We start from the raw sequence: 72,089 nt of genomic DNA on the forward strand, positions 1-72,089 counted from the left end.
CTTTTGCACAACTTCACGGAAATTTAATAATGCTCCACCACAGCATGGTCATCACTCTATTCTGATACAAGTATTGCTAAAAATTTCTCCAGACACTTTGAGGAGATACTAGATTGTATCACAACTGCTTCCTCTTCATCTTGTTCTTGAATACATGAGCATGTCCTCCTTCCATCAGAGAGAAGATTAAATAAAGAAAATGAAAGACACCCTCTGGCCTCGCAACCTAATACCATTGGGGTCGAAAAGATCAAGAGTTGGTCAAGTGAGACCGACAGAAAAGAAAACAGAATATGTCTGACACAAGTAAGTGGAAGTAATGCCAGACATTTCTAGAAAGGTGATAGTGAGACACACATGATTGTTCTGTTTATGGCAAGTGGTATTTGACCATATTTAAAACCAAAGATCATGTCAAATTTAATACTGTGAGATTTACATGTTTATGCTGAGCCTACAAGTTGGCAATACCATGTTTCCTAACATCGCATGTACATTGTTTGGTCATGGTACAATTAACAATGGGTAAATATACAGAAGTGCAACATTAAATTATTCAAAAATGTAACAGCACTTTATGCACTGATGTATGCTGTTAGATATTCCTTCCAAGTAACTGGTACCTTGCTGATATTAAATTGTTTGAAATTTTATTTTTACAACACAGACACATTAATGAAATTTAACATCTAACAAGCATCTGTAGTCAGTACAGGCTACACCTCAGCTAACATTAAATAATAAGTGTTAAAAGGAATTTCTTAGCACCTATTACAATTTAAATAACTATGCAGCTTGTTTGAGCTGATCATAATACACAAAATAGTATGTCCTACATTACTAAATTGGAACATTGGATTGTCTAATATGCTCAATTAATTGTATGAGGGATATATAGTAAGTAATGCAACAATTTTTCAGAAAGCAGGTTGGTTCTATTCAGGATTCCGTAACACCATATTATTTCCTATCATCTTTGATACAAAACCTGAGTTTTCAACATAATTTCTGTTCAATTTGATGGCCTTATGCCACCTTTCTGGGAGGCCTTGTATACCTGTGTGACACCAATCTACTGATTGACATTGGTGCCATCTTGTTGCTTCAACAACTACCCTATCATCCACACACTGCTTTCTGTAGAGAGCATCCTTCAATCGATAGTTCTTCCTTGTCCACACAACAGTCTGGATATCGCACCTTCTGGCTTTTGTTTCTTTGTCCCAATGAAGTATGTGTGCTCCTCTAAAGTGTGCAGACTTGGTGCAGTGTTGCTATGCCATGGAGAAGGAAAAGTTCATTTCAATTTTTGTGGTGATCTACATGCTGAAGTCATTTTTCAACTTCCTGATGGTAGTGCAGAACACTACATTATGACGGAGGTAAGCACAAAGAATAACAACTTCAAAATTTCAGAAGACCACCACCATGACTTCATTGGTTCGTTGGTCTTTACCATCTCTAGTTTGCCGGAACAGAGCAGGGCACATCTTTGATTACCCTAATTGGTGGACAACTGTGTCTGCACTAACAACAGAGATGTCCAGCTGAGAAACACGATTGTTCCATCCATTGTGATTGCCAGATCACCATCAGAGTGTTTGCATGTTCCGATACTGCAGAGTCACAACTGTCTGCGAATGGCACACACCTTTTTTCCACTACCAGGTCTCTGAAGATATTCTGCAAGTGCCTATGAATAACTGATGGTCTGCTTTTGCACTGAAAACTCAACAGGTCCCTGCTTGGAACATCCCTCTGTTACAGACAATTTTTAAGGCACAATTAGTGCTGCCACTTAATGGAACTTTGTGGAATATGCCTACTTCAGCTCCTATAGTTTCATCATATCCAAAGACGTTTCGTGCACAGTTTTTTGAACTGGAATAGAAACATGAATAGAAATATGTTCCATTACTTAGTGAATGCCCCTCCTACATTGGGTTACAAATGCAGACTGTCATTATATAGAAAAGCATCATACAAAAATATCAAAGTTGAGAGAAACTAGAATTTTAGGAAAACATACTGCTATTGTGGTAATGGTATGAACGTGCGCAGATAACAATTTAACCAACACAAAATATGGTAATTGCCTGTATACACAGGTTACCTAACACATGGTAAATATAACATTCCACAAATTCCTCCGAGTTTCTAAATTATGCAAAAGTAAGTTTTCTATGAATAAATAAAATTTAAAAACTAATAACAATCATATTTACAATGTCATTAACAAACTCCCATACCTTCTTGACCAGCAGTTATGGTAGCTACATTTAACAAGTTTGATTATATGCACATCTGCAGCCTCCAAATATGATAATCATTTTGTAAAAGAAAACATCATCCACTGTACACTGCACTGAAAAATATGCACCATGTTCCATGAAATGTGATATACAGATAATGAACAGCCCACACACACAGGCACACATGAACAACAGTATGTTCTGTATCAAATACAAAGAAGGAGCAGTACAGTAAGTGAAAATATCCATACCTAGTATAATTTAAGAATGAAGATCCTGTCCTTTCACCTCAGAACCATACTGGATCATGTGTAAACTACAACTAATCGAATCTACCAGTAACATCAACACACAGAATGAGAGATTAATCAGCTCTTCCAATTTCCACCATAGTCACATTAAAAAACAATATACAAGTCTTCCAATACTGTATGCCAAGGCACATTACATAGTTTTCTGTTGTGCCAATTAGTATCAGTTGAATCTTACATTCTAAAATAGACCAAAATGGTATAAACAGTGTTACTGGAATGTTAGCAACAACTGTATGCAGTGAGACAACTGATAATATCCAGTCACTCACGATTGCCATCTCATACTTTACTATACTAATATGGTGCATATTTTATAATACTAAAGTGCTCTGTCAATCTTGAAAGATTGCTGCTTAGTAGAAATGTATGTACATCATTAACTGCTTTTTCAAGTTTTAATGCATGTATCCTTGTAACAGACTACTAACATTCTGATTATTAGGACAATGGCACAATACATTTCAGCAAACACGTGTATCCATTAATTATCTGTGAAGTACAGTTAGAAGAGAAACCTATAACTGAAACTTCTAATAATACTTAGTAATCATTTAGGATATATACTATTGTTACATCTGCATAAGAGAATTTCAGGCATGAGTGATGAGCCACATTATTGTAAAAATATGCTCAAATTATGATGCACAACAAGTATCTTCCATATAAAACGTACTCAGTATGTTTAAGGAATCAAACTACAATGTATATAACAACTTCATACTTCTGACTGCTTTGCAAATGCTCAAGTATGTTCTGAAATTTAGCATTTAGGAGAGGTTTGAAATTATGTTTGAAGTTTTTGGAAATCACAAAGTGCTCTCATTATGAAACACTGGATATTTACAGTATGTATAAATAGCGCAACTCGAGCAACACTGCTGCAAGACGTGCATGCACAGTTTCCGACTGTAATACTCATCCTACAGGGTAAAGCTTTTGTTGCAACATATAAGTACTAAATTATGGCAGGGATTTAAATTCACTCTACATTTGTATTAAATACTGAAAATCAAAGAAGGCACTTATATAGGCTACATGCAACTGGTACTGTGTGTCATGAACCTGATAAGTCATCTAGTAGTACAGCTGGAACAGAGTTTGGGTAAAGAAACACCTTCTGTCCTTCCGAGTCCTTCAGCATCTCTGATTTATGCTAAGATCTGCCTGCAGTAGTGAATGGTGTATAGTGGAAATGTACCATGTTTACAGATGACACCATCATTGTAACAGAATATCTGTCAAACACAGTCTCCAATAACATTTCACAAAACTTCTGTAACAGGTTCATTAACTCCCTTCCTGCCAATATAAACATGTTAAATTTTATGCAATTTACATGAACTCACAAAAAGCCGGACAAAACACCCAGTGACACTGAATAACCAGCATATTATCAGTTGATACCATCAAGTTATTGGGCATTGACATCCACTGCAAATCATGCAAGTAATGTCACATTTATCACGCTGAGTAGAGTGTCAGCTCAGCAGCTTTTGTTCTCTCATTCTGGATGATGAAGGGGTCAGACAGGTAGCTTATTCTGCTTCTGTGCACTCTATAGTGTCGCATAGCAATATGCCCTGGGGGAAATCTTCCTTAATCAAACTATAATCTCCCTGCTGAGCAGTGAAAATAGTCATATATAGAGTGAGTCCATGAAACTCCCATTGCAAATAATTTAGCCAGCTGAGAATATTTGCTACTGCTTCTCAACACTTATTTTCTCTAATGTATAGTGTTCCTGGAGACTGGATCCTTTGTGACAGAACTCAGCAGCTCACAGGTGCGGCACTAAACAAAGAATTATGTACACTGTCTCTGCTGCAGCGAGATGCTATGTATGCTGCTGTAAAAATTCTCGACCTCCTTCCCACTGAGCTGAAAATCTAATGGAATAGTAAATATCTATTAAAAACTAAATTACATAACTTTCTCTTGAATCACTATGTTGTAATATATGTTTATAAACTACTTATCCAACATAAGATATACTTTTATTAACCTTCTGTCATTTATGAAGCTTTTTAGCTATATCAGGGGTCAATGTAGCTTCACAAGTGCATGTGTCAACCTCAAAGGACTCTCCATGTGATCCCTGGGTGGTACTACAAAAAAGAACAACTGGCTAATCTCCCAACTACATGAGAAGTACATACGTCAGGAAAGGAACGACTCATCAAGAGCTCTTTACCTGTGCCAAACATCTACAGAAGTGAGACCAAGTCTTAAAACATGTCAACTAAACAATGAAGCATTAGTTGAACCAAAGGCCTAATTCTAGGAAAGATACTGTTTATGCATGTTAACATGGTTGTCCAACAATGAAGTCATACAAATAATGGAGATCAGCTATGTGCAAGAAGAAAGTGACTAGAAAGTGATGTCATAGTTACGAAGTACCACTGTAACTAATGAAGGGAGCAGTACCCATACATCTTTGAATCTAATATCCCCGACAGCATTAATGTACAGTAGCACACATGGCAAAAAATGTCAATAGAGGTTGTGGGTGAGTGGTAGTGTGCACTGGAGAAAATGAAAGCCACCAGCAAGTCACACACTATGAGGAAGTGTCGATGGAATAAATAGAGGGCTTCTACTGCACAACATTAATGCAGCATTAAGCAAAGTAGAGACTAACATTGATAATGCAACTCAAATAATTGTAGATAACGCAACTTTCAGGACAATCAAAAAAGGCCACAGGATGTATGCCATGGTTGGGTTCAAACAGTTCATACATTTATTTCAGAGACATTAAACGAAACAGGGCAAAATAGACACATGCATTAGCCACACGTAATGTTAAGCACATATCTGGGTCATTTGTGTAACCAAAAATTGTTCCAAAGGTGAATAATTTTAAGCCACATTCTTAAACAAATTTTGGTTTTGTGAAAAGCAACAGGACTAAAAACCAAAAATTCCAACATATGCCAGAGAAAGAGTGCAAAAATAATGGCTAGAATTTACACAAGCCCAAGTCATAATATGAGAAGTGGTGATTCAGCAAACTAAATAAAGCTTTGGAAATGGGTCACTCCAAAACTGAAGTTGTCGGAAATGGTTCAGAAGTCACAATGAACACTACCAAGTGCAAACCTTTCACTGAAGTGAAAGAAGATTTATAGAGGGAGGAAACACAGCATCATAAATGCATTTTAATGCCTTTTGTGGAGGTCCAGATATGCTGAATTATGGATGTAACAGCCATTTCGTTGGGGAGAATGGGAATAATTATGGAAAATCTACCTCACTGCATTTTCGGTATTTCCTGTTAATAATTTGCATATTGCCATTGCTGTAAACAATCAAAGTAAACCCATTAAGGATACTGGGTACTTTTAATTGGTGGAAAAACTTAAATTTTTTAATGACTTTATTAAATTCTATAGTCTTTCCAGATTACATTGATATATGTACATTATAGGGTTTCAAATGAAAAATGACCTACATATAGCAAATTTTAGAGTTATGGACATGTATGCCACCACACCCCCTTTATTTCTGTTGCAAAAACCAGTATTATTTTGGGAAGAACAGTGAACTTTCTGTTTCCAGTGATTCTTCATAGGATACATTGTATATGTTAGTAACAGTGCAGGTTTCTAGTGTCTGTAAATGATTATCTTTGTTAGTATTTACCACTGTTCTGCTGAAACAGTTTACGCACGTGTTACTGAATGTCTGTTGCCCAAGTGCTACATATATGACAAAGCAAGCCACACTGTTGAAAGTAACTTATGTATCATTTCTTTGGGGAGAAATTCCCACCATGCCTCCCAGTGATTAAAATTTTTTGTTAACAATGATGCTGTCTGCAGTGGATTTGTTGTTGGTGATGAGGGCATTTTTTCTTCTTTGATAAAGGAAGTGGGGAAATGTAAGCAGTGTGATGGTGTACGCTGTCTGGAAATAACTGAACAACAAGGTAGCAGGAAGGGTTTAGCATCAAAAGTAGCTGCTCTGTGTACATCCTCCAATAAATAACCTCAAAAATAACTTAACATTGTGCATAATACATATGGTGTGAATCTAAAGTTAGTGCCTGCATGTGTGCAATACGAAAAGGGAAAAGGCTACTCAAACATTTTGTGGTTTGATGGACCTTCCTCTTCCTCAAACTAGGTTCAACAAGTACATAAAAATACTTTTAGGTGCCTTGACAGTTGTGCCTAAGGCATCTACAAAATGTGCAGTTAAAGAAACTGTAAATATTAGTGGAACCAGGGACATCGCCATGTCCCATCAAGTGCAGCAGCAATGTCAAGGACATGGTTTCTTGAATGGTGTTTTAAGTGGTACTTCTCTGGAAAATGGAAAAGTTGTTGATGATTAGTGCTTATCTAAGAACTGCCACACCTGTGATGGTAACACTGAAGTATGTATTGAACGTCAGTGTTCTAAGAATTATGGTGGTTACAGTGGTGGTACGGAGTGTGATGGAGCTCTAAAAAATATTTCAGAGGTCGGTGCCCACTTATAATGTTACATATACAAAGTACCTAGGCGATGGGGACTCTAAAGCTTTCAACAAAATTTGTTACTAAGATGTCACCATAGACACTGAAGTCATTAAACTGGAGTGATGTGGAAATATGCAAAAGAGGATGGGTGCTAGATTGAGGAAGCTATGATGAGAAACAAAAGGAAAGTTGCAATCGGATGGAAAATCTCTGTCTGGCCAAAGCAGATTGACAGAAACTGAAATAGACCTTCATTCAGAGGTGCATGTCATCTAAAGGTCAGTCCATAACAATTCTGAAGATGTTACAGCAATGAGAAAAGCTGTATGGGCTACCTACTTTTACGAGTTGCCCACAGATGACCACCCTGTTCACAGACTTTGCCCTAGATGAGCGGATTCTTGGTGTGGTTACAATGAAGAAAAAAAATTTTTTCAGATATATTGTTATAAGCATTCTCTTCCTGAGCCTGTTATGAATAAAATAAAACCAATTTTTAGAGATGTGAGTGACCTTGTTTTGCTTAGTAAATGTCTTCATGGGGGCACTCATAATAAAAATGAATGTTTCAACCATTGCGTATGGGAAAGATTACACAACAGTGTTTTTCTAAGACTAAATACATTAAAAATGGTGTACTAGATGCAGAGATATGTTTCAATGATGGAGTGATAGGAAGGTTGGAAGCTCTGAGAAATTTAGGCATAAAATGTGGATCTAATATGGAAGATCAATTGCTTGTGTGTGACGGACAATGGGTACATGAAGTTGAAAGATTCAGCTCTTGAAGTTACCTAAGAAGCAAGAAGTGCTAAAAGGAGGGCCAAGAGGGAGCTTGAAGATGAATAAATGCTGCAGGGTGAAGAATATGCTTCAGCAATGTTCTGAGGCACGATTTAATTGGACTCGTCTTCATTCACAATTTCCCACAACCTGTATTTTTCAGATTTCAGGTACAAATATTTCCTGAAGTTATATACCATTGCTCTAATATTTTTCTTTAACTTGTAATAGTTGATAGTTAGGTAGGAGATATAAGGTATATTGCAGAATCAACTAAATTATAGAAAATGTAACATTTTTATTAGGATAAAAATTGTAAAGGTTAAAATGTAAGATACAATGTTTTCATACTTGTAATATACATAATAGGTGGAATTAAATAGGTCTAGCACCTCAGCCATAATATCATGCATATCTGGTAAAAATTTGGTCTCCTTCAAATGTGCAACATTGGATTAAAATGGCATGTCAATTTGAGGAAGCATTTTGGGAAAAAAAGAGTTGCATCAGTTTCTATGTAATCTTTTTGAATAACCTTAAGCAGGTTCAAAAATATTGAAAATACTTATAATTTATTTAGAAAGTGTGCTGCATTATCTGATATCAACAAAAAAATCTGTGAAACATACAATATAAACAGTGCCTGAAAGAAATAGGTGTTGAGTTTCACATAATATGGAGCCAGAAAAGTACCCTGTATAATTGAAGACCAGGCACTGTTAAAATTCAGAATTCAGGGAAGTATGTGTGAGCAGAGGGAATTAATTTTTGGATCACTTAATATCGGTTTATTTCTCAGAATTGACCGATTCCGAATAGCTTTGTAAATGCATTCCCCTGCACTTCATTTCTGTCTGACTAGTGGAGGCAACAGAAGAGAAGAGTGTTTCAGGATTCAACAAGGGAGACGATTAGGAAGCTGCAATCATAAATATGAGCTTATTCATTTTCGACAAAAGGGGGAACTGCAACTTTAACTAAGTCTGAGGAAGATAATGAGTTCCAGGAGAATAATATTGATGAAGATGCTCTGACTAATCCTCACAGTATGATTCAAACATTAGTGGACATGCCTCTAGCTAAATGGAAGAAACCGGTAAAAATATTAAGGTCTATATATTTTAAAAACACCTGGTCTGATCAGATGTTGCACTTGTAAAACTGTAGGTAAGAATCGGGAGTCATTCCATAGCATACTGTATCCAGTAGCCTTGCCCTAGAAAGCAGTAGTCAAAGTAATTAAGGGTAAGTTGGAGAATCAGGTAATTTAACACTCAGATAGTGAATGTTCTAATCCAATCCACACTGTAGCACAAAGGGATGGCAGTGTGAATTTACTAACTGATGCTCATGGTGCAGTGATGTGGTTTACTGTGCAATGTGACCAACTGGAAGATGAAAGTATAGCTGACAAAACACAGGCTTTCTGTTGAATGGAACATGTTACGTGTTTAAATGAATACCCTTCAGTCTGTCAGGATCATCAGTAGCCTTTATGACAGAACTCACAGAAGTTCTAAGAGAAGAATTGACACACTCAGCATTATGTGGGTCACATTCTAATTAGTGCTGCCTTTAGGGAGAACATTTAGACACACTGTGCTATGTAATTTAAGCATTTAGTGTAGCACGAGTCACATTAAAGATGGATAAAAAAGAATTCACCAAGTCACATAACAATTTCCTTGGGCACATTTCTTTGTGCAGGATCATATCTGATCTGACAAAAATAGAACCAGAGGGAAAATTTCCTGCACCAAAATACTGTAGACAACTGAAAGTCACACAGTATATGTAATTTCTATCACAGTTTTCAACCTCAAAGTTTTTCATCTTCACAAGTCCATCTCCATTTGGAAATGGAATAAGGAATATCAAGAAGCATTTAAGTTAATTAAAATACCAGCCGTGTAAGGCACCGATACTTCATCATTCTAATTTAAGCAAAATTTCTACATTGGTTCTATTTTGTTTATTTTTCCCTTGGTGCAGGAAAGAGTGAGGGTAACTGAGTCATTGAACATTTCACTGTAGCATTCACAATTAGTGTACTCACAAACTCAATCACTCACTGGGAGACGTAGTACATAGTTACTGGAAGAGATGCACTTTCCATGGCAAAGTTTTGCTGTTACTGGGATGTCATATTGTCACATATAATAATACACTTTGATTCTTACTAAACTGGTGACTACTATCCAGCAGACCAAACCAATTGAGAGTTAGAATTTGAAGGTTGTGATTTTTAAATTCAGTGTATACCAGTACAACAAAAATAATATCTCAGCAAAACCAAATAATTCTTGTTGAGAGAAATTTAGGAGGTGAGCATCTTAGAGAAAATTTTGTATGTAATACCAGATGGGAGTAGGTGGTGGTTGAAGTTCTTAAGAGGAATAATAAAAATATGGTGTTCCTGATGCAGACAATGGTTTTAATGGAATCATTATTTTCTTGTTAGGAAAAAAAGAAAGAAAGAAAAAAAAAAGAAAAAAAATTGTGCTCAATGATGGTACAAGAGCAGGAGCTTTCAAAATGTGGCTGAACATTTTACATCACTGCATTCACTATCACCCCCCCCCCCCCTCCCCCCTCCCACCCACCACCAAACAACGAAGTGTGGGAGCCTAATTAGCGAATGTAAAACACAAAAAGTTTAGCTCTCACCTCCTTTTATTTTGAAACCTGGAAGAAATAGTAGCATTTATTTCCCATCTCTATGGTGTTGACCTGTGTCACTACCGTGTTCAGGTCACTGGCAGTACCTCCATTATTTACAGAATTTAACCTGTTTTTGCTTTTATATTCATTCAAACAGCAATTTGTGGATTAACATTTACAAGAAAGATAAATGAATAAAACAAGAGAAGAGTAAAAATGATATATAGAGCAGCTATCACATTTTCAGTTCACGCAGAATATAAAATGTAATATGTACCTACAAAGAATGGAGATACAAAAAGGTATCAGATTATATAATGGTAAGACAGATTTAGGAACCAGGTTTTATATTGTAAGACATTTACAGGGGGGCAGATGTGGACTCTATCCACAATCTATTGGTTATGAACTGTAGATTAAAACTGAAGATACTGCAAAAAAGGTGGGAATTTAAGGAGATGGCACCTGGATAAAGTGACTAAACCGGAGGTTGTACAGAGTTTCAGGGAGAGCATAAGGGAACAATTGACAGGAATGGGGGAAAGAAATACAGTAGAAGAACAATGGGTACCTTTGAGGGATGAAATAGTGAAGGCAGCAGAGGATTAAGTAGGTAAAAAGATGAGGGCTAGTAGAAATCCATGGATAAGAGAAGAAATATTGAATTTAATTGATTAAAGGAGAAAATATAAAAATGCAGTAAATGAAGCAGGCAAAAAGGAATACAAACATCTCAAAAATGATATTGACAGGAAGTGCAAAATGGCTAAGAAGGGATGGCTGGTGGACAAATTTAAGGATGTAGAGGCTTATCTCACTAGAGGTAAGATAGATACAGCCTACAGGGAAATTATAGAGACCTTTGGAGAAAGGAGAACCACTTGCATGAATATCAAGAGCTCAGATGGAAACCCAGTTCGAAGCAAAGAAGGGAAAGCAGAAAGGTGGAAGGAGTATATAGTGGGCCTATACAAGGGCAATGTACTTTAAGACAATATTATGGAAATGGAAGAGGATGTAGATGAAGATGCAATGGGAGATATGATACTGCGTGAAGAGTTTGACAGAGCACTTGAAGACCTAAGTCGAAACAAGGCCCCGGGAATAGATAACATTCCATTAGAACTACTGACAGGCTTGGGAGAGCCAGTCCTTATGAAACTCTACCATCAGGGGAGCAAGATATATGAGACAGGCAAAATTCCCTCAGAATTCTAGAAGAATATAATAATTCCAATCCCGAAGAAAGCAGGCATCGACAGATGTGAAAATTACCGAACTCTGAGTTTAATTCGTCACAGCTGCAAATTACTAATGTGAATTCTTTACAAACAAATGGAAACACTGATAGAAGCTGACCTCTAAGATCAGTTTGGATTCCATAGAAATGTTGGAACATGTGAGGCAATACTGACCCTACGACTTATCTTAGAAGAAAGTTTAAAGAAAGGCAAACCTACATTTCGAGCATTTGTAGACTTGTAGAAAGTTTTTGATAATGTTGACTGGAATACTCTCTTTCAAATTCTGAAGGTGGCAGGGGTAAAATACTGGGAGCGAAAGGCTATTTACAATTAGTACAGAAAGCAGATGGCAGACATAAGAGTTAAGGGGTATAAAAGGGAAGCAGTGGTTGGGAAGGGAGTGAGACAGGGTTGTAGCCTATCCCCGATGTTATTCAATCTGTATATTGAGCAAGCAATGAAGGAAACAAAAGAAAAGTTCGGAGTAGCTATTAAAATCCACGGAGAAGAAATAAAAACTTTGACAGAATTACAATGTCATCGGCGAACGTCAGGGATAGCAAAAGACTTGGAAGAGCAGTTGAACAGAATGGACAGTGTCTTGAAAGGAGGGTGTAAGGTGAACATCAAGAAAAGCAAAACGAGGATAATGGAATGTAGTCTAAGTCAGGTGATTCTGAGGGAATTAGATTAGGAAATGAGAGTAGTAGTAGTAGTAGTAAAGGAGTTTTGCTATTTGGGGAGCAAAATAACTGATGATGGTCGAAGTAGAGAGGATGTAAAATGTAGACTAGCAATGGCAAGGAGAGCGTTTCTGAAGAAGAGAAATTTGTTAACATCGAGTATAGATTTAAGTGTCAGGAAGTCGTTTCTGAAGTATTTGTATGGAGTGTTGCCACATATGGATGTGAAATGTGGGCGATAAATAGTTTAGACGAGTAGATAATAGACGCATTCGAAACGTGGTGCTACAGAAGAATGCTGAAGATTAGATCAGTAGATCACATAACTAATGAGGAGGTATTGAATAGAATTGGCAAGAAGAGGAGCTTGTGGCACAACTTGACTAGAAGAAGGGGTTGGTTGGTAGGACATGTTCCGAGACATCGAGGTATCAACAATTTAGTATTGGAGGACAGCGTGGAGGGTAAAAACTGTAGAGGGAGACCAAGAGATGAATACACTAAGCAGATCCAGAAGAATGTAGGCTGCAGCAGGTACTGGGAGGTGAAGAAGCTTGCACAGGATAGAGTAGCATGGAGAGCTGCATCAAACCAATCTCAGGACTGCAGACAACAACAACAACAACAACAACAACAACAACAACAACAACAACAACAACTAATGGTGCTCAGTTACTACTATCTGAACTGTGTTCTTCACATTTGCGATATTTGAAAATCCATATGAAATTTGGAATGGTGGTCACGCATGCGCTAACTGTGGATGAAGGATGTGATTGGCAAGATAGTTGAGGAGGGAGCAGGTCGAGCATGTGTCGTCGTCTTTTGGTCGCTGTTCTTGCCTGGGTAATGCATTAAGAGCTTCAGCGTATGATGTGTCATCTGTGTGCTGAAGTGGTCAGTGCATTGGTTTGGAACTTGGTAATGTGTATTCATTCTGAATACTGATTTTTGGTACTGAATAGCAATTCAGCAATAACTATTAAAAGTGATTAATTTTTCCTGTCAACGTTGTGGCACACAGCACAAGGACACTGGCATATGCTCAATGCTGCCTGTACACGCTCTGCTTCTTCTGACTGCACTGCTATTTCAAATCACATTTATTACACTATCTATAATATTAACCTCTGTAGTTGTCAGTACATCCCTATCATAATAGCCTGTTACCATATCATCCGGTTTAATATTCGACATTTATTGGTGTTTTGCAATATAGTCATTGACTTTCCCTTGTGATTACCCTATTTCTTTAGGGCACAATGGAAGGTTACGCAACCAGACACCTACGTTAGTAGTGAAAACACTAAAGCAACATAATTTACTCGAGTGGAACTATATAGTTCCAGAGGCCTCAAACACCAATGATATATACATGGAGACTCAAAAGAATGAAAATTAATTGTGAAAGGCAGGATTTGAACCCAAGCCCCCTGCTCATTAGGCAGATATGCTAACCACCATAGTTAATAAGATGACAAAGTGGTTTTGCATAACCTCACCAATTATCCTGCATGCTTCACTCCTCAATCTGAACTCCGATTCATGCCACAGCCCACTCAGTATTCCCCAAAAACTAACAGCACTTCATAGAGTCTCAGTTTGTAGGTTGTTACTATAAAACCACTGGAGAACATACACTACTGTAGTTTCATTTGCTTATTTTCGCTTTACAATTTTGTTACTATGAACAAAAGCATTAGGTTGCACAGTAACCTGACAAATGCCAATAGATGAATGAGATATGGACAACAGGTCCCACAGCTGCTGGTTCCTTGTCAGATCCTACTGCTGCAGCAGTTAAGTCCTCTAATGCTCCAGTACTTTAAAGTAATTAAAGAGTAGTAGAAGGAGTGACCTCAGGAGAATTCTACCCCATGATGATGCCAGGGGTGCCAGATCCCCCCATGCCATCAGACTCAGAACCCAATTTAATCAACATTTTTCTAGTTCAATTGATAGAGGTGGAACACAATTTTGATCATCAACAGATGATAGTACAGTGGTAGCAAGCAATGACGGGTGCCGTAATGAACAACACGACTCCCAACATTACGACGAGCTCCTCTGAGTATGATCATTTTCAGAGGCAAAATATTCGTCGTACAATTCGATAGATCACAAAAAACTTACAGGTAAAAGACTTCAATGGCTCTCTTGTGTTTTTTTTTTGTGGTTTTAGGGCGCACAACTTCAATGGTCATTAGCGCCCTGACTACTCTAAGAATACACCGCGAGGCACAAGTTGACCACAACAACTAAAAGGGAAAACACGATAAAAGACAGACTGACAGGCATAGGATTAAAAAACAGCATCATCAAATGTCCTTAGCGAGGTTTGTCAAATTGATAAAACGAAGAACACGAGCAGCTGCTCGTGGGTCATCCGCTAAAATGGCATCGAAAGTATTTGGCAGGTTAAGATCGAGGCGCAGTGTGTTAAGATCTGGACAGGACATTAAAATGTGTCTAACCGTCAGCAAGTGCCCACATGGGCAGAACGGCGCCGGCGCAGCCGTCAGCAGATGGCGATGGCTGAACCGGCAGTGTCCAATTCTTAACCGGGCTAAAACGACCTCCTCCCGCCGAGAAGGGCGTGAGGAGGACGTCCAAGCCACGGGAAGAGGTTTTAAGGCCGAAGCTTGTTGTCGGTAAGTGCAGCCCAATCGGCATGCCACAGAGATAAGATGCGCCGACAAATCACCCTGCTAAAATCGGACGAAGGGACGCAACAAAAAGCTGTCCGAGGCTGGAGGACCGCAGCCTTGGCCGCGGCATCTGCAGCTTCGTTCCCAGGGATACCGACATGGCCAGGAACCCACATAAAGCTAACTGGAGAACCGACGTCCACCAGCTGCTGAAGAGAGCGTTGGATCCGGTGTACTAAAGGGTGAACCGGGTACGGATCACTGAGGCTCTGGATGGCGCTCACGGAATCTGAGCAGATGACATAAGCAGAATGTCGGTGGCGGCAGATGTAAAGAACAGCCTGGTAGAGGGCAAAGAGCTCAGCTGTGAAGACAGAACAATGGCCATGGAGCCGGTATTTGAAACTTTGTGCCTCGACAATGAAGGAACACCCGACCCCATGATTGGTCTTAGAGCCATCTGTATAAATGAAAGTCATGTCGATGAATTTCGAACGAAGTTCCAAAAAATGGGAGTGGTAGACCGAACCGGGGGTGACCTCTTTTGGGAGCGAGCTGAGGTCAAGGTGAACGCGGACCTGAGCCTGGAGCTAAGGTGGCGTGCGGCTCTCGCCCACTCGAAAGGTTGCAGGGAGTGAAAAATTAAGGTGTTGAAGGAGGCGACGAAAGTGAACTCCAGGGGGTAGCAGGGCAGAGACATACAACCCGTATTGACGGTCAAGAGAGTCGTCAAAAAAGGAACGATAAGACGGATGGTCGGGCATTGACAGTAGCCGACAGGCATACCGACAAAGCAGTATATCGCGCCGGTAGGTGAGTGGCAATTCGCCAGCGTCAGCATGAAGACTCTCTACGGGACTGGTATAAAATGCTACGATCGCAAGTCGTAAACCCCGATGTTGTATGGAGTTGAGGCGGCGTAAGATGGATGGCCGTGCAGAGGAGTATACGAAGCTCCCATAATTCAGCTTGGAGCGGACGATCGACCGATATAGATGAAGTAGGACGGTTCGATCCACTCCCCACGACAGACCACTGAGAACACGGAGGACATTTAAAGAACGGGTACAACGGGCGGCCAAATATGACACATGTGGAGACCAGCTAAGTTTCCTGTCAAATGTAAGGTCTAAAAATTTGGTTGTCTTCACGATTGGGAGAGCAACGGGACCGAGTCGTAAGGACGGTGGGAGAAACTCTTTGTAGCGCCAGAAGTTAATACAGACCGTCTTCTCGGCAGAAAAACGGAAGCCATTGGCGACACTCCAGGAGTAAAGACGGTCAAGAGAACGCTGAAGACAGCGCTCCAGGACACGTGTACACTGCGCGCTGCAATAGATGGTAAAATCGTCCACGAAAAGGGAGCCTGATACATCAGCTGGGAGGCAATCCATTATTGGATTGATCGCGATGGCGAAGAGAGCGACACTCAAGACTGAGCCCTGTGTCACCCCATTCTCCTGGCGAAAGGTGTCGGACAGGACAGAACCCACATGTACCCTGAACTGTCGATCCATTAAAAAGGAACGAATAAAAAGAGGGAGGCGACCGCGAAGGCCCCATGTATGCATGGTGCGGAGAATGCCCACCTTCCAACAGGTGTCGTAAGCCTTCTCCAAATCAAAGAACACAGCCGCGGTCGGGCGCTTCCGCATGAAGTTATTCATAATGAATGTCGACAAGGTAACCAGATGGTCAACAGCAGAGCGGCGCCTACGAAATCCACATTGTACATTGGTAAGTAGGCGTCGAGACTCGAGCAGCCAAACCAATCGAGAGTTAACCATTCGCTCCATTACTTTACAGACACTGCTGGTAAGCGAGATAGGTCGATAACTGGAAGGAAAGTGCTTGTCCTTCCCCAGCTTAGGAATCGGGACAACAATAGACTCGCGCCAGCATGCGGGAACATGTCCCTCAATCCAGATGCGATTGTATGTACGAAGAAGAAAACCTTTACCCGCAGGAGAAAGGTTCTTCAGCATCTGAATATGAATAGAATCTGGCCCTGGAGCAGAGGACCGTGATCGGCCAAGTGCGTTTTTGAGTTCCCGCATGGTGAATAGGGCATTATAACTTTCACAATTCGAGGAGCGGAAGTTAGGTGGCCTAGCCTCCTCTGCCTGTTTGCGGGGGAGGAAGGCAGGGTGGTAATGAGCGGAGCTCGAAACCTCTGCGAAAAAGCGGCCGAAGGCATTGGAGACAGCCTCAGGGGCTACAAGGACGTCATTCGCGACCTTCAAGCCAGAAACTGGTGAGTGGACCTTAGTGCCAGATAGCTGGCGCAGGCTACCCCAGACAACAGAAGGAGTAAAACTGTTGAAGGTGCTTGTGAAAGCAGCCCAGCTGGCTTTCTTGCTTTCTTTGATAATACGACGACACTGAGCACGTAATCGTTTATAATTGATACAATTCGCCACTGTAAGGTGGCGTTTAAATGTGCGTAAAGCACATCGACGAGCACGTAAAGCGTCTCTACATGCCGCGGTCCACCAGGGGACCGGTACGCGACGTGGAGAAGGAGGGTGAGGGATGGAATATTCAGCAGCAGCGAGAATGACTTCCGTGAGGTGTGCGACCTGACGATCGCAGCTTGTAAAGGTTTGATCCTGAAAGGTCGCCCTGGAAGAGAAGAGCCCCCAGTCTGCCTTGGAGATGGTCCAATGAGAGAAGCACGGAGAGGGGGTATGCTGCGGGAGATGGATAACACACGGGAAGTGGTCGCTCGAATAGGTATCAGAAAGTGCATACCACTCAAACCGGCGTGCAAGTTGGGGAGTACATATAGAGAGGTCTAAATGGGAATAGGTGTGAGATGTGTCCGAAAGAAAAGTAGGGGCGCCAGTATTGAGGCAGACAAGATCGAGCTGGTTGAAAAGGTCTGCTAACAAGGAGCCCCTCGGGCAGGATGCTGGAGAGCCCCAAAGGGGATGGTGGGCATTGAAGTCTCCAGTTAACAAAAATGGTGCAGGTAGCTGAGCAATAAGTTGCATCACGTCTGCCCTGGTAACGGCAGATGACGATGGAGTGTAAACGGTACAAAAGGAAAACGTAAAAGTGGGGAGAGTAATGCGGATGGCAACTGCCTGCAGGCCAGTGTGCAACGTGATGGGATCGTAGTAAATATCATCCCGGACCAGCAACATAACCCCTCCATGAGCTGGGATACCTACCACAGGGGGTAGGTCAAAACGCACAGAGGTGTAGTGTGCCAAGGCAATTTGATCGCATGGGCGTAGCTTCGTTTCCTGGAGGGCTACGACGAGCGGACGGTGCAAGCGGAGCAGCAACTTCAAGTCCTCTCGGTTGGAGTGAATGCTGCGAATATTCCAGTGAATAAGTGCCATCGTAAGAAAAGGAAGATGAGAGAAGTGGTCACCTCGAAGGCCGCTTAGGGCCTGGCTTCGAGCGAGCACTGCCGCCGCTATCAGTAGGCGGACAGTCATCGTCCATGTGGTCTATAGGGTCATCGGCCATCTCGGGAGGATGGCCGGGAGGGGGAGCTTCCTCCGCCAGTGAACGGCCAGATGTACGGCTACCAGCGGTGCGGCCAGGCGAAACAGACGACGGCCTGGGGCGGCAACCGCTGGGTGGCGCAGGAGAAGGAATGCGCCGTGGCGGAGAGGGAGAACTGTGCTTCCTATGCGCCTTTTTGGAAGGACGTGTAGTGGAAGTACCGGTCGAAGGCTGGGAGGTCGAGGTACGGAGGAAGTCTGCACGGGATGGTTCCTTCTTGAAGGCCCGTGCATCTGACTTCGATGTCTTCGTCTTAGCAGAAGCTGAGGAAGGTGCTCGTGTCTGTGGGGTGATGGGAGGAAGAGGAGACGTCGACCGCGCGATCTTAGCACTGGCCGAACGGACGACCGTGGTGCTGAAGGTCAGATCGCATGTCTGGGTTGCTACCTCCCGGGTAGTCCGAGGAGAGGCGAGGACAGTACTGTATTTCCCCGCTGGGAGCAGCGTGGGCTTCCTACTAGCCAATAGCTTGCGAGCAGCCGAGGTGGACACTTTCTCTTTGACCCGAATTTCTTGGATACAGCGTTCTTCCTTATAGACAGGACAGTCGCGGGAGGATGCGGCATGGTCACCCTGACAGTTCACACAACGAGGAGACGGAGGTGGACAGTCACCCTCATGGGCATCCCTGCCACAAGTGACACATTTAGCCGCATTGGAACAAGACTGTCTAGTGTGATTGAAACGCTGACACTGGTAACAGCGCGTAGGTGTCGGGACATAGGGGCGAACAGAAATAACCTCGTAGCCCGCCTTGATGCGCGATGGCAGCTTAACACTATCGAAGGTCAAGAAAATTGTCCGGGTCGGTACAAGGTCATTGTTGACCTTTTTCATGACCCTATGGACAGCCGTCACGCCCTGCTCAGCGAGGAATGATTGAAGCTCCTCATCAGTCAATCCGTCGAGGGAGCTAGTATAGACTACACCACGAGACGAGTTCAAAGTTCGGTGGGCCTCCACCCGGACAGGGAACGTGTACAGGAGGGTGGCCCGAAGCAGTTTTTGTGCCTGAAAGGCACTCTCAGTTTCTAGTAATAAGGTGCCGTTTCGCAACCTGGTACAAGATTTGACAGATCCGGCTATGGCATCTACGCCCTTCTGAATAACGAAAGGGTTGACAGAGGAAAAATCCTTTCCGTCCTCAGATCGAGAAACTACGAGGAACTGTGGGGCAGGCGGTAGTACTTTTGTCACTGTTGGCTGGTCACGTTTCCGTTTTTGAGTCGAAGTCGAAAGAGATGGAGTAGAATCCATTGCGGAGGAATCCCCCATGATTGCCAGCGTCTCCGATGGCGCACTCCTTCCTTGTGGGGACCCTCTCAGAGGGCACTCCCGCCTTAGGTGAATGTTTACACCTCAGGTCACACCTCCCGAGAAACAGACGGAGGGACCAATCGGCATGGTCAGAAGGTATCAGCTCAGGCAATCACCCCTCCCCGGGCCTGGCCTTTACCAGGGGGTACGCGCGTGCCTTACATGTCTACCCAGGGCGGGGAATTACGCGTTACCCCGTCACCGGCTACGCGTGCGAACGCGTGGGTTGGCCTTCAGGCACGCACAGGGAGGAAGGAAGAAGAGGAAAAAGAAGAGAGAGAGGGAGAAAGAGGACAGACTGTCTCAATTACGCGTTACCCCGTCACCGGCTACGCGTGCGAACGCGTGGGTCGGCCTTCAGGCACGCACAGGGAGGAAGGAAGAAGAGGAAAAAGAAGAGAGAGAGGGAGAAAGAGGACAGACTGTCTCAAACGCCGAGGCGGAGACCAGAGAAGGCAAGGAGAAGAAGGTAATGAGAAGGCAAGGAAAAAAAGGCAAGGAGAAGGCAAGGAAAAAAAGGCAAGGAGAAGGCAAGGAAAAAAAGGCAAGGAGAAGGCAAGGAAAAAAAGGCAAGGAGAAGGCAAGGAAAAAAAGGCAAGGAGAAGGCAAGGAAAAAAAGGCAAGGAGAAGGCAAGGAAAAAAAGGCAATGAGAAGGCAAGGAGAAGGCAAGGAAAAAAAGGCAATGAGAAGGCAAGGAGAAGGCAAGGAAAAAAAGGCAATGAGAAGGCAAGGAGAAGGCAAGGAAAAAAAGGCAATGAGAAGGCAAGGAGAAGGCAAGGAAAAAAAGGCAATGAGAAGGCAAGGAAAAAAAGGCAATGAGAAGGCAAGGAGGAAAAGGCAATGAGAAGGCAAGGAGGAAAAGGCAATGAGAAGGCAAGGAGGAAAAGGCAATGAGAAGGCAAGGAGGAAAAGGCAATGAGAAGGCAAGGAGGAAAAGGCAATGAGAAGGCAAGGAGGAAAAGGCAATGAGAAGGCAAGGAGGAAAAGGCAATGAGAAGGCAAGGAGGAAAAGGCAATGAGAAGGCAAGGAGGAAAAGGCAATGAGAAGGCAAGGAGGAAAAGGCAATGAGAAGGCAAGGAGAAGTCAAGGGAAAGAGTAAGGAAGACAGTGAGGTCGAGAAGAGCAAGGAAAGGAACCAACAAAAGGAAGGAAGAAACGAGAAGTGAAAAACCAAAAAGACCACGATTATAGGTCGTGGAACCGTCCGTCTCCGGACGCAGGCGCTAACTACCCCCGTGAGGGGGATAGACTCCTTTTAGTCGCCTCTTACGACAGGCAGGAATACCGCGGGCCTATTCTAATCCCCGGACCCGCAGGGGAAGGCTCTCTTGTGCCCTACCTGTCACAATATTAAGGTTGATGTGCAGCTCCTTAGAAGTGGAATTGTGTATCAGCATGTGGCCTCTTCCTTATATGTCCTGTCATGTGTTACTTTCAGCCTACTGATTACAACCTGTGTAAGCTGATACCAAACAACATCACACTCAAATTTCCAACAATCTGACTTTTTAGAAGTCTTGCCCATTTCCTCAGATACATGGTTCCAAAGAAATAATAGTTTCTGACAATCCATGTAGTCCTGCACAACTGGTTATCACATATTTGTCTAACTTACTTGTAAGTCTATGACACATGGTATCAGAAAACCATTGCACCAGAATTTGTTAAATTTGTTTCCTGACTGATAACATCGAGTAGCTATGGAGGGCACTCAAATATCTTGGTTCAGCCATACAGACCAAATAACTGAATTTCACTCGGTTATGATATTTATATACCATCCAACTGCCACACGCATTGGCTCTTGTACCCCCACAAAGGAATAAAAACAATTATGTCAGTTAAGTTCAGCAAAAACAGCCATTACTAGCAGAGATCAGTGGCATATAATGTTAAGATTGTTAAGGTTACATTCATGACCCCAGGAAATAATCATTCGAGAGAAAGTCTCTCCCAACAGTGACAAGCCAAGTGGTAGTTGACAACAGTGAGGACAGAGGGCAGGGATAATGAATAACTAGTTTCGCTCTTTTAGTGATATTGCATATGATAGGTGCGAGAAAGATGGCATCTGGCCAAATCAATTACAACCAATAATGAAATTTAAGGGAACAATTTTGGTGTGGAGGAAAGGTTGAATGTGAATTACTTTCAACTACATGAGGCAATGACCTAAGTTAGCAGCAAATTTTCTCACTATTGCACTCCTTACCCAACACACAATTTTAAGGGTAGATTATTTAAGTGAACAAGAAGCCCTAATCAATTTCAGCAGTTCAAAAATAAACCTCACAGTAAATGGTATCAGCGTGTTGTTAAAGAAAGCTGCATCAAACCATACTTTTGACTGAAGACAACATGGACAAAATGTGGAAACTGTGTTTTGTGACAAGATATCTCAATTATGGTCAGATTAAAATTAGGACAGCTTACATTTGTCACTTTCCGCTGCACTGCTATCACATTGTCAGCCTGCTGCTGCTCATTTATGGGCTGCACACAAAGATAGTGTGACACTTCACAAAGGCTGTTAATGTGTAACAAGAGCAATTTTCAAAATAGGCTCACGCATCTTAGGCTCATGGGCAGAAATTTGTATGTCGGTGCATGTACCTTGTAAGTAAATTTTTGAATGTCTCACCTACAGTTAAGGCACATTATACAAGCAAGTTATTGCAAAGATAATATTTAAGCATTTCAAAGGCTTATACAAAAACTGGAGTATTACAACTTGAATTTTTGATCGTGATTCTTCCGTCACTGATGGAAGCTAGAGGTGTTGCCACGGCCATACAGACCAAGTAACTGGAAATCAAAGACGAAGATTTCTAAATGAGTACGATTCAGAGATCAGTAGCCTTGGATGCCAAAAATGCACAATGACAACAATTATGGCAGTAAGTTCAGTAGAAATGGCTACGAGTAGAAAAAAATTGTCGAGATTGGATCTGCAGGATGAGGAAATAATCCTGTGGGAGACAGTACCTCATAACAACAAAAGCAACAACACCAATGACAACAATTACAAAGATGACAAAGGTGATAGTTGAGTCAACAGTCAGGGTAGAACATGATGATGATGATGATTTGTTTGTGTTGTGCTCACCTGGGCAGTTATCAGTGCCTGTACAAATCCTTAAATTTACTCTATCCAATCTCACCACTTTCATGAATGATGATGAAAACTATACAAACACAGTCCACATGTGGAGAAAATACCCAACCGGCCCAGGAATCGAACCCAGGACCCTGTAATCCAGAGGAAGCACTATTAGCCACTAGACGGGTTAAACAGAGCAGACTTTGTAGCAAATCACTTTTTACATCATGATGATAAATGGGGATGGTATCTGATACACGTTGTTTCATTTTGTATACATCTACACCTACATACATACTCGGCAAGCCACGGTGTAGTGCATGGTTGAAAGTATCCCATAACTCTAGTGGTCATAACTATTTCTGTTCAACTTGGAAACAGAGCGAGGGGAAAACAATTATCTGAATTGCTCCATTCAAGCCCTAATTTCTCTCTATCTTACGTGAAATGTATGTTGCCAACAGTAGGATCGTTGTGCAGTCAGCTTCAAATAGTGGTTCTCTAAATTTTTTCAACAGTGCTCCTAAAAAAGAAAGTTCCCTTTCTTCCAGGGAGTCATTTAACTTCCCAGTCTCTATAATACTCACATGTTGTTCAAACCTATGGGTAAAACATCTTGCAGCATGCTTCTGAATCTTTCTTTAATCTGACTTTGTACAGAACCCGCAAAGTCATTCACCCTTTTATTATTTCTTTAGGTGAGGTCTTGCTGTTTTGCATGAAGTGGTGTTCTGGTTATCAGCAATATCATGTGTCAAGATGAGAAACCTCACTATTTCAATCACAAAAAATAATTGACGTTTGAATTGTGGGAAGGAGAAAAATTCAGTGCTAATGAGGTTGGCCCAGATGTACCGAGGACATAAGCTGTCACACACACACACACACACACACACACACACACACACACACACACACACACACACACACACACACACACACACACAGTTGTAGGAGGAGATCTTTAAAATTAACACCAAGCAGTATTGAATTTCAGTGGTGCAAAAACAGAGCTGAGTGTAAATGGAATTTTTGTGTTATTAAGAGCAGCTGCATCAAACCCGTATTTGCACTGAAGCCCACAACAAGAAAATGGTTTGAAAACTGTGTTTTGGGAAAAGATATCGGAACAGATTGACTGATGTTTCTCACTCCATCTAGATCATGAACTGAACTAGGATTCTTTGAAGGGGGTACAGGTGAGATCGGAATGTCATCAGGTTGAAAGTTCTTCAGATTCAGGCAGACTGTAACTTGTTTATATTTTGTGATTCCAACGTTGTGAGAAAGGGAGGTAGAGAAAGAACTGTCACTAAAAGGATGCAACATATTGGCGGAGGCATCAAATTCCTTTGCCATGCAGTGCAACACTTTACAAATCCATCCAAAATTAAATGCCAACCTGGGACACTCATAGATTTCTCGCATTTACCACTGGAGGGCATACCAGTAGGCTGGCACCGTGATGTTCATGAAATGTTTTCACTGTTTCAAATATGAACAGCCATCAGTTGTATAATGGAATGACAATCATGAAAATTTCTGCTGTGCCAGGACTCTCAGCCAGATTTCTCCTTATTGCACAAGGTAGTCTTACCATTATGCTATCATGGGCAAACCTAGACTTCCACTTATTGTCAACCATGTGTCTTCAACTCACACTCTTACATTCACTAGGTACACTCCTGTATGGGTGAAATATTGTGATTGAAATGCACATTTTGATTCAAATGTCACTTACCTGGTGTCAGGGGAGAGACATGCTCTGTGTTGTTAAGAAGTACCGTCCAATGTTCCTTCGGACAGGCATGCATGTCCAAAGCAACAGTGCATCATACTTCTGAGCATCACTAGCACTGCATTACCCCACTCCAGTGTTCAGATTGCCACACTTCACACACTGTATAAGGAACCACAGATAATTGCAATTACCATACAGGCAGCTTCATTCTGACTTCAATCAAGGCTGTCAAAGAATGTGCAACAATTTTTGTAGCTGTGACATAAAATATGGGTGTAAAAAGTATTCAGGTATGTGTTGATACAAATACAACAGTTTTTTAACCAAGACCAGAGGCTTTTTGTTCAATGTCACATCTGTGAAAGTTGTTGCAGAGCTATTTCACAGATAAAGGTATTGTGCTATGTAATGGACTGAAATTAAGAAGTCTCTGTACCATGTTCTTCATAACTAATCAAAAGAGTGGCCTAACATTAATAAACTGCATTACTGAGGTAAAACTTTAGTCTAACTGGTTGAGCAAGGCAGGATGTAAGGATGAAATCATGCCTATTTTCATGATGAATAGTCCAGTCCTTGAAGTACATTCTATGCAAACACACTAAGGGTTACTCTACTGGAGTCATTAATGACATACTTTATGTAAGATAAAGGTTCACCTCTATGCAACAGATTTGGAATCTGTATTACAATTCACGAGAATACTATAAAAATTACTGTATGTAATTGAGAACATATTGACTGGTACATTGTTAAGCTGAAGGCTGTTGGGAGTCAGCTTTGGAACTAGAGGATAGGAAATCAGACACAAAGCAGATAGGAGGCAGAGTGACAGTATTTAGAATACCAGAGGTAGATAGTATTGCCTCCAAATAGCAGGCACTAACTGACCCAGGATAGAATCTTCAGTTCAGAAAATTAAATGGCAACAGCATCCACTGCCTAAATGCTGCTGAACAGTGTCACTTTAGAAGATGGCTGCCCACACACCCACCCACTTACCGCCCACAAACACACAAAATGTCTTATTATGGGCAAGTATCAAGCCTGCTGCCTATGCTAACTGCAATTTAGTTTGTTTACACAGGTTAGAATCTGATGAGAAAGGGGAACAGTGCTGCAACATCACTCCCCACTCATGAGATGCCTCAGGGTAGTGCCAGGTGACATAGAACATGGTTGTTGCTGGTCATAATACGAAGTGCAGTGACCTTCAGCATTCGTTGCTACAAAACTTGGAGTTAATTTAATGGCCAGATTGTCACCACCTACACAAAAGGAGAAGAGAAGAGAAACGATACAAAGTTGCTAGCCCAAGACACCAGGGAAGTACAAAGCCACAATGCACAATGCATGTGGTATGAGTGGATTGGTTGGCGAACTACGGATAAGGAGAATTAGTGTGCTGCCACTATCCCTCAAAAACCCATATTTTTTATTCAGGGCAAAATTCTATCTGACCATTGGGGCCCCAACTCCTTGTCATTCATAGCCAGCCTCTACTTCTACATTGCTCCAGCAGATTGCCACAACTCTGGATCTCTTATTATATTGGCCACAGTAGTGGAGAGGAGATGGTCCACTTCACATACAAGTGGTGGAAACTAGGGTCTCCATACCTGTACTGAGGGATTGCCAATCAACACTTACGTTTTCTGGAATACATTTTCTCTTGTTTTTCAAGCACGTGAATTGTCTCGATTATGAACCTTGCATGAATGCCAGGATTCTTGGCTTATCTCAAGCAGACAATATCAAGTACTGATACTGCCTGGTCTCTATCATGACCCCTCTCTCCAGACATTGGAAACCTTTCATTTGCACACTAACACACAGTGGAAATTACAATGGGTTTATTACTGAAGTTTAATGAGAAGCAATCATATAACAAAGTAATTTCTACTAGAAAAAAATCATATGCTGCCAGCTGACCCAATCTAACACTTATACAAGCATATTTGATAATGCACTGCCAGTAAGTCTTATTTTTTCATCCTATGCAGTACCAGTTCATTCAACACAAGATGGTATGTGCAAACTTGCAACCAGTGAGATCTGAACTTATGCATATTTGACAGAGTTGTCAAGTTCTAATGGTCTGTCTTATATCTATGATGTGTATCTTAGGTGGCTTTCCGTACCTTCACTTCTGCAAGATACCAAATGGCAACCCTCCAGAATTATGGAGGGGTACAAAGTTTAACATAAATTATCATTGTTCAGAGCCAATAACTCCATTGACACTATGACTTCAAATAATAAGGAGAACAAGGCTACATTATCACATCTCCTCCACACGGATCAGCCAAACAGTACAGGTACAAGGCTGTAGACATTTTAAATACGGTGTAATGCAACTGTCGTTCAACTTTAGTGTTTGGTTCTTAATAACTAATACCTGGAACAGATACTTCTCTGAAAATGCACCTGTTCTGGTGAGAGAATTTTTTTTTTACCACCCAGTCTCTGAAGCTATTAAAAAGATTTCTCTAATGAAATTGTGTTTTTCAAGCTTTTTGGCACTAATATTCCAGATATGATAGTATCCCTTACTACCAAATATACTGACAACCTTGAAAAAAATAAAAATCTACAAGAGATTGTATAGCCATGGATAGTCATGAAATTATGCCAATATTTGGCATTTTGCATTTGACAAGTATAGAGAAAGGTCAGCATGTAAATGTAAAAGAATTTCGGGAGTCAGGCAGTACACATATGAATATCCTGAATGCCAATATGGGCTACGAGAGATTTCTGCTTGTAATACATTGTATGAGATTTGCTGACATTTCCACTCCAAATGAAAGGAAAAACTTGACAGCATAACTGCTGTCAGAAAACGTCCACATTCCTTTGCAGTCAACCTGAAGTGATTCTATAATCCTGCTGATTATGTTACAGTCCATGAACTGTTGACTCTGTTTAGAGGCTGCTACTCCTGGACCCTATATATACACCACACAAACCCACACAATATTCAATTAAAATATGTGCTATGAGTGACAAATGGTTTTATACCAGTAATATTGAAGTATATGTAGGAAAGAAGCTAGATGGACCATTTCTAGTAACAAACAGCCCAGCAATAATTGTAGGAAGGCTTGTCAGTGACATCAAAGATACACACAGAAATGTCATCATTGACAACTGTCACACCAACTGCCAGTAGTGGAGGACATGTTGGAGAAAAAATTGACCATTCTACGCACTCCTCGCAAGAAGGAAAGGGAGATACCTCTTGAACTCTGCATCTAAGAGACCAACATGTGGAGTTTCAAAATGTTGCTTCCAAGCTAATAAATTCATTTTTGTACCCAACCAAGAAGTAACTGTTTGCTGATACTCCTATCTACAATGCATGACATGGATGATATCAACCCCAAAACAGGGAAGCCAATTATTATTTTTTTACATTCACACTGAAGGAGGAGTGGACACTGTAGATAAAATGATTACAGGTTATTCTGTTTCCAAAATCTGAAAAAGTTGGCCTATGGTGTTATTTCATAGTAAGCTAAACTTATCTGGGATAAATTGCCAAATTTTGGATTCACTTTCAAAACCAAAAGGAACCGTAAAAATTTGATGTAATTTTCTGAAGAATTTAGCATTTCCATTAACAAATGAACACTTAAAAAATAGATTGGAAATCATATCACTCAGGAGTAAAATTCGGAGTAGGTATTAAAATCCATGGAGAAGAAATAAAAACTTTGAGGTTCGCCGATGACATTGTAATTCTGTCAGAGATAGCAAAGGACTTGGAAGAACAGTTGAACGGAATGGACAGTGTCTTGAAAGGAGGATATAAGATGAACATCAACAAAAGCAAAATGAGGATAATGGAATGTAGTCGAATTAAGTGGGGTGATGCTGAGGGAATTACATTAGGAAATGAGGCGTAAAGGAGTGAGGAATAAAGGAGTTTTGATATTTGAGGAGACAAATAACTGATGATGGTCAAAGTAGAGAGGATATAAAATGTAGACTAGCAATGGCAAGGAAAGTGTTTCTGAAGAAGAGAAATTTGTTAACATTGAGTATGGATTTAAGTGTCAGGCAGTCATTTCTGAAAGTATTTGAATGGAGTGTAGCTATGTGTGGAAGTGAAACATGGACGATAAATAATTTGGACAAGAAGAGAATAGAAGCTTTCAAAATGTGGCTCTACATAAAAATGCTGAAGATTACATGGGTTGTCACATAACTAATGAGGAGGTATTGAATAGAATTGGGGAGAAGAGTTTGTGGCACAACTTGGCAAGAAGAAGGGACTGGTTGGTAGGACATGTTCTGAGGCATCAAGGGATCACCAATTTAGTACTGGAGGGCAGCATGGAGGGTAAAAATCGTAGAGCGAGACCAAGAGATGAATACACTAAGCAGATTCAGAAGGATATAGGTTGCAGTAGGTACTGGGAGATGATGAAGATTGCACAGGATAGAGTAGCATGGAGAGCTGCATCCAACCAGTCTCACGACTGAAGGGAACAACAACAACGAAAATCCTTTCAAATTAGGTTTTGGCTTAAAGTTTTGGGAACTATTTATTAATGGAATGTATTATTTCCTTTGAAATTTTCATCCTAGTGGAAGGATGATTGTTGTATCTTCATTTCTACAAAAATGTACTCTTTGTGCCTACTACCAGCAACGTGTGAACACATTTGTCTAACTACTGTTGCATTTTTAGCAGTTACATTGACGAATGATTTAGCCAACAAGATTGCAAAGCATACTCAATGTCAAGAAGTAAAGAAATTCAAAAGCAGATTTCCATATCCACTCTGTGAGGAAATATACTGAATATGCACATATATTCCATCAAAACTAGCTAATATGGAATTTTCCCTTACAAATGAGAAAATATGAAAATCCAGTGCAAAAGAGAACAGTGCCAATATGAGCAATTTACGTACAATGCATTTAAATCTTGCAGTCCAAACACAGATTTCTGAGCAGGAACAGAAATACACGAGAACACAGATCGTGTGTTGAAACCAGATTCTGTATCATACGAAATGAAATCCTATATGAAGTCTGTAGAAACCCTTACACTGCTGCACCTCCACCACCACTATTGCTCATTAGAGTAGTGCACTGTTCACTTGCTTTGTGTCCCGAACAGAAGCCACTGATCTCAATCCTGCACCTCTATTGCCTGTAGCTGAAACAGAGCTGTCCTTGGCAGGAAAATGTTTCTCATGTAGCTACCTACCTCATACTTATGCTGACACGTCCTTACTCACTAACTAGACCATTTCTAACAGCCACACGTTTTATTGGGTCCAGAGTTAGAAAACAAGTGTAACCAAGTACAACTTTCAAACACTCAGTTTGTGTGACTTTCTTCTTGTATCTTACCTACAAATGTGGTACCTCTACCACTTGTCTGGCACCAGCAATTTACTATAGCCACCTCGGAAAAACTAGTGGCTACATTGATGGTTCAGGTTCCACCATCACAGGTGCTACCCATGATGGTTTGTCATACGACGACTCTGCTGAAGAAGTGAAACATGAAAACTGGCTACACCAACACCTCATTGCATTCAGGATAATTGACACATATACTTAAGGGTTTGTTGTGGATTCCTGCCATGTGTCCAACAGTAGTTGTGCTTTAAATGAACTGGCCTCACACTTTTGATGAAACGTGTAGTTTGTCATCACCTTATAGCCACGAGCGCATTCACATCAGTGTCACTTGTGTAGAGTTTTACCAGTAACGCAGGCAGTCACATCAGTCTTATCAGGATTAGGTAGCAGAGCTGAAGGGTTTGAGGGCCGTAAGTGTCACTTTGTTCCTAAAAGCTCCACAGAATCTAACGCAGACTTTGCAGTTGATGATATGATCATCTGCCTAGTGCCGAATAAGGATATTCATCAGAGAACCCTTTGAAGTGAAGATCTGTCTTCAGAAAACATTTTAATACTGGTCATTGTCTAAGTCCCCCATGCAGTAGCCTACCAAATCGAAGAACCAGGCAACGTCACTATCATTTACAGTGAACAATTTCTGCACATGGCACAAGATGATGAAGACATTGCTGCTCAAGCTGGGAAGCCTAGCTGAGATGGATAAACCCAATGACAAGGAAACCGTGTGGCACTTGCAACAAATCCCTCTCACTTTGTGCGGCGTGAGGAGGCTGCTTGCCCCCCCAGATGGTGAGAGTTGTGGAACAACAAAAACTACATGGCTTCAATTTGTCACACCCAGCCTTCCTCAATATGAATGGACCTTGACATTCATTCCATTTCATTATTGTCTACAGGTTAGAATGAACTTTTTATTTAAGTGTTTGCACTGAAGAAACCGTTATCTCCAAAAGTGAACACCATATCAACTGTTCCACTCCTCAGCTCTCAGACTCGCACACAGATCAGCTCCCTCCGTCAGCAACCATCAAATGCCATGTGCTAAGCTAGAAACGAGCAGCATATTACAATTCTCACTCTGTTTCTGTCCACTACAGCTCATGTGGTTGAACGGACTGCAGATGTGTATTTGGTTATTAATGATACTGCCACCAAAAATTTGTTTGGGTTCCATGCTTTTGTTACTTTTGAATTTTCTATGAATTAAAATATGTATCTTTTGTCAGATCTGGTTCCTTATCAAGACCTAGATTAACTGAGTTCTGAATTTTTGGATTTGTTTTCTGTGCGATTATGGTGTGTGAACAACTTCATAGCACACATCAATGTAACAATTTGGCTTGACTGCATTTTTTCATGTCCTTACATGAATGAGTACAACTGAATCTCTTGAGTCACCAGGCATAATTCAACTGCTTTAGACAAGTGAGTGGGCTACATGATTATTGTTTTTTTGGATCATTAAATAAATAAATAAATAAATAGGTGTGTCACCTCCAACTTTGTGGAGACATGAAATTTATCACAGTCATGTTATCTGCACATACCTTCTGCCACGAGCTGATGAGTTACTTGCAAAATTGCACTAATCCTTTTCCCAAACTGACTGGGGTGTGGTCTCCCTCCAGGTTCCATTAAAAGACCAGACACTGCAGCTTTCCAGTTCACAGTACCACTCTCATGGAGGAGGCCGGCAAATGTGCATCTCTGCACACACGACTTTCATTCCCACTCAGCAGTTCACACAAAATGGGAACTATTGACACCTGTCATGACCGCTTCAAAACTATGGATGTGTCAACTTTAGTGCACCACAGAGGTGCTGGCATCTGGTCACTTTTCCCCCCGAAGCAATGAGAGTTTGTAGTAACATACACACTACTGTACCTTTGCCATCACTAATGTACAGTGTGTTGGTATGTGTGCTGATTTGGGTAGCGTGCTGTTGAGCTGTTGTGTGCCCCCACCCAAGAACCCTGACCTCTGTCCAACACCTTTATCACATGCAGACAAAAGCCTAGTGCATGGCATGTAGGAGCTCCAACTGGAATACTTGTTTATGGTCTCTAAACTGTATTGTACTTATGCCTTCACACCATGACTTAATAGGTATTGGGTTGGGGTATAATTTTGTAGCTTTTGTGTTTTGCATGTTATTCCAATTGCTATGAATTTATTTATTGCTTATTTTTTATTTGAGGTTCACCATTGCTTGTCAAGTTTATATATTGTCATTTTTTCAGTTAAAGGCACCTTAACCCACAATGAACTACATCAGTGTACTTGAGAACAGGGAAATACGATTAAGTGTGATCATTTTACCATATGTTACATCTGCATGCAAAAGGGGAATATTCAAAAACTGTTTTTACAGGTATCGTGTGCTCCAAGCCAAAATCACAAAAACCGGCAGGGGTACATCTGTGTCTCACTGCTTGATCGGATTCTACTGGTTCATTAAGAACACCAATGATTCCTATCCTGTATTGTCACTGGCCTTGAGAAAGTGTGTGTGTATGCTAGCACAAGGAAAAGAAAGGAATGATTGCGACCAGACAAAGCAGCAACTCCCCATACAAAGATCTGCACACATCAACAAAAGATTCACAAAGAAAATACATTCATTTTTAACAACTATGACTTCTTGCAGATGCAGTCCAAGAACAATGACCAGGAAGACTGTATGAAGTGATGCTGCTCCATTATAACAGCCTCTATCATTCTGCTAGACTGACAAAAAAAATTGTACAGGGGTTTATTTTAGAAGTCATTCCAGACCAATGTGGTTCACTTAATCTTGTGCACTCAGATTTTCACCTTTTTTGCTCTCTGCATAACAACCTTTGAGAAACTTACTTCCTTTCTTTCTGGATGAAAAGGCACTGTGAACATGGATTGGTGAGTTCTTTGCCTCAAAACCACACGATTTCTAGTCACAGAATAGTAAAGTTGCCACAGTTTTGGAAGACTGTTGTAAATAGTGAAGAAAAACACATTACTGGTGACTGAAATCTCTTGTGTGTGTCTCTTGTGTTTATCAAAATTGGAAAAATGATATGAACATATACACCAACCCAGTATTTGCTTTCTTACTGCCATGACTTTCATCAAGTTCACCATACACACTATCATTTTCTCTCTAACAGATGTAAGTGAATGTCACGCTCAACACAAGCAACATATTAACAGTTCGATTTGGAGACTGTAAAATGCAGAAGTCCTAATCACATACGGAGGACAAGAAAAAAAATCACAATGAGATCGACACATTGGACTGAAAAACGTGGAGCACTTCAAATCGCCTAAGAGCATACCAGAATTGTGTTTCCAGAAGTCCCTGCACGAGTTTCAGTCCCCCTGCTGTCATGCACAAATGGAAATTGCATCTTTCATTCTGATTTCGAAACTCCCGCTTTCTACACATTAGTTTGTGTGGTGTGTTTCCTTTTCTTTTGTTTTGTATTTGGGTGCAAAAGCAACTATAATGATATGCGCCCATATCAGAACTATACAACATGAAGACTAAGAGAGGAGGTAGAAATGGCAACACTATTCACAATCGATGGAACAGAAGAATGCTAAAACAAAGATGTGGAGAAAAGTGTATAAAGTATGCCATAGAGTAATGGAGGTCCTGAAATAAAAATTACATGGTCTTCGCCATATTGCTTTTATGGATAAAAAGTAGCATGCGGTCAACAGCTTGCTTGTCGTTCGCTAAAACGGGTGATAATTCAGAAGGAAAACTCAAACAGGCACACAAACTATTAAAAAACACCACGCTGCCAGAAAATGCCTGACATTTTAACATTGCACCCAATGTCCACAACATGCTGCGGGAGCGCCACTTAAATGGCGAAGGCTGAAAAGGCAGTGCAAAATACGCAGCCTAGATAAAATGACCTCATGAAGGGAGGGCTGACAGGAGTTTGTGCAAACCACAGGGAGAAGCTTAATAACACAGAGCTTATTCCATTGAATGGAAAACCAGTGAAGCTAAAGTGACACCACGTCCTGACAGATGGCAACACAGTAATCATTAGAGGGAATTTATGAACCAATGCGCTGAGGTAAAATTACGGCACCCTTGGCACCAGTATCAGTAGCTTTGTTTCCTGCCACACCGACATGGGCATGAACCCACATGAACATCTCAGTGGCTCTATCATGAGTGATCAAGTGACAGTTTTCCTGGAACAATTGCACTAAGGGATGGGTGGTGTACAGCCCACAGAGGCTTTGAAGGGTGCCGACAGTGTCTGACATCTAAAAAGCCTGTGTCACCAAATGTATTCAGTGGCCTGATACAGGGTGAAAACTACGCTGTAAATACTGAGCAGTGCACCAGAAGCCAATAACTAAAGACGTTGGCACCAATGACAATGGTGTACCCACCACCATGGTCAATCCGAGAACCATCAGTATACACAAAGGTACAGTCACTGAGGAAGGAATACTTAGGAACACAATCTTCAGGAATAAAGGTGATTGACAAGGGAGAGGACACTTGGGCCTTGAAAACTCAGTCTTTGGTATCCTGTGCACTCTCTACACACGGGACTTCCATGGCAGCCTGAACTATTTCCTTGAGGAATTTTTCAGGCATGGAGCAGGTGTCTTAGGTTTTCTCCAAATCATAAAACATGGTCATAATCTGGGATTTCTGCAGGAAACCATTCATAACACGGGTGGACGTAGTGACGAGATGGTGAATTGCAGAACAGCGTCCTCGATATCCACACTGTGCAGTGGTTATTAAATTGCGAGACTCGAGCCAACATACCACCCAGGCATAAATCATATGCTGCATCACCTTGCAAACGAATCTGGCAACAGAAATTGGGTGATAACTAGAAAGAATGCGTTTGTCCTTACCGGGCTTAGGTATGGGTGTGACAATGGCTCCCCTCCAGTGACTGGGAAACGTGCATTCTGGTTGTCCACAAGAGAGTATTGCTCTCTCATATCATAGGCAGTACTGTGCCTCACAATTCAGAGAAGGGAAGGGTATCACTTGAGCCACCTCCATTCATTTCTGATGGAAGAAGGCCGGGCGACAGTGGGAAGAGCTTGAAATTTCCGCAAAATGATGACCTAAGGTGTTTGACATGCATTGTATAGACGAAGAGCAGGGAACAGAACGTTCTGCGGTGATACGGATAATGTTTGTAAGATATTCTACCTGGCATCACAATTGGGGAAGTGTTGGTCATTGTAAGGACAATCACGATGAGGATAAAAGTCAAGGGGTTTTACCTCTGTGCTCTGGTGGCACGGAGGCTGGCCAGGTGAAGGTAGTACATGATGACACCATCAAAGAGTATCTCCGAGTCAGTTTAGGAGAAGACCGTTTGCCTTTGTTGGATTTCTTGAGCCTTTCCAGTTGGCAGAGGAAGTCTTAGATGTTGGTTGACTGAAAGGAGATAGGAAGTCTTCATGGGAGTATTTCATCTGTCCTTTCCAGCAGGTCGGTTATGTGTCTGGTGGCTTCTCCGATTGTGGCGAGGGTTTGATGGCTTGTTGCACAGCTGGACAAGGGGATGGTGATACTACCATGACAATGGGAGATTTCACAATCTCTGAGATGTATTTGAGCTCACATGTCTGCACGGCCATGTCCTTCATGGAGCAAGATGAAGCAAGAACAACATTATAAGTGCCTGACAGTAGGACACAGGGTTTTTAACTAGCCAGTAACTTGCGAGTGACCGGGTAAGGAACTTTTTCCGTTACCCAGATCTCCTAGACAGCTGCTCATCAAAACATAACAGATAATTATGACAGGAGGTGGCATGATAACCATTGCAGTAGATGCAGCAGCAAGGTGGTTAGCTTCCCTACATCAAGTTACACAGTTGGCCGCTTGTCAACAAGACTATAAAGTGTGGTTGAAATGATGACACTGGGAGCAGCACTTTAGGTTCATAATGTACAGTTAGACTGTCATAACATCATAGCCTGCTTTGATCCTGGACAGATTCTCCCACCGTAACAAAGATGAGAAAAATAGTGCTTGTGGGCACTAAGGAAGCATCTACCTTTTTTTGTCACCCGATGGACTGCAATGCCACCCTGATCAGACATACATTCGGATTTAGGCCGCTGTTAGACTGTTGAGCAGCACTGTGATGCAGCTGGGAGGGTCTTTGAATTGGGAGCTTCATTCCATTTATGTTTGGTAGACGTGGACTGCAAAGATGATAATTGGCTCACTTCGAGGGAATCTCCCATGACTGCCAGCATTCTTTTTTTTTTTTTGTTTGTGGTTTTAGGGCGCAAAACTTCTATGGTCATTAGCGTCCAGCCCGTGACATAGGAAACAGGAAAAAAAACGAAATTTAAAATCAGCAGCAATGGGAACAAAGTCATAAAATTTGAGAAACTAAAGGCAGAAGGAATGCTTAAAAATCCACTATAGAAAGGGGTTGGTTGTCCCCAAAGAAAGCTTCAAATGACTGACGTCATTTCACTGTCACTAATAAACTGTAGAACGCGGTCAGCTGAGCGCGTGTCATCTGCTAAAATCGACGATAGATCAGGCGATAGCTGTAGACGGGAGCGTAACGGATTAAAATAGGGGCATTCAATTAAAAGGTGTCTGACCGTCCACAGCTGAGAGCAGTGGGGACAGAGTGGGGGAGGGTCACCGCTTAAAAGATGTCGATGGCTAAAAAGACAGTGCCCTATCCGGAGTCTAGCTCGAATTACCTCCTCCCGACGACGCGTTTGGGAGCAAGAGGTCCAAGCACAGGGAAGGGCTTTCACTTCCCGCAATTTATTATGGGGAAGTGTTGACCAATGCGCATGCCATAATTGAGCAACTTGGCGACATAAATCGCTCTGTAGATCGGTAAACGGAAGAGACTGAATAGCTGGCCGAGGAAGAGAGACTGCAGCCTTGGCCGCTATATCGGCCGCCTCATTCCCACAGATACCAGCGTGTCCCAGGAGCCAGAGGAATGCCACTGAGACGCCCCCCAGGTGGAGCAAGCGCAGACAGTCCTGAATCCGGTGGACCAGAGGGTGCACAGGGTAAAGAGCTTGGAGACTTAGGAGAGAGCTGAGAGAATCTGAGCAGATTACGTACTGTATGCGCTGATGGCGGCGGATGTAGTGGACAGCCTGGAGAACAGCGTAAAGCTCCGCAGTATAAACCGAACACTGGTCGGGAAGCCGAAAGTGATTTGGGGTGTCGCCAACAATATAGGCACTCCCTACACCTAACGATGTTTTCGAGCCGTCGGTGTAAATAAATGTGGCGTCCGTCATTTGTGCACATAGAGCAGCAAATGCCCGACGGTAAACAAGTGTAGGGGTACCATCCTTGGGAAATTGACATAGGTCTCTGAGCAAGTCGATCCGGGGACGGAGCCAAGGCGGTGCTGTACCCCAAGTTGTCAAGAAGGTTTTAGGAAAGCGGAAGGAAAGAGAATGGAGCAGTTGACGGAAGCGGACTCTCGGGGGTAGTAGGGAGGAGGAGCGGCCTGCATACCCGACATCAAAGGAGGCGTCGAATAAAAAGGTCATGGGCTGGATTAGCAGGCATGGAAGACAGATGGCTAGCATAACGACTCAGAAGGACTGCCCGCCGATTGGACAGCGGAGGTTCAGCAGTCTCAGCATAAAGGCTTTCCACAGGGCTGGTGTAAAAAGCTCCAGACACTAAACGTAATCCACGGTGGTGGATAGAGTCGAGACGCCGAAGAATAGACGGCCGAGCAGAGGAGTAGACTATGCTTCCAAAATCCAATTTCGAGCGCACTAAGGCGCGATAGAGGCGGAGAAGGACCACTCGGTCCGCTCCCCAGGAGGTACCATTCAGGACACGGAGGGTGTTAAGGGAACGCAGACAGCGAGCCGAAAGATAGGAAGCGTGGGAGGACCAGCACAGTTTTCTGTCAAACATAAGACCCAAGAATTTAGCGACGTCGGAAAACGGAAGGTTGATAGGACCTAGATGTAAGGAGGGCGGAAGAAACTCCTTACGTCGCCAAAAATTAGCACAAACGGTCTTACTGGGTGAGAAACGGAAGCCGGTTACGATGCTCCACGAGTGGAGGCGATCGAGACATCCTTGAAGACATCTTTCAAGAAGGCTGGTCCGTTGAGAGCTGTAGTAGATCGCAAAATCGTCCACAAAGAGGGAGCCCGAGACATCAGGAAGGAGACAATCCATAATTGGATTAATGGCGATGGCAAACAGTACAACACTCAGCACGGAGCCCTGGAGTACCCAGTTTTCTTGGGAGAAAGTACGGGAGAGAGTAGTGTTTACCAGCACCCTAAATGTGCGCTCTGCCATAAATTCGCGAAGAAAAAGGGGCAGCCGGCCTCGAAAGCCCCAAGAGAACAGTGTGCGGAGGATGCCTGTCCTCCAACAGGTATCGTATGCTCTCTCCAGATCAAAAAATATTGCTACCGTTTGGCGTTTCCGGAGAAAATTGTTCATGATATAAGTGGAGAGAGCAACAAGATGGTCAACGGCAGAACGATGCTTTCGGAATCCGCATTGGGCTGGTGTTAAAAGACTGCGGGATTCCAGCCACCAAGCTAAACGGTAATTCACCATACACTCCAAAACCTTACAGACACTACTCGTGAGAGAAATGGGGCGATAGCTAGAGGGGAGATGTTTGTCCTTTCCAGGTTTCGGAACGGGAACGACAATAGCTTCCCGCCATCGCCTGGGAAAGGTACTGTCGGTCCAAATTCGATTATAAAGACGAAGGAGGTAACGCAGACTATGGGTTGATAAATGCAGCAACATTTGGACGTGGATACCATCCGGCGGAGGAGCGAGAAGAAGAGAGTGCATGTTGGAGTTCGCGCATGGAGAAAACAGTATTGTAGCTTTCGCGATTTTGAGAGGAGAAAGCAAGATGTCGCACTTCCGCTGCACGTTTCTTCGGGAGAAACGCTGGCGGGTAATTTGAAGAGCTCGAAATCTCAGCAAAGTGCTGACCCAATGAGTTAGAAATTGCGACGGGGTCCACTAAGGTATCATGCGCGACAGTGAGCCCAGAGACCTCTGATTTATTTCCAAACATGTTATAGTTTCTTAAGGAAAGTCGTTGTCCTGCGTACGCTATTTTTAGTTTTGAAACAAACGCGATTAATTGCTATTAGCTAATTTTGCCACATTAGTCATTTTCTAGCTACCTGGTTGTCACACGACGGAAGTTACTGCAGCTTCAAGAAGAGAACCCCCCCCATGAAGCATTGACCTTGCCGTTGGTGGGGAGGCTTGCGTGCCTCAGCGATACAGATAGCCGTACCATAGGTGCAACCACAACGGAGGGGTATCTGTTGAGAGGCCAGACAAACGTGTGGTTCCTGAAGAGGGGCAGCAGCCTTTTCAGTAGTTGCAAGGGCAACAGTCTGGATGATTGACTGATCTGGCCTTGTAACAATAACCAAAACGGCCTTGCTGTGCTGGTATTGCGAACGGCTGAAAGCAAGGGGAAACTACAGCCGTAATTTTTCCCGAGGGCATGCAGCTTTACTGTATGATTACATGATGATGGCGTCCTCTTGGGTAAAATATTCCGGAGGTAAAATAGTCCCCCCATTCATATCTCCGGGCGGGGACTACTCAAGAGGATGTCGTTATCAGGAGAAAGAAAACTGGCGTTCTACGGATTGGAGCGTGGAATGTCAGATCCCTTAATCGGGCAGGTAGGTTAGAAAATTTAAAAAGGGATATGGATAGGTTGAAGTTAGATATAGTGGGAATTAGTGAAGTTCGGTGGCAGGAGGAACAAGACTTCTGGTCAGGTGACTACAGGGTTATAAACACAAAATCAAATAGGGGGAATGCAGGAGTAGGTTTAATAATGAATAGGAAAATAGGAATGCGGGTAAGCTACTACAAACAGCATAGTGAACGCATTATTGTGGCCAAGATAGATACGAAGCCCACACCTACTACAGTAGTACAAGTTTATATGCCAACTAGCTCTGCAGATGACGAAGAAATTGAAGAAATGTATGACGAAATAAAAGAAATTATTCAGATTGTGAAGGGAGACGAAAATTTAATAGTCATGGGTGACTGGAATTCGAGTGTAGGAAAAGGGAGAGAAGGAAACATAGTAGGTGAATACGGATTGGGGGACAGAAATGAAAGAGGAAGCCGCCTGGTCGAATTTTGCACAGAGCACAACATAATCATAACTAACACTTGGTTTAAGAATCATGAAAGAAGGTTGTATACATGGAAGAACCCTGGAGATACTAGAAGGTATCAGATAGATTATATAATGGTAACACAGAGATTTAGGAACCAGGTTTTAAATTGTAAGACATTTCCAGGGGCAGATGTGGATTCTGACCACAATCTATTGGTTATGACCTGTAGATTAAAACTGAAGAAACTGCAAAAAGGTGGGAATTTAAGGAGATGGGACCTGGATAAACTGAAAGAACCAGAGGTTGTACAGAGATTCAGGGAGAGCATAAGGGAGCAATTGACAGGAATGGGGGAAATAAATACAGTAGAAGAAGAATGGGTAGCTTTGAGGGATGAAGTAGTGAAGGCAGCAGAGGATCAAGTAGGTAAAAAGACGAGGGCTAGTAGAAATCCTTGGGTAACAGAAGAAATATTGAATTTAATTGATGAAAGGAGAAAATATAAAAATGCAGTAAATGAAACAGGCAAAAAGGAATACAAACGTCTCAAAAATGAGATCGACAGGAAGTGCAAAATGGCTAAGCAGGGATGGCTAGAGGACAAATGTAAGGATGTAGAGGCCTATCTCACTAGGGGGCAAGATAGATACTGCCTACAGGAAAATTAAAGTGACCTTTGGAGAAAGGAGAACCACTTGCATGAATATCAAGAGCTCAGATGGAAACCCAGTTCTAAGCAAAGAAGGGAAAGCAGAAAGGTAGAAGGAGTATATAGAGGGTCTATACAAGGGCGATGTACTTGAGGACCATATTATGGAAATGGAAGAGGATGTAGATGAAGATAAAATGGGAGATATGATACTGCGTGAAGAGTTTGACAGAGCACTGAAAGACCTGAGTCGAAACAAGGCCCCCGGAGTAGACAATATTCCATTGGAACTACTGACGGCCGTGGGAGAGCCAGTCCTGACAAAACTCTACCATCTGGTGAGCAAGATGTATGAAACAGGCGAAATACCCTCAGACTTCAAGAAGAATATAATAATTCCAATCCCAAAGAAAGCAGGTGTTGACAGATGTGAAAATTACCGAACTATCAGCTTAATAAGTCACAGCTGCAAAATACTAACACGAATTCTTTACAGACGAATGGAAAAACTAGTAGAAGCCAACCTCGGGGAAGATCAGTTTGGATTCCGTAGAAACACTGGAACACGTGAGGCAATACTGACCTTACGACTTGTCTTAGAAGAAAGATTAAGGAAAGGCAAACCTACGTTTCTAGCATTTGTAGACTTAGAGAAAGCTTTTGACAATGTTAACTGGAAAACTCTCTTTCAAATTCTAAAGGTGGCAGGGGTAAAATACAGGGAGCGAAAGGCTATTTACAATTTGTACAGAAACCAGATGGCAGTTATAAGAGTCGAGGGACATGAAAGGGAAGCAGTGGTTGGGAAAGGAGTAAGACAGGGTTGTAGCCTCTCCCCGATGTTGTTCAATCTGTATATTGAGCAAGCAGTAAAGGAAACAAAAGAAAAATTCGGAGTAGGTATTAAAATTCATGGAGAAGAAATAAAAACTTTGAGGTTCGCCGATGACATTGTAATTCTGTCAGAGACAGCAAAGGACTTGGAAGAGCAGTTGAATGGAATGGACAGTGTCTTGAAAGGAGGATATAAGATGAACATCAACAAAAGCAAAAGAAGGATAATGGAATGTAGTCTAATTAAGTTGGGTGATGCTGAGGGAATTAGATTAGGAAATGAGGCACTTAATGTAGTAAAGGAGTTTTGCTATTTGGGGAGCAAAATAACTGATGATGGTCGAAGTAGAGAGGATATAAAATGTAGGCTGGCAATGGCAAGGAAAGCGTTTCTGAAGAAGAGAAATTTGTTAACATCCAGTATTGATTTAAGTGTCAGGAAGTCATTTCTGAAAGTATTCGTATGGAGTGTAGCCATGTATGGAAGTGAAACATGGACGATAAATAGTTTGGGCAAGAATAGAAGCTTTCGAAATGTGGTGCTACAGAAGAATGATGAAGATAAGATGGGTAGATCACGTAACTAATGAGGAAGTATTGAATAGGATTGGGGAGAAGTTTGTGGCACAACTTGATCAGAAGAAGGGATCGGTTGGTAGGACATGTTCTGAGGCATGAAGGGATCACCAATTTAGTACTGGAGGGCAGCGTGGAGGGTAAAAATCGTAGAGGGAGACCAAGAGATGAATACACTAAGCAGATTCAGAAGGATGTAGGTTGCAGTAGGTACTGGGAGATGAAAAAGCTTGCACAGGATAGAGTAGCATGGAGAGCTGCATCAAACCAGTCTCAGGACTGAAGACCACAACAACAACAAGAAGAGAAATGAGCTAGAAATGTACGTAAAACCTTCTACGAACCGCCATGACGGCGAGAAACTGTGGTCACATATCTTGGACACATTTGTGTGAAGGAAGCTCGGTCTAACCGCATCTTTAACTCGCCTACGAAGCGGTGGTGACTGGCACAACCTGCAAATAGATCACTATATAGCACAGTCCACATAAGAATATGTAAAAATATTAATTGAATGTGATATCACCGTCAACTGAAGTTACAAATTTCACAGATGTTAAATCTGTGTGTGAAGTGATGAACTGCAGCCCAGCCCTTATACGGGTCTGCCGCTGTTCCACCACACACCGCATTAAAATCCATTGGATCGCACTTCAAACAGACCGTCCTACCAGTAACACGCAACTTTACGAATCTTCCTGCCACATGCATTATACGATTCCCAGACGCGTGGGAATTCCTCTCTTTACAATCTGTCCGTACCTCCATCCGTAGTTTACCGAAGTATTTTGTCTTTTAGTTTCGCATATCTCTTATATAAACACTCAATTACGAGATTTTCTGCTTAACAGTTCAGGCATACGTAGTAATAAGCCTTTCTTTTGTTTAAGCTTTTGTATATCTCTCTCACGACACACTCGTGCATTTAAATTCGCTGAAATGGGTCATTTAATTTTCGGACATTGACAGTGTCATGTGAAATTTTATTTGAAATGCGAGCTAAAGGAGTTTAATGTGCTTTTGAGTGACACAGCGACAAATACCAGTCGTTCCGACGTGAAACCACGGTTTTACTAATTTTTAAGTACCAGTAGCTTTGGCAAGAAATCACCGATGCTGTGTTAAGACAGACCTTGTACAGATGCAATCCATTTTATCTACAGGTTCGATGACATAATTAAGCAGACTGGTTCCAATTACAATGTACTTTGAGCCTAACATTGATGTCAGCTCCAGCGAATTACCTATCACGAAACTCAGCTTTATTAACTTGATACAGTCGTTACAATATGCCTTCCTTGAACATCAGGGTCTCAGCTTCTAGATCTACCTGCATGCATTACGCAATAATTATCAAGATTGCTGGTAACACTTGTTAAATAATATGGACTTGCCATTACTCAATAGGTAGAATACAGAACAGCTCCTACAAAATAACAAGAACTTTTGAAACGTAACGAGCTTTTGAATAACAGTAAGATCAACTCTAACATTAAGATAGCTAATGAGGGATTGGATACACTACCACGCGGAAGGGTAAGATACACGAGATGAGCTTTACACCGCCGCGCGGTTTGAGACGCTATGTCACTGATTGCGAGGCCCCTCCCGCCGGAGGATCGAGTTCTCCCTCGAGTACGGGTGTGTGTGTGTTCTTAGCGTAAGTTAAAGTAGTGTGTCAGCCTAGGAATTCACACACTTTAACATTTTCTGAGCTTTACGCCATTCCTCTGACATACTGACTCGTGATACCCATTAAAGAAGTGCCGACAGAGCCGACACACACAGTAGAAGGAATGACAAATTCAGACTTCCAGCCAACCTTGTTAAATATGGGCAGAATAGTCGTGACCTAGATGTTCTGTACAAAACAATGAAACTGCCTAATATCTACTAAAAATTTAACAGTGCAAAACGCTTAAAGCAGAAGTTTCTAACCTTGGGAAACAACGCCAACATTAACGAAATACTGGAATCCACTAACGCAAGCGAACCGTTGTGAAAACTGATTGGGAATCTGGAGGCAGCAAACTATTATGCCTAGTACAGTACGGCAGTATCATAAAAGAAGCAATATGTACCCATTTTGATAAGCATTTCACATCACCAACAGAAAATGCAATACCGGCTATTGACATCCACCAAGATTACCACATCGTATCACTCAAAACCGTGAAGTTCAAATTTGACGAGGTCAAGGAGAAATAAATAAGCAAGGTACTCGTAACATTAAAAAACAAATACTCTGATGGTATGTCGAGCCCTGAAGAAAATGCATGGAAGGAACCACCAATTTACCTCGAATTGTATTAAGGAAAACATTTTAGTAGCCTAAAAGTAAGCAGGTAAACCAGTGCATAAGAGGCAAGTAACCTACAACAAGGCTTCAAACTACAGCCCATTATCATTGTTCCCTACCTTGGGCTTTCTGCTCATTTTACAAAAAAAAAAAAAAAAAAAAAAAAAATGCAGCATGGCTTTAGGAAAGCCTGTAGACCATCCTGGATGAAGGAATGAGGAGAACAGGTATAATATTACATCTTTCCAAAGCCTCTAATATAGTCAGTCGTGGGCTGCTCATGAACAAATTTAAGGCATACAACATCAAAGCCTACTACTACTACAACTACTACTACTACAATAATGTGAGAGTTCTTCCGCTCACATCTGGTAAGCTACGCTGATGACACCACCCTTTTACTTTACCAGCAAAGCTGAAATATTACAGTCGCTTGAAACCGAAGGAGTGACAGAAGCAATCACGTATTTTCTACATTGAAGCCTGAATCCTGCAGTCAGTCAAACTCTGCTACTAACATTAAAATAACTTGCTCTGATGAGGATGAAATAATGTATGAGATATTACGTAAGAAGACAAAGGTAACTAATTTCTTTGAGTCCATCTGAACAAGAATCTTCGTAAGGTAAACCACATTTATTCTGTATGCGAAAAAATTAGCAGTAGCTTCCATCTGATAAGCGAATTGGCAAAAGCAGTTCCAGCTCAAACCTGAAACATGGAATCATTTCTTAATTACGGTATTTAAGCGTGGGGCTGCGTAGCAGTCCTACACCTGAATAATATGTTGGTATTTTAGAGAAGAGCAAAGAGGTTAATGCACATACCAGGGTCCGGAGAATCCTTGTGGGAAATCGTTGTCTGCCAAATATTTAACAATGTATTCCTTATATCTGTGTTAAGTTACTATAGTTCTTTGTGAATAGTAAAAACAGAGCATGCAAGTTCAGTGATATAATTACGACACTAGAAGTAAGGATGGCAAGTTCATGCAGAGGAGAAAATTAAATGTAACAACACACTATACATTAATGCGTATGAATGGTTCAACAAGCTGCCACACACTTTAAAAACCTGTGAAACAAACATGTTCCACAGGGAGTTAGCTTTCCTAGTAAACAGGCGTCTGCACTCAGTGAATTCTAAGCTGTAGGCCCTCGACTGCAATATGTAATATAAAAAGATGAATGTATTATGTATCGCTATCGTATGTAAGTACTATTTATAAAAATTGATCCCTCAACTAACGTATGACGTTTCGAAAAGTGACCAGCTTAATGACGCTAACAGCACTTACTCTAACCAATACCACATCGACAGAAGTTTAGAGGAGTGATTTCTGAACCATTCCGGCTTCAGACTAAGTGACAGCTGTTACTCTTCAAATGTGCACTGGAGTATGTTACGGGCAAATGGTACAAAGATAATCAAAAGAAAAGAATTGCATGTGCAACAAATTCAGCAAGTCTAAGCTGCTTGGGACTTGGTAATGCTCTTGCTCACCTAACGAACAATACTCAAGATACCATACAAGTTAAATCGCTACGAGAAACAGCACAGAAAATTGGTCTTTGAGCATCATTTGAAAAACAACGTTAGGCTGACTTATCTGAATTGCAAATAAAATTACAATATAATAACAGGGAATCGAAACTAGGTTAAAGTTACGTATTGGACACCTTCCCTCCCCTGAAATCGTGGCCGTGGGAGACAAGGATTTGTAGCACAGTCCTTATTCTGGGTTACGTTCTAAGATGGCAAAGCAAAGTAATGTGGAAGTAGGAAATATGGTTGTGGTAACATATTGACAAGACGCAAAGACTAATGTATACATCTGTGCCATATAGAAAAATGGATGGAGGGGTCCAATACGCACCTTTTACGCAAAACTGTAGATAAATTTTAATATTTAGATGAAATCGTAATAAACAAATGAGAACGGAAAATGACAAAATAGAATAACTGAAGAAAGAAAAATACACTTCTAAAAAAACAATAAAAGACCTGTCTATATATGCTAAACTAAAACGCTATGAAACAGTTTCACAACCAGAAATAACATATGCAGCTGAAAAATATTCAGAGCTAACAGCAGAAATGGACCGAGGACACAAAGAATAATTAGTAAACACACAAACAATAGCAAGTAAATGCGCAATCAAAAATATACATACACCACACACAAAATCATTGGAGAATAGATCCAAATGAAACCATATAAAAAAAATAGAGACAACAACGAGCACAATCAATAAGAACCGCGTATCATTTTCTGGACATCTCACGAGAACACCAGAGAACGGAATTTGTACAAAAGTAATAGAAAAGTTGTCGAACAGTAAGAGTAATATTAAATGGCTCACATAAATTAAGGAAGATACAAGAATCCCAAATTTTAGAATTAAAAAAAATACGGGAAGACAGGCAAAGCAGACTGCAAACTGAGATCATGAGAACTACGGCAAGACTCCTCTCACAAGAAGAAAAAGTATCCGAAAGAATGGAGAAATATTGACCACACGGGTGACTAAAGCATCGTTTGTGTAACAAATTATAACACTTTGTACAACCACTGTGTTATTAATCGCCTTGTTGAATTATTACTGAACAGTTATTGCAGAAGACCGACAAATTCTATAAACCTTTGTAAATTTAATGGGGGTAGTTCAATGAAGTCTAAAATAATAGTAATAAAAACGAAATAGCCGATGAAGCCGGTCGAATATGGAAATAATTCGTGTAATCTCAAATTTTTGTGCAGTGGCAGAAGGGAGTGCCATGACCAATGTACTAAACATTCTGACAGGGGGGAGGATGAAGGGGCGAGCGTGAGGAAGGGAGTGTAGTCAGCCTTTCTGTAGCAACACGAGAACAGACCACTAGCAGAAATGCGTACCATTAAAAAATTAAACAGCATGAAATACACTACAAAAATGTTGTATTCATTTTTCTTGTCTCTGTTTGCACGGAAAGAGCGAGAGAATGTTGAAAAACCTCGCGTGATGCGCAGGCCATGTAGCTTAGGTGTTTCGTGTAGGCCCATCTGACTGAGGTTAAAGCGCGGTATTGCCGGCACACTCCTCTACCGCCCCCCCCCCCCCCCCCCCCCCCCCCATATCTTCGTTGTGTGGTGACAGACCGATCCGTTTCACAAAACGAGCTGTAGATTAGGTTCCAAGGTCACAGTTTGATCGAGAGCTGGCGTAATCGACGAATTTGAAAGGCAGATAAAGGTTGTGGTAACAAATGCCCGGTAGCGAAACCCAGTGTTTATATACGCTCCATACTGAAAAATGTAACAGGTTGCAGTAAGTAACATTTACCGGTAAAGAGGCAGTTCCCGTGCTTGGTTCACCGGAAGTCTAATTGTTCGTCTCGACTTGACGTACACCACTGTAGTACGTTGTGAAAGCTACCGTTTACAGTTTACACGCTGCGGACCCCGCAATATGCTAGGCGTCCGCGAAAGGGAGGAGCGGTTACGGGAGAGGCATTACAGAATTCTCACATTCGTTTACCACTGACTGCGCCTGAGAGGCTTAACAAAATCCAAATTATTAAGTCACTGTTTAAGCCGTAATATTTCCCATCACGGACGACAATGCTACAACTACGTTGTAGTAAGGATGTTCCTAACCTGACTGTAATTATCCGCTCAGGCGTAAGATTAAATTTTTTGATGGGTAGAAAATAAAGGTTCTGCCATATCTAAATCACGAAAATAAATTACTACTATTATTGTTACTATTATCGTAAATACAGCAAGATTCTAATACTGAGTAGTTCCAACATTTTTTTCAAATACTAGCATTAATGAATGACATCATACTGGTAGTTATTAGTTTAATAAAACACTTACAAAAATGAAATACAATTTAGCTTTCGTGACTTTAAACAAAATTGTTCAAAGAAAATTTGTATGGTTAGTCTCTAATGTGGCTGCTGATGTATGAGGTGGGGTGGGGGGGGGGGGGAGAGACGAGTTACTAACATCAGTTTGCATTCGTGGGTAACATAGTTCTGAGATGAATTCTTTGCTGAATAGAAAGTCTGCACCCCAGATTCTAGTAACTACTCGAGACGGTGACATTTTCCTATCACTGGGTAATTCAGGCTATGGGGACGATGATCAACATCAGTGGAACGTTACGGCATCTCTCAGCATATCCGTGTCCAAACAAGTTGCGTTATGCAACCAGTGGCCACACAGCTGTCCAAACAAGTTACGATAGGTAATCAAAGTCCACGGAAGCACTCAAACGAGCGAGGTGGCGCAGTTGTTAGCACACTGGACTCTCATTCAGGAGGACAACGGTTCAAACCCGCGTCCTGCCACCAAGTTTTAGGTTATCCGTGGTTTCCCTACATTGCTCCAGGCAAATGCCGGCACGATTCCTTTGAAAGGGCACGGCCGATTTCCTTCCCCATCCTTGACACAATCCGAGCTTGTGCTCCGTCTCTAATGATCTCTATGTCGGTGGGCCACTAAACCTGATCTTCCTTCCTTACTTCCAGAAGAACTATTGCACCTCTGTCGCATACTTCGGGCAGAAAAACAGTGAATGAATGAAAGAAGCGTGTTCAGGGCGGTAGGGCCGCTTGAAGTCTCCCAGTCAGCTGGCGCAACATTGCCAACCCCGTTGTAGTGAAAGAAGGGAACGAGAACCGTCAAAGAGAAGATAGGATTTCGGATGGCACTGCAACAGAAATGAACCATAGTCCTCCTTCGCTCTTATTAGTGGCAAGACCGCGAAATTCGTAAGGGCAGTTTACATTTATTTCCGCGCTTGCGCTGTGATAAATTCGTTCGCCTTCCACGTCCACACTACCCAGCGCATACTGCCTCCTACGATACCCCTCCCCGCCGGCCGTTGTGGCCGCGCGGTTGTAGGCGCTACAGTCTGGAACCGCGCGACCGCTACGGTCGCAGGTTCGAATCCTGCCTCGGGCATGGATGTGTGTGGTGTCCTTAGGTTAGTTAGGTTTTAAGTAGTTCGAAGTTCTAGGGGACTGATGACCACAGCACTTAAGTCCCATAGTGCTCAGATCCATTTGATACCCCTCCCCCCTCCGCCGCGTTCGATCCGCCGCTACATTTCATTGGGCTATAATGCCCTAAAATAAACATTGATGTCCGTTCCCTACCTTCTTCCCAAAAAGCTGAAAAATATTAAGCCACGTTTACTCTGTTTCGAAACTTCCGTTCTCACAGCCTTCAACACAGACCTTTGGAGTTGGATGGTTAAGAAATTGGAAGTCGAATGACGGAAAGAAAATCTCTAAACCAAAAATAAACAGCGCAGCCACTGCCAACTAAACAAACAATATCAACCATTATCGAATCTGAACTGTCAAAAGAATATCTTAAAATGTACTTTGTTTTTGATACTTACTGTCCAAGAAAACGTTCGCAATGAACACGCGGGTCGACAGAAGCGTCCGATCCCACGCGTCGGCTTTGACCCGTGACGTAAGGGTGTTGTGTGTGACGTCATGACGGCGCGGAGTTTGGTTTGAGTGTGGCTGTCTCCAGTTCTGTTTTATCTTATTTCATTTACTTGTATGATCTGTTCGTTCTATCTCGTGAGATTTTTTTATTTAAAAACACACTTTACTTATTTTAATTATCTGTTTCCTCCAATTTCTGTTTTAGTTTATTATATTTAACTTTCTGATCTCCTCGTTCTATCCCGTGAGATTTTTTTTTTTAAAAAGACAAAACACTAATCAGCTACTGAAGCATCTTTATCTTCTATGGGTTGCAGGGGTTACGACCCCTGGGGAGGTGGGTGGGTATTTATGCATGGCTGTCTTCACTTACACGTTGTAGCTACGCAAGGCGTCTAAATTTGTTTATATTTAGTTTGCCCCCCCCCCCCCAAAACACCCATTTCCCGCGCTTGTCCCGTTAGTGTCATTAGGCTTCTTGTGGAAAATGTGTGTGTTTCCGCCATATTTGTGACGTCATGGGTCAAAGCAGATGGGTGGGATCGGACGCTTCCGTATTTCCGAACACGCTATTAAGCGTCTCAGAAGGAAGTTTTAATGAGTGAGGAATCTAGACATTGCTCCATTTCCTTTTTTCTATTCATCACACGTTCAAAACATCAACTAATATGTGTACTCTGTCACTCGGGCTAAGAAATTTAGCTATTCCCAGAATTCCCATATTTCATTGGGAACTTGAAAACAGTGCAGACGACAATTTACAAGAAATATAAGTGAGTTCACTTACTGTGGCTGCTAGCTCCAACACCACCACCACCACCACCAACACCAGCAACAACATTCCCTCCAAACACCACACTCCAAATAAAAACAAAAAACTTCAGCAGCGAAACCAAGCACTTCTATACTCCAGCACCTGAGTAAAGCAAGAAGAATGATTCACAGCTCTTCCTTCCGTCGGTCGTAGCCGTCAGCCTGATCACGTGACTCGCCAGCAGCGCCTCTCGTGGCGCCTCACTCACCGACCGTCCGACAAATTGGCCGTGTGTCGGTGTTTTGACCGACCGACCGACTGGCGAACTTTCACTGTCGGGCGCGTCGCACCACTCGACAGCCGACCCAACAGACTGTGTCGAGTGTAGCGCGATCGTGCCAACCGCCCTACTAAAATTCATGTTTTGACACAGGGCGCGAAATTGAATACTGTTCTAATATACGTGTCGATGTCCAAGGTGGATCAAGGTTTAAGGACAGAGGTTTTAAAGAAATTTGCTGATGTATGCGCAGCACGTGGTGCGAGGAGTATAGCAATGAAATGAAGCACTTGTTCAATTTTTTAACGAACACATAAGGGTTTCTGTATGTGCAACACGACGTTAAGTCTGTCGGCCATCTTTACTTCTGTTTTTAGGTTTTATTTCCGATATTTACAGGAAATGGAATCTAAAAACCGAAATATCGACATTCCTTGGACGTTAATTCATAAAATGTACTTGCTTCATTGTTGTCAGTATTGAAAAAGTCGAGCCTATATCCACACCATCTGCTATGTAGAGCAGAGGGTGCGATTAATTTTTTTTACAATTCTAACAGTTGCTAAATGCTTCATTTCTAACGCATCTGTTGTACTTTTTAGATGACGCGCGCCGCCACCATGTGTAGTCTTTCTTCTTCGAACATAAAACGAGTCTCTGAGATTTGCAGGTTATCTTGTTTTAATTGATAATGTTTTTACGAACGTCTTTTGTTTTATTTATTTTGCCGTACCACGATATATTTTCTCAGTCAATTATAAATGACGTTGCACATTTCAGAAATAATTTTAGTTAATAACTGTGGCGATAGAAAAGCACTGAATTTTACATCTGCTGCCATTGGCGAGAAATCGTAATATACGTAGCTAACAGTCTCTCCTCGGAGTTTACAACCTCTCTCAGAACTGCATTATTTTTCTTTAAGAATGGTTTTAAGATGTTCAGCAGTTCCGAAATGCACGATTCACCCATTCATAAATAATACTAAAATTATCGGCTCTGTGATGTTACAAAATAGAAGTGATGTTGCTATTTAATGGAAAGTTGGAAATTGAGATTTAACTAACTGTTTTATCAATCACAATGGGCGTAAGAATCATGGATTGACCATTGTCATAAAATATTGCATTATGAGATGTGAATAGTTTTTACTTGCGGTTTCGCGTGGCTTGAGGCAGTCACAACTAGCGTGCTATTGATTAAGAAGTTGCGTTATCGTCTTTCTAATTACTTCATGATCGTAGATACGATCATACCCGGTAGTGAAGTTATTGTTATGACAAAAAAAATTTCCTAAGGGACCAGAAAGTTCTTAAGGGCGCAAAAACAACTGTAACATCACACAAAAGAGAAATTCAATATTAAAGCTGATGCAAGAAGACGATAAAACAGTTTTCTTTTTATCAATGTAACACGCACATTGGACTGCTGATCTTGGAGTCTGTAACATTAGCAAAATGCATAATTAAAATGAAAACAATACTGAGGAGATAATAGAAATGAGCACTGCTAAATTATTCAGTATTCCCAGAACAAATATTTATTATAACTAAAACATATATCGTACCTTAAGCTTAATACAACAATGACGGTAGATTTTTATGTCCGTATCATGTCCATTTAGCGCTCTTTTATATAGTCATTGTCTTCTTTGAGTCGCTCGTGCGTCGTCACGGTAAGTTATAACAGTTCTTTACACTTCACTCAACTCAGACATACACGTTTTTATACATTTAGTAAAAAATTAGATCAGACCGCCACAAATCTGCGTCCGTCTTACTCGAGAAAAACAGTAAAAGTCTTCTTAGCGCTCCAGGCTTCATTTGTTCTCCAGCGAACAAAATAGTGAAGGATCGCATATCCATCCGTACTTTTCTGTTTATATTGCCGCCCAAAGACGACGAATTACATTATTTAGAAAATTCCACCGTCGCTATGCGACGCCTCATTATACATTAATCATTATTTACAAACAAGTATTTGCCTTCTGGCTGAAAGTATTAACTACTCGTATTTGCTGTTTTAATGAAGTCAAAACTAGCGAATATCACATTGCCTCCCATGAGGAGAGAGGGAATGCCGAAGGATTACCTCGATCCTCATGTCCTCATGAGATATTCGTGATTTTTGGTGTGACATTTACATAACGTTACTGGCGTACAAAGTACATAAATTGAAATCACATTTATAAACATATATCAGATGTTTATCATTTTTCAAAATAAAGTTTTTCATTGTTTGTTCATCAGTCACTTCATTCCATAATACCAAGACTAACATTTATGTGCATATTTAAGTTTGGTCCATATTTGCTTATAACAATAAGTGAACGTTCATTTCGCACTTCAGGGGATAGAATTCAGGAATTACTTTCTCTTGAGCTTAACAACTAATACATGAGTACAGTGAGTGCTTATTTTCACTAAACTAGAGTGGACAATGTTCGAGCATCTGTTGACTCATTGTGGTTCAATTACAGTTTAATAACGTAGCACTACACTTCGTGATGCTTTCACTTTCTGTGTTAGCTATCTACGGCGTTCATCATGCAGTACATCTGTCCTTTCCGCTGTGGTGCCAGGAATTCATGTGGCTTCCCGGGTTTTTATTTACAATATGAAACAGAAGAAGTGGAAAATTATTAGTATAACTTATAACCTATTGGATACATTTGTTAAGGATCGGGACTGGTCTGGAGTTTAGGGTCTTCCTATAGTGCACATTCATTTTCTTTGTCCATCAAGAGACAGGATTATAATTGATTTTAGCAGTGTTCAGGAGTGCCGGTATTAATGGCTTTAAGGCCTGAGTAATCTAACAATCTACTTCTCACTCATCTTAACTTCAACTCAAGAAAATTGCTTAATTTACATATGAAAATGTAGTCACACAAGTGTACAAATGTCTTTCCTCCAGTATGTACGATTGAAGTCATGGCGGTTAGCAGTTTAAAGTTTGGATTGTTTCGTCACCCACACGTCAGCCACTCACAGCGGCTGCACAGTGTTGCGTGAGCTCCAACACTCAGTATCCGTTCGCGCTCAGGCTGTAACAGAGCTGGTGGTCGTCGAGTGCTCCTTTTTTTTTTTATGAACTTCGTATCACACGAGTGCATCGATACAAACACCTCGCGCGCGTTTTCCATCGGAGGAGCCAGACACTGAAGCTGCCTCCATACTTCTCTGTCAACTGCCTCCCATGAGGCTCACAGGTAAGTGACGACGAATGTTTTAGCTGTCGCTGCACTTAGAACAACACTGAACCTTGCGTTGCACCTGTTGTCGTAGCCTTGACTTCCTTTTTTACACTTGCAGTACAACACTACCACTAGTATACAGTGAACAGTTATTTTTATTATGCACGTCGCACTTTAGTGTGCATCTTCACACAGCATTCGTGCTTAGTTCCTTCGCCGATGGAGTTCATTTACAAAACAATCAATTTTGCACGTTTCCTCCACTGGTATAGAAAGACTTATATTCTACTATTTACAAAATATCACTTACGAGCTAATATTTACAATTAATGGTCACTCCTTTTGTTAAGTCCAGTGAACAACTGCTTTATGAATGGACTCTTTATATCTCAAGATTTGCTTTCACTAGTGAACCTAAAAATATTCTTTCAAACTTTCTTTTAAGTGCTCATCTCCTCATTATGAAAACTACAGGTTTCGCAACACTCGTTGCATTTATTCTTTAGTGCACCCAAGATCATTTTCTACTGCCACGCAGCATATCTACTACTTAACGAGTACACATTTAACGCTGAATCTTTTTTTTTTTTTCTTTTTGTGCTTTCCTTTGTGCTTGCCAAATTTTTTTTATATTTGAGGGCAGACTGGATAACAATAGTTCTCCCTCTTCGCTTCATGTACTCAGCAATCGTTCTCTGTTAAAAAAAAAATAGAGTAACGCGTGTCTACTATTTTTTTTGCATGAATGGAATTACCGACAGTTCACTGGGTTTACGCAACCGGTCCATAACAAACATTACCAAAGCTAGCGAAGTTCATCACGCTACGTGTCTCATTTCTCATAAGCACTGCTTTGCCTCGAAGCACACGTGCCTTTTACAAGTCGACCCTTGGTCTGGGTTAATGAACCAGGATCAAAAGGAACGGGCACAAGGAAAATTGATTTCATAAGAGGAGTGTCTTAGGAGACATTTTTGCAATAAAATCTGCATGTAAATAAAATTATCATAATAAACATAGGCACATATATAATTTTCAACCTCTTTCATTACAGCATACTTTGCTACTTCTACGTCTTACTCTGGTTATAGTCAGTATTAAGTTTAAATATCACTGAATTGCTTGTTCTTTAGATTAGCCTTCAATTAGGGTATTGAATGGTCGCTAAATTACACTACAGATCTTCTGAAGATCTTTACTTGGACTTATTTATGATACAGGGGGCTTGCTGTGTAGTTTTAGTACCTTGATTCTGCTGAAATCAATTCGTCAGCTAACATTCCTCATATACTCTTTACATTGGGCTCAGATCACAGGGAAATAGTTTACTTTCATAGCAATTAGTGGCCTCGTGGAGTACTTACGCTACATTATTGATGCTTCATGGTTTGCCTCTATTTGTACTGTATTTCACCTGACTTAGTTTACTACAGCTTATTGTCTCCTTGCGTGAACACATGTGGGTTACCACTTGTTTTTCCATTTAACAGCACGCTTTAACTGAACTTTAAGCTATTTCTTCTACTCCTGTCCACTGTCTGGACTGTTTGAACATGTACCCTTTTTTTTTTAAGCAGGTAATTTGGGCTTTTACTACAGAACTTCAAGTACTTACATTACTAAAAATAAATCTATAAATCTTCTTGTACCTTGAGAGAAGTGCTTATTTACGCATCCTTCTCCATTTCTCACCTTTACATATTTATATAGCTCCGGGAAATCGCCTCGCAAGCACTTTTTTTTTCTTAATACTAACTTAAAATTAAATTGAAATTCTTGGTGCAACCCCAATTTCCTGCTTCAGCTTGTTGAAGAAATATCAGTTCATGTCCATCACTATAAACAATTTTTCCATACATAGCATTTAATACTTAAAGATGACATGTAGTAGCCGTTACCATGTAGACAGTGCGCTGTTCAACACAATACTTATCATTAACAGTTCACACAAGGAAATTTCCAGTAAGCAAGAATTAAGAAAACAAAACAGATTTTATCTGCAGTTGAGGCTGTGTCTGTAAACTAACTCTCTGTTTCAATGGACCAATCGCTCCCGATATGGAGCAGCCCTGAATCGGCAATGATAAAACTTTTGAAACAGAAGACACATGTCTCAAGAGACATGGTGACATGACATTGATGTTTGCTCCTGTATCAACAACTGCTGTGAAAGGAATGTTGGCAATAGAAATCTTAATCGCAGCCTGGACCTGTTCATCATAAATGTTGTTAATGTCTTGAGCTTCTTTGTCACGTGCAAGGTCATCTCGTAAGTCGGTCTCATGGTCGTACCGTATCGCATTAACATACTCAGAATCAGTGTATTCGTTAGTGCCCCCACTCAAAATCCGCAGCGACCTCTTGGAGGCTGAAAGGCGCTGCCTCTAATTTTCCGCAGGATGTTTAACCTGTTTGTCATTCATGGCCTTAAGTGTTTGTTCCGTTTCATATTGGTGCTGGTTATGTGGTACAAGTGCCGGTGTAAAGGGGTAAAATCCACTGGGTGCATTCACTTGTGAATAGAATACTTGAGAAGGCTGATGTCGCCCGATCTTTTGGTTGCCGGCAAAACCATTTCCTTGTGAAGGAAAGTTCGCATTTGGTGCCATTTGAAAATTGTTCCGCGGTCCTCTATCCTGTGAATAGTTGTTCTTATGTTGTGCTGGGTGGCCTCCGCCTTGCCCATGCCACTTGCTATATTTCGACCTATAACTTTGATTGTACACTGGCCCATTTGAAAAATTACCACTAGTTTGTGGAGAATTTCCATACTGCTCAGGCGCAGAATTAAAGGGTGGGTTTCCGTACTGATGTTGTACCTGGTGGTTGTAAATTGGGTGGTATCTCTGCTGATTACTGTAATTGGTTTTCTGCTTCCGTTTAAAGTTATTGCCGTTTGCGTTTTGATAACCGCTGGCAGGTTGGTAACAGCGGTCGCAGTAGCTCGCTCTCTCCTTGGGCGCATTGTTGTCCGCGTGCGATGCATTCTGCTGGTGCCAGGGAAGAATTTGCCGCTGCCAACCTTGGAGCGCACATCCTCGCTAATTAAATCTAAGGAATCCAGCACAGAAAGGAATACATCCGTGTCTTCTTCGGACACATTTACTAATTTCTCTCTAATAGACACAGGGAGTTTGCTTTTGAGAATCATAATTACGTCCTTGAAAGAAATCGGAGAATCCCAGAATTTAATTTTTGCTAGATACTTCTCAAAGTATCGCCGGAGACTTCCATGCTTCTCATTGAAAATTTCCGCACCATACACCTCCTTCCTTAATCTTTGCTGTACCCCATTACTCCAAAATTTTGCCAAGAACATTTTCTCAAACTCTTCATAATTCCTACACGTATCTACCATTTCCGTTCCCCATAATGCTGCATCACCAGAAATAAAGCCAGTGACGAACTGAATACGCTGTCTGTCTGTCCAGCTCCTGGGAAATATGCCGGAAAAATTCTTTAGGAACACGATGGGGTGTATTTCTCGCTTCTGCGGATGAAAAACAGGAAAAGTGCGATGCTTAATCACACTTTCCTCTTGCATTATACTCACAATTGTGGCGGATCATTTAGTTTCCCTACTCGGGACTCAACAGGACTGTTGTTTTGCATGTAATCAGGCGGTGAACGATAAGGAGTTGACTGACATTCGTCACCGTCTAAAGAGTTGTTCCCTATAGTTTGCGTATGTGTGTGCGGATTTTCTACCCAGTTTCTGAGCATTCTGACTTGGTCCACTACTTGCTGCTTCCACTCGGGAAGATCCCGTGTAAGTGTCCTCCGAATCTGTCCCAATTCAGAAACCACTGTGTCTCCAGAATTACCAGGAGCAGATAAGATTTCATAAGTTACATCCTTGACAGTCTCCCTAAGCTCCTCCCTGACCTTCTTTTCGATAAAAATATCTTTACCCTTTATCCATTCACAGTAGTGTTCCGACAATGCCTCCGCGTGTGCTTTCACGGTGCTCTTAACCTGTTCTTCGATATTGATTGAGTCTATCTGCCTCGACAGATCCTCTACTACACCTTCAATGTCAGATACTGCATTTCTAACTGAGTTTATTGCTTTGGTAGCTGCCTGAATTTTTGTGTTTAATGTTCCAGATACTTCAGCTATTTCACTTTTCACCTGTTTCTGCATTTTCTGAATTTGATCACTGATCTTAGTTTGCACCTCACCCAAATGGGTATTTAATTCAGCCGTAATTTCTTTATGCAGATCTGTTTTGATTGTGCCTAGCTCTGTTTTTAATGATTCGCTTACAGCATCTAGTCGGGCGTTAACAGTCTCATTTTGTGTTTTTATAGTCTCATTTTGTGTTTTTATATTCTCATTTACTGCGTCAAACTGTTGTTTCAGCATTTCCATTAACGCACCGAGGTCATTTGTAGCTGCAGCGGGACGAGTTTGGACTTCAGGGTCACTTTCCCCTGTTACAGACATGGTTAGTTCAGTTTCCACACGGGAACCTACCGTTCGCGATCGTAAAGGGTATGGAATACTATTAACGTCTTCACTCCCGTCTCCTGTTGTCACCTGTCTCTGTTTACTATCTGCCATTTTCGTCAGTAAATCAGGTGCTACGCAAGGCTTTCGTCGTTTGTCAGTGACGTGGTGAGTCCGCTAAGAGCACCACTCTCGCGTGAGCAACGAATGAAATTCTATCTGGCGAGAAGACAAGATGGAACCTAAGCGTTTCAGACAAATGAATGAAGATGCTCTTCACTGCAAATTGCACACAATATCCACCATGTTGAAAATGTAATACAGCTATACTAACAATGGAGAAAAATAATTTCTGTTATCAGACTACGAAGAATTTTACTTTGAAAGATAAAATAAAGCAGATTTTCTATAGCGGGAAGGAGATAGAAAGGATGTGGATCGACTTGGAAAAGCAACGTTGCTACTGAAGCACTACACTGCGTATGCAAAATTCTGACTTACTTTTTGATGGCTTGAATACCGCTATGTTGTCTCAGCAAATTCGCGTCTCTTTTCTTTTCCTTTCTCTCGATAATTAAACTGCATTATTGACCGTTATTCTCACAGAGAGACGATGTGTACATGAAACGACAGAACATTTATTAACACAAGCACATAGAAAATTTTCCAAGAATTTGAACTAATTTTTGGTCAAGTCCCTGTTCGGGCGCCAAGTGTGATGTTACAAAATAGAAGTGATGTTGCTATTCAATGGAAAGTTGGAAATTGAGATTTAACTAACTGTTTTATCAATCACAATTGGCGTAAGAATCATGGATTGACCATTGTCATAAAATATTGCATTATGAGATGTGAATAGTTTTTACTTGCGGTTTCGCGTGGCTTGAGGCAGTCACAACTAGCGTGCTATTGATTAAGAAGTTGCGTTATCGTCTTTCTAATTACTTCATGATCGTAGATACGATCATACCCGGTAGTGAAGTTATTGTTATGACAAAAAAAATTTCCTAAGGGACCAGAAAGTTCTTAAGGGCGCAAAAACAACTGTAACATCACACAAAAGAGAAATTCAATATTAAAGCTGATGCAAGAAGACGATAAAACAGTTTTCTTTTTATCAATGTAACACGCACATTGGACTGCTGATCTTGGAGTCTGTAACATTAGCAAAATGCATAATTAAAATGAAAATAATACTGAGGAGATAATAGAAATGAACACTGCTAAATGATTCAGTATTCCCAGAACAAATATTTATTATAACTAAAACATATATCGTACCTTAAGCTTAATACAACAATGACGGTAGATTTTTATGTCCGTATCATGTCCATTTAGCGCTCTTTTATATAGCCATTGTCTTCTTTGAGTCGCTCGTGCGTCGTCACGGTAAGTTATAACAGTTCTTTACACTTCACTCAACTCAGACATACACGTTTTTATACATTTAGTAAAAAATTAGATCAGACCGCCACAAATCTGCGTCCGTCTTACTCGAGAAAAACAGTAAAAGTCTTCTTAGCGCTCCGGGCTTCATTTGTTCTCCAGCGAACAAAATAGTGAAGGATCGCATATCCATCCGTACTTTTCTGTTTATATTGCCGCCCAAAGACGACGAATTACATTATTTAGAAAATTCCACCGTCGCTATGCGACGCCTCATTATACATTAATCATTATTTACAAACAAGTATTTGCCTTCTGGCTGAAAGTATTAACTACTCGTATTTGCTGTTTTAATCAAGTCAAAACTAGCGAATATCACAGCTCCCAGCCTGAAGGTGGGTGGGTGAATTTCTGCCCTTGCGTTCGCCACTTTTTTTCCTTTTTACCTTTAAAACTGCGAAAGCAAACCCCGTTTTTGTTTCTGTGAAAAACCGAGCGGGATCTCGTAGGACATAAACTCAATGAACTAAAGATAAAATAAATTTCGACAATAGGCCCGCAATAGAATCTCTGATTGCAGTCGGTCGGGACGCGTGTAGGGTGTCACGGAATTGGTCGTCTGTCAGCCGAAAAATTGGTGCGTGTGTAGGGGCCTCGTATACGCCTTAATCTAAGCAAATATTGTTCGTTTGTACTTGAAGCAATGACAAATGCGACTTCCCTGCTTTCCCACGCTGATATGCCTCTGTTTCCTTTGCCTGGTCTCTGATGACAGCCAAAGCAGCCGGATAAATGTTTTCGTCCTGGTACAAATTTTAATTGTCCGCAGCTCGTGGTCGTGCGGTAGCATTCTCGCTTCCCACGCCCAGGTTCCCGGGTTCGATTCCCGGCGGGGTCAGGGATTTTCTCTGCCTCGTGATGTCTGGGTGTTGTGTGATGTCGTTAGGTTTAAGTAGTTCTAAGTTCTAGGGGACTGATGACCATAGATGTCAAGTCCGATAGTGCTCAGAGCCATTTGAACAAATTTTAATTACTTCCGGATGAACGATGGAGAATCGTTCGCAAAGTATGGCGCACAGGTTCTTAGTGACACCAAGTTCCGTGGCCAAATTGTGGTATCCATAGATCTGGGCAAATATTAATTCCAATTTCGTAGTTGGAGGAGTAAGAGGTTAAAGTTTAACGTCCTGTCTACAACGAGACGTAGCACAAGCTCGGACTATGGAAGGATGGAGTAGGATAGTCGGCCGTGCCCTATTAAAGGAACCATCCCGGCATTTGCAGTAAGCAATTTAGGCAAATCATGGAAAACCAATATCTGAATGGCTGGGCGCAGGTTTGAACTGTCAACCTACCGAATGCGAGTTCAGTGTCCTAACCACTGCGTTATCTCGCACGATAATTTCGTAGTAGTTTCAAGGAACGGTTCTGAGGCTACAAGCAGACCGCGACAGAACGTGCTCAGCTGCCCAACCGAGCTTGTCTCAAACATTGCCAGTAATTCTCCAGTGGGTGTGGCCAGTGAGCTGTCGTAATGTCTCCATCGGTATGCTACATACTTGGCAAGGTACAGTATCCAAATCCTTCAACGCTGCAGTCAGAAGCCCGTTATGAGATAAAGGAATCTGCTGCTGCGAAATCTTGTTTTTCGAGCCCTTTCTCTCATTCAATTATTCTCAGAGACTCATTGTCAGTAAAGGACCCTACACATGCTCCGGTTTATCGTCCGAACGATAAACTGTGCGTGTGAAGATTGTTGGCCGACCGACCGACTAATTGTACGTGAGTACGCTTGTCGGTCATAAGACCGACCGATGTTTCGTTGCGGCCGGTTGGTTAGGTACGACCAGCAAACAGCAGCAAGGCCCGCCCCACGGCCCCATTCCGCCTACAAATTACGTGGTGTGTAGTCTGTCGTGCAAACCACAAGACAACAGTTCCTTTGCACTCACTACGCGCGGGATTTAATGCCGTCCAAATGCGGCTAACGTGACAGTGTGCGAGGCAGACGAAATTTTGATAACACAGTTTCTGGAAATTTTTCGAGACGTCTGCGGGACGCGTCGTGCGAGGAGTATAGCAATAGAGTTGCAAGAAATGAAGCGATTCTTTCAATTTTAACGAATCCATAATGGTCTCATGTATCAACCAGGAAAACCAAAATAGACACAGATTAGATTTTTATTTCATTCCCGATACGTATCGAAATTAGAACCAAAAATTCGAATTATAGACAATCGGCGGACTTTTATTCATGAAATACCCTCGGTTCGAAGTGTTACAAAAATCCAACATATCGCCATCCCTCCTGCTTTGACTGGCAAACTGAAGGGCTTGCCCCAAGTTCTAACAGCTGCTGAGTGCTTCATTTTTTATAAATACGTTGCTGAATTTATTACATAATGTGCGCCGCTCCTATTTGCAGTGTACCTTCTTATAATTTGAAATGAGTTTCTTGAACTTACAGGGGATATCATTAATATTACATAAGTACATAAGTTCATAAAGTTTCCACGAACATAATTTATTTAATTTTCGTTTTGATCTTGCTTTATCACGACATTTGTTCTCAGGCAACTATGAATCACCTTGCAGGATTCCAGAATCGTTTCAGATAATAATTGTGGGGGCCACTCGCGCTGAATCTGAGGTCCACGTAACTTCCGCCAGTGGCCAGAAATCGTGATGTAGCTATCGTTTGACGACGTTAAGAAGCTCCGAAAAGCATTTTTCATCCAATCTTAAATAACTCCGAAAATCTTCGTGTCCCAGCTCCATAAGTAACACAGCGTAGGTGCATTTCATGCATTGCATTATCCATTTGTTTGCCCACAGCTTTTATCATGGCTTTTTTCTGGTCTTGTTAGTTCGAAAACAGCCAAGCCACATCCGAATTCTTTTCCTGTTGGATACTAAGCGGTATCTCATAGAACAGAACGTCACAACCAGCGCTAGGAGCCGGGCGGCGCACAAGTAATTGAGTGTAGTCGGCCAGAACGTTCGTTGTGTAGACCACCCTGAAATCTGTCTGTCGGTCGATAAAGTGTGTGTGTGTATGTGTGTGTGTGTGTGTGTGTGTGTGTGTGTGTGTGTGTGGAGAAAAACGTTTAAAGAACTGTGGCTCAGGTTTAAAAGAAAAGTTGACCAAGCATTTGATCGATATGTAGGTAGTAGAACATTTGATGATCGGGCAGGCTAGTCCTGCATGGCCGAGTAATCGAGCACAGAATGCGAGCCGTGCTGAGCACAGCCTAGCCGCACATCCTGCCCGCACTGTTTGCAGTGGCCGAGCGTAGAGGCCGTGGCCGAGTCCCGCACAATGTTTGACTCCAAAAATGTTAAACGCATCTTTATCCCTGCGCGATTACCTCTAGCACAGGCTTCTCATTCGTGGTGTGTTCGTAATCACGCAGAGTGAGGAAGTGCAGTAACAAGTAATACTGAAACCAATGCGTAAACGTAGAAGAAATGGGAGAGTCTAAAAAGCGAAGTAAGGAATAAATATCTGTTGTAAACTAAAACAGAAAGTCTACAGAATATGTGTCGTGCGTAAACTGATCGACGTTACTGTGTTTCTAGTCGAGAACAACTCATTTAAACAAATACTGTTGTAAGACATCCCACTCTGATACATCTTCAGAAATGTAGGTAGTAGTAAAAAACAACAGCGAAGTTTGTTGCAATGTGTGCTAAAGAGATGACACCTTTCAGACGTTAGAGGTGTTTCTGATGACGGTTTCAAACAAATAGACCAAGAATTAATTCATATGAGTGCACTTTATCGAGAAGTCAGCGTTTCAGACGTTATGTCAACTATTTCTGCTGTAAGTAGACAAGTCAAAGAAGGGGCTTCTTGCAGTCCGAAACCGAATAAGGCCTTCTGCTATTAAGCAAGTTATTAATAAGAAATTGTCTACGACAATTGATATGCGGACTGGTTCGTATAAAAGGTGCATTACTTGACACTTACAGCATATTACATAAACACAGATTGGTCTCTTTTGAATAATGTTTTATTTATAACCGAATTCCCGGACGTTAAGCTGACGGACGTTAATACTATGAAAGACGCGCAAGAGAGGATGACTGATACGAAAATTTCGCCAGACATGTTGCATAGCTTTGTTTTTGTCTCCGACCAGGGTCCCAATACAATAAGAACTTTGGAAAATCACGAAAGCCTCCTCTGTAGTGCTCATTGTACAACAGCACTCAGCCACATTTGCGATGTTAAATGATAGAAAGAAAAGTTTCTTCTGTTCGTGCTTGGAGCCAAAGTTCCGCACACGCTGGAACAGTTTGTGCACTATGCTAGAGTCCGTGCACACACTGTGTAATGAATTTGCTGCTTTAGTGAAGGATAAGAATTCCACTTACAGATTACAGGGGTATGAGAATGAAGCCCCTCGTGAACCATGGACCTTGCCGTCGGTGGGGATTCTTGCGTGCCTCAGCGGTACAGATGACCGTACCGTAGGTGCAACCACAACGGAGGGGTATCTGTTGAGAGGCCAGACAAACGTGTGGTTCCTGAAGAGGGGCAGCAGCCTCTTCAGTAGTTGCAGGGGCAACAGTCTGGATGATTGACTGATCTGGCCTTGTAACATTAACCAAAACGGCCTTACTGAGCTGGTACTGTGAACGGCTGAAAGCAAGGGGAAACTACAGCCGTAATCTTTCCCGAGGGCATGCAGCTTTACTGTATGCTTAAATGATGATGGCGTCCTCTTGCGTAAAATATTCCGGAGATACAATAGTCCCCCATTCGAATCTCCGGGCGGGGACTACTGAAGAGGACGTCGTTATCAGAAGAAAGGAAACTGCCTTCTACGGATCGGAGCGTGCAATGTCAGATCCCGTGATAGGGCAGGAAGATTAGAAAATTTAAAAAGGCAAATGGAGAGGTTTAAGTTAGCTATAGTGGGAATTAGTGAGGTTCGGTGGCAGGAGGAACCAGACTTTTGGTGAGGTGAATACAGGGTTATGAATACAAAATCAGATAGGGGTAATGCAGGGGTAGGTTTAATAATGAATAAAAAATAGGAGTGCGGGTAAGCTACTACAAACAGCATAGTGAACGCATTATTGTGGCCAAGATATATACGAAGCCCACGCCTACTATAGTAGTACAAGTTTATAAGCCAACTAGCTCTGCAGATGTTGAAGAACTTGATGAAATATATGATGAGATAAACGAAATTATTCAGGTAGTGAAGGGAGACGAAAATTTAAAAGTCATGGGTGACTGGAATTCGATAGTAGGAAAAGGAAGAGAAGGAAACGTGGTAGGTGAATGTGGATTGGGGGTAAGAAATAAAAAAGGAAGCCGCCTGGTAGAATTTTGCACAGAGCATAACTTAATCATAGCTAACACTTGGTTCAAGAATCATAAAAGAAGGTTGTACACATGGAAGAAGCCTGCAGATACTAGAAGGTATCAGATAGATTATACAATGGTAAGACAGAGATTTAGGAACCAGGTTTTAAATTGTAAAACATTTCCAGGGGCATATGTGGATTCTGACCACAATCCATTGGTTATGAACTGTAGATTAAAACTGAAGAAACTGCAACAAGGTGGGAATTTAAGGAGGTGGGACCTGGATAAACAGAGTTTCAGGAAGAGCATAAGAGAACAATTGACAGGAATGGGGGAAAGAAATATAGTAGAAGAAGAATGGGTAGATTTGAGGGATGAAGTAGTGAAGGCAGCAGAGGATCAAGTAGGTAATAAGACGAGGGCTAGTAGAAATCTTTCTGTAACAGAAGAAGTATTGAATTTAATTGATAAGAGGAGGAAATATAAAAATGCAGTAAATGAAGCAGGCAAAAAGGAATACAAACGTCTAAAAAATGAGATCGACAGGAAGTGCAAAAGTGCTAAGCAGGCATGGCTAGAGGACAAATGTAAGGATGTAGAGGCTTACCTTGCTAGAGGTAAGATAAGCACTGCCTACAGCAAAATTAAAGAGACCTTTGGAGAAAAGTGAACCACTTGTATGAATATCAAGAGCTCAGATGGAAACCCAGTTCTAAGCAAAGAAGGGAAAGCAGAAAGGTGGAAGGAGTATATAGAGGGCCTATACAAGGGCGATGTACTTAAGGGCAATATTATGGAAATGGAAGAGGATGTAGACGAAGCTGAAGTGGGAGATATGATACTGCGTGAAGAATTCGACAGAGCACTGAAAGACCTGAGCCGAAACAAGGTACCGATAGTCGACAACATTCCATTAGAACTACTGACAGCCTTGGGAGAGCCAGTCCTGACAAAACTCTACCGTCTGGTGAGCAAGATGTATGAGACGGGCGAAATATCCTCAGACTTCATGAAGAATATAATAATTCCAATCCCAAAGAAAGCAGGTGTTGACAGATGTGAAAATTACCGACTATCAGTTTAATCGGTCACAGCTGCAAAATACTAACACAAATTCCTTACAGACGAATGGAAAACCTACTAGATGCCGACCTCGGGGAAGACAGTTTTAATTCCGTAGAAATATTGCAATACGTGAGGCAATACTGACTTTACGACTTATCTTAGAAGAAACATTAAGGAAAGGCAAACCTACGTTTCTAGCATTTGTTGACTTTGAGAAAGCGTAGGACAATGTTGACTGTAACACTCTCTTTCAATTTCTGAAGGTGGAAGGGGTAAAATAAAGGGAGTGAAAGACTATTTACAATTCGTACAGAAAGCAGATGTCAGTTACAAGAGTCGAGGGGCATGAAAGGGAAGCAGTGGTTGAAAAGGGAGTGAGACAGGGTTGTAGCCTCTCCCCAATGCTATTCAATCTCTATAATGAGCAAGCAGTAAAGGAAACAAAAGAAAAGTTCGGAATAGGTATTAAAATCCATGGAGAAGAAATAAAAACTTTGAGGTCCGCTGATGACATTATAATTCTGTCAGAGACAGCAAAGGACTTGGAAGAGCAGTTGAACGGAATGGACAGTATCTTGAAAGGAGGGTATAAGATGAACATCAAGGAAAGCAAAACAAGGATAAAGGAATGTAGCCGAATGAAATCGGGTGATGCTGAGGGAATTAGTTTAGGAAATGAGATGCTTAAAGTAGTAAATGAGTTTTGCTATTTGGGGAGCAAAACGACGGTCGAAGTAGAGAGGATATAAAACGTAGACTGGCAATGGCAAGGAAAGGATTGCTGAAGAAGAAAAATTTATTAACATCAAGTATAGATTTAAGTGTCAGGAAGTCATTTCTCAAAGTACTTGTATGGAGTGTAGCCATGTATGGAAGTGAAACATGGACGATAAATAGTTTGGACAAGAAGAAAATAGAAGCTATCGAAATGTGGTGCTATAGGAGATTGCTGAAGATTATATGGGTAGATCACATAACTAATGAAGAGGTGTTGAACAGAATTGGGGAGAAGAGTTGTTTGTGGCACAACTTGACAAGAAGAAGGGACCGGTTGGTAGGACATGTTCTGAGGCATCAAGGGACCGCAAATTTAGCATTGGAGGGCAGCGTGGAGGGTAAAAATCGTAGACAGAGACCAAGAGATGAATACACTAAGCAGATTCAGAAGGGTGTAGGTTGCAGAAGGTACTGGGAGATGAAGAAGCTTGCACAGGATAGAGTAGCATGTAGAGCTGCATCAAACCAGTCTCAGGACTGAAGACCACAACAACAACAACGAGAATCAATTTGCAGGAAGTATTGCAGGAGGCAGATATGAATTAGAAGGCAAAAAGTAACCTACAATCCAGTTAGTTCTTCTTTGCTTTTACAAACTGCAGAAAATCTGCAGCGTCAAAGAAGTGAATGTGAAGTAGCTGAATTACTGCCGTTACAAGTTCTGTTTCATCACGATACGACGAAAAACTAGATTCGTAATTAACTAGTGCAGCTGATTATTTGGCAGACATGTATTTCTTAAGAAGAGGAACATGGGATTAAAAATGAGGTCCTGACTTTTCACGTCCAACCGTAAAATTGCTACATTCGTTTTGCTGTATTATGTTGCGTCAATATGTTTGACACAAATGAAAAATACGAACTTCTTGGCACTGTGTGACGAATGTGTGGAAGCAGTTCAGATGCAACATGCAACAATAAAGGTAGTCATTTTGTGTAGTTGGTGTATAGTCTCTCGTAGCGAAACGAAGAACAGGGCGCAAATTAAAGTACAGATACTCCCAGAGTCACAGAGTCAGGCAGCAGTAGCCGCTCGCGAAACGAGCAGCGAATTTTATATCATCATTTGTGTGTTTTAATAGTTTACTTTCTTGTGATTCTGGGTGTTTATCTAATACTTAATAGGCACAGTTCTCGTGTTTTCGTTTGCGTCGGAAAGCAAATCGATTTTGTGACATATTACAAGTTCCTAATCGGGGGTGAATTATTTAGTTTCACATGAGTGCATCGGTAGTTATGTTTTTGAATCTCTGCGTGTTAATCTAATTTATTAGACAGAGTTGCTGCGTTTTCGTCAGGGTCTACAGTAGAGTTGCGCAGTACGTGTCGATAGTCCGTTTATCTGCATACTTAAATTTTCCACATTCTTTAGTATGGACAGGGACTACGATTGTTCTGTGCGGATGTGAGCCGATTTGGCGACACTTAGCTCTGTGACGGCTCTTCGGTTACACAGCTTGAGGCTGCAGTGGATGGGCACCACTGTTGCGGGCCGGCCGTGGGGATCCGACAGACGTCCAGGCGAGTCCTCCGATCGGTCCTCCCCGGTGGACAGCCCAGTTACTGCTCGCACTGAGGTCGATCCCTCACCTGTGGTCGAGTGGGAGGTCGCCCCGGGCTAGCAGGCCTCACGTAAGGCCTGCCCGGTCTGTCTGACAAACAGGTTCCACGTGCTGTCTGTCGCTGAGCCACATGCTGTCGCCTGTCCTGTTTCAGAGGAAACCTCTCGGCCTGCACGATCTGGTGGGATTGTTGGTAGTTGCGAGCTCCGACGGTAGGATCGTTATGGGGCCCCTCGGGGACATGGCTGCCATGAAGGGAAAGAAAACCAATGTGCACTCAGTGTGCAAACCGGGTGGAGTCATTCCAGATGTGGAATGGGTCCTCCTGAATGTACAGGGTGCAGCCAGCTGCAGGTGGTGGCTCACATCGGTACCAATGATGTGTGTCACTTTGGATCAGAAGAGATTCTCTCTTGTTTCGGCTAGCAAAAATGGTAAAGGCTGCCAGTCTTGCTTACAAGAGGAAAGCAGAGCTGACCATCTGCAGCATAGTCGATAGGACAGATTGCAGACATCTGGTACAGAGCCGAGTGGAGGGTCTCAATCAGAGGCTCAGACGGTTCTGCGACGGTTCCTCGATTTGCGCCAGATGGTGGTTGAGTTCAGGGTTCTACTTGAGGTGTCCGCTATACGCAGGAGGCGGCTACACAGGTAGCAGGGGCTGTGTGGCGTGGACTGGGCGTTTTTTTCGGCTAGAGGGTCTCGGGAAAACACAAGACGGCTTCAGTCACAAAGGGTGCAGGCCGAACACAGGGGGAACGTAGGTACAGGAACCATCAGTATAACAGTTGTAATTTGTTGGCAAAGTACCAGAGCTCCAAGCACTAATAGAAAGCACTGATGCTCAAATCGTTATAGGCACTGAAAGCTGGCTAAAGCCGGAGGTAAGCTAGGCCGAAATTTTTGCGAAGAATCTAACGGTGATCCGAAAGGATAGGCTAAACACGGTTGGCGGTGGCGTGTTTGTTACTGTTAGAAGTAGTTTATCTTGTCTCGAAATTGAAGTAGATACTTCCTCTGAGTTAGTATCGGCGGAGGTCATTGTTGGCAACCGGAATAAAATAATAATTGGGTTCTTTTGCCGACCTCCCAATTCAGATGATACAGTTGCTGAAAGGTTCACAGAAAACTTGAGTCTGATTTCAAACACGTACCTGACTCTACGACTACAGTCGGTGGTGACTTTAATTTACCATCGATATGTTGGCGGAAATACATGTTTCATTCCGGAGGTACGCATAAAACATCATCCGAAATTGTGCTAAACGCATTCTCTGAAAATTATCTCGAGCAGTTAGTTCATGAGCCCTCGCGAATAGTAAACGGTTGTGAAAACACACTTGACATTTTAGCAACAAATCATCCTGAGTTAATAACGAGCATCAAAACTGATACACGGATTAGTGAACACAGGGTTGTCGTAGCGAGACTGAATATTGTAACCCCCAAAACCTTCAGAAATAAAGAAAGATAACCTATTCAGAAAAGCAGATAAAAATTCACTTGCCGCCTTTATGAGGGACAATCTCCACTCCTTCCAAATTAATGATGTAAGTGTAGACTAGGTGTGGCTTAAATTCAAAGAAATAGTATCGGCAGCAATTGCGAGATTTATACCAAATAAATTAACAAACGTCGGAGCTGATCCTCCTTGGTACACTAAACGGGTCAGAACATTGTTGCAGAAGCAACGAAACAAACATGCCAAATTTAAACAGATGCAAAATTCCCAAGACTGGCGATCTTTTACAGAAGCTCGAAATTTAGCGCGGACTTCAATGCCTATAACGAAACTTTGTCTCGAAACCTGGCAGAAAATCCAAAGGGATTCTGGTCGTATGTGAAATATGTTAGCGGCAAGAAACAATCAATGCCTTCTCTGCGCGATAGCAATGGAGATACTATCGAAGACAGTGCTGCGAAAGCAGAGTTACTAAACACTGCCTTCACAAAAGAAGACGAAGTAAATATTCCAGAATTCTAATCAGGAACAGCTGCCAACGTGAGTAATGTAGAAGTAAATATCCTCGGAGTAATGAAGGAACTTAAATCACTTAATAAAAGCAAGTCTTTTGGTCCAGACTGTATATCAATTAGGTTCCTTTCAGAGACTGCTGATGCATTAGCTTCATACCTGACAATCATATACAACCGTTCGCTCGACGTAAGATCGATACCCAAAGACTGGAAAGTTGCACAGGTCACACCAATATTCAAGAAAGGTAGTAGGAGTAACACATTAGATCACAGGCCCATATCGTTAACGTCGATATGCAGCACGATTTTGAAACATATATTGTGTTCAAACACTACGAATTACCTCTAAGAAAACAGTGTATTGACACACAGTCAAGATGGGTTTAGAAAACACCGTTCTTGTGAAACACAGCGAAACACATGCGAACAGCATGAAGTGTTGAGTGCTACTGACAAGGGATTTCAGATCGATTCCGTATTTCTGGATTTCCAGAAGGCTTTTGACACTGTACCACACAAGCGGCTTACAGTGATATTGCCTGCTTATGGAATATCGTCTCAATTATGTGACTGCATTGGTGACTTGGTGTGAGAGAGGTCACAGTACATAGTAACTGACGGAAAGTCATCGAGTACAATAGAAGTGATGGCGTTCCCCTAGGTAGTGTTATATGCCCTTTGCTATTCCTTATCTATATAAACGATTTTTGAGACAATCTAAGCAGCCGTCTTCGGTTGTTGCAGGTGACGCTGTCGTTTATCGACTAGTAAAGTCATCATAATATCAAAACAAACTACAAAATGATTTAGAAAATGTATCTGAATGCTGCGAAAATTGGCAGTTGTCCCTAAATAACGGAGTGTGAGGTCATCCACATGAGGGCTAAAAGGAATCCATTAAACTTTGATTTCACGGTAGACCAGTCAAATATAAAGGCCGTAAATTCAACTAAATACCTAAGAATTACAACTACAAACAACTGAAATTGGAAGGAACACATAGAAAATGTTGTGGGGAAGGCTAACCAAAGACTGCGTTTTATTGGCAGGACACTTGGAAAATTTAACAGATCTACTAAGGAGACTGCCTACACTACGCTTGTCCGTCCTCTTTTAGAATAGTGCTGCTTGCATCACTCATATAAAATGTTCGTTAGTAACGGAGAACGCCTCTTACAGGGAAACCAACACATATCAGCCGTGTTTGACATGCGAAATTATGCCGTCACTAACTTTATAAATAGGACATCTGTCTATCAGATGTATGTACATGGGGA

This window comes from Schistocerca serialis, chromosome 7, assembly GCF_023864345.2.
Source record: "Schistocerca serialis cubense isolate TAMUIC-IGC-003099 chromosome 7, iqSchSeri2.2, whole genome shotgun sequence".
Taxonomy (NCBI): domain Eukaryota; kingdom Metazoa; phylum Arthropoda; class Insecta; order Orthoptera; family Acrididae; genus Schistocerca; species Schistocerca serialis.